The sequence below is a fragment of the Cricetulus griseus genome, chromosome 9 (assembly GCF_003668045.3).
Source record: "Cricetulus griseus strain 17A/GY chromosome 9, alternate assembly CriGri-PICRH-1.0, whole genome shotgun sequence".
Classification (NCBI taxonomy): domain Eukaryota; kingdom Metazoa; phylum Chordata; class Mammalia; order Rodentia; family Cricetidae; genus Cricetulus; species Cricetulus griseus.
The window spans coordinates 8,818,013-8,890,101 of record NC_048602.1 but is presented as its reverse complement, the minus strand read 5'-3'; the positions used below and the strand labels follow the sequence as shown (position 1 = coordinate 8,890,101).

Below are 72,089 nucleotides of genomic sequence, written 5' to 3'. Positions count from 1 at the left end.
TTCTCAGCGCCACATGGAACCTTCTCAAAAATTGACCACATAGTTGGCAGCAAAGCAAACCTCCACAGGTACAAAAGTATTGAAATAACCCCCTGTATCTTATCAGACCACCATGCATTAAAGCTAGAATTCAACAGCAATACGAATTGCAGAAAACCTACATTCGCGTGGAAAATGAATAACTCCCAATTGCACCATTCCTGGGTTGAGGAAGAAATAAAAAAAGAAATTAAAGACTTCCTAGAATTTAATGAGAATGTAGACACAACATACCCGAACTTATGGGACACCCTGAAAGCAGTGCTAAGAGGGAAGTTCATAGCACTAAGTGCCCACATGAAGAAACTGGAGGAAAGTCACATTAGAGAATTGACAGAACAACTGAAAGCTTTAGAGCAAAAAGAAGCAAACACACCAAGGAGGAGTAGACGCCAGGAAATAATCAACCTGAGAGCCGAAATCAACAAAGTAGAAACTAGGAAAACAGTACAAAGAATCAATGAAACAAAGAGTTGGTTCTTTGAGAAGATCAATAGGATAGACAAACCTGTAGCCAAACTAACCAAAAGGCAGAGAGAGAGCATGCTAATTAACAAAATCAGAAATGAAAAGGGAGATATAACAATGGACACTGAGGAAATCCAGAGAATCTTCAGGTCATATTTTGAAAACCTGTATTCCACAAAATTGGAAAATCTAAAGGAAATGGACAGCTTTCTGGATAAATATCACTTACCAAAATTAAATCAAGATCAGATAAACAGTTTAAATCGAACTATAACCCCTAATGAGATAGAAGCAGTAATCAAAAGCCTCCCAACCAAAAAAAGCCCAGGGCCAGATGGCTTCACTGCAGAATTCTACCAGAAATTCAAACAAGAGCTAATTCCAGTACTCCTCAAACTGTTCCACACAATAGAAGCAGATGGGATATTGCCAAACTCTTTCTACGAGGCTACAATCACTTTGATACCCAAGCCACACAAAGATATGACTAAGAAAGAGAACTACAGACGATATCCCTCATGAACATCGATGCTAAAATACTCAATAAAATATTGGCCAACCGAATCCAAGAACATATCAGAAAAATCATCCACCATGATCAAGTAGGCTTCATCCCAGGGATGCAAGGATGGTTCAACATACGAAAATCCATCAATGTAATCCACCATATAAACAAACTGAAAAAGAAAAACCACATGATCATCTCACTAGATGCTGAAAAAGCCTTTGACAAAATCCAACATCCCTTCATGATAAAGATCTTGGAGAGAACAGGAATAACAGGAACATATCTAAACATGATAAACGTAATATACACCAAACCAATAGCCAACATCAAAGTAAATGGAGAGAAACTCAAAGCGTTTCCTCTAAAATCAGGAACAAGACAAGGCTGTCCACTCTCTCCATATCTCTTCAATATTGTACTTGAAGTTCTGGCTATAGCAATAAGACAAGAAAAGGGGATCAAAGGGATACAAATTGGAAAGGATGAAGTAAAACTTTCACTATTTGCAGACGACATGATAGTCTACATTAGTGACCCGAAAAACTCCTACGGCTGATAAACACCTTCAGCAAGGTAGCAGGATACAAAATTAACTCAAAAAAATCAGTAGCCCTACTATATACAGATGATAAATCCAATGAGAAAGAAATCAGGGAAACATCACCTTTCACAATATCCACAAGCAACATAAAATATCTTGGGGTAACACTAACCAAAAAAGTAAAAGATCTGTACAATAAGAACTTTGAGACTTTAAAGAAAGAAATTAAAGAAGATACCAGAAAATGGAAAGATCTCCCATGCTCTTGGATAGGTAGAATTAACATAGTAAAAATGGCAATCCTGCCAAAAGCAATCTACAGATTCAATGCAATCCCCATCAAAATCCCAACACAGTTTTTCACAGACATTGAAAGAACAATACTCAACTTTATATGGAAAAATAAAAAGCCCAGGATAGCCAAAACAACTCTTTACAATAAAGGATCTTCTGGAGGCATCACCATCCCCGACTTCAAGCTCTACTATAGAGCCATAGTTCTGAAAACAGCTTGGTATTGGCACAAAAATAGACTGATAGACCAATGGAATCGAATTGAAAACCCTGATATCGACCCACGCACCTATGGATACCTTATTTTTGACAAAGGTGCTAAATCTATACAATGGAAAAAAGATAGCATCTTCAACAAATGGTGCTGGTACAATTGGATTCGGACATGCAGAAAATTGCAGATAGATCCATACCTGTCACCATGCACAAAACTTAAGTGCAAATGGATCAAAGATCTCAGCATAAATCCAGCCACACTGAATCTTCTAGAAGAGAAAGTGGGAACTACCCTTGAACAAATTGGCACAGGAGACCACTTCCTGAACATCACGCCAGAAGCACAGACACTGAGGTCTGCAATTAATAAATGGGACCTCCTGAAACTGAGAAGCTTCTGCAAGGCAAAGGAAACAGTCAGTAGGATAAAACGACCACCCACAGAATGGGAAAAGATCTTCACCGATCCCACATCTGACAAAGGACTGATTTCCAAAACATATAAGGAGCTCAAGAAGCTAGCCACCAAAACACCAAACAATGAAATTAAAAAGTGGGGTGCAGAACTAAATAGGGAATTCTCAACAGAGGAATCTGAAATGGCTGAAAGACACTTGAGAAAATGCTCAAAATCCTTGGCCATCAGAGAAATGCAACTCAAAACAACTCTGAGATACCATCTCACGCCTGTCAGAATGGCTAAAATAAAAAATACCAATGACAATCTATGCTGGAGAGGATGTGGAGAAAAAGGAACACTCCTCCATTGCTGGTGGGAGTGCGAACTTGTAAGACCACTCTGGAAATCAGTATGGCTGTTGCTCAGAAAAATGGGAATCAGTCTACCTCAAGATCCAGCCATTCCTCTCTTGGGTATATACCCAAATAGGGCATGTACATACAACAAGGACATATGTTCAACCATGTTCATAGCAGCATTGTTTGTAATAGCCAGAACCTGGAAGCAACCTAGATGCCCCTCAACTGAAGAATGGATAGAGAAAATGTGGTACATTTATACAATGGAGTACTACTCAGCAGAAAAAAGCAATGGAATCTTGAAATTCGAAGGCAAATGGATGGAACTAGAGGAAACCATCCTGAGTGAGGTAACCCAGTCACAAAAAGACAAACATGGTATGTCCTCACTGATATATGAATTTTAGACATAGAGCAAAAGATTACCAGCCTATAATCCTCTTCACCAAAGAAACTAGGAAACATGAAGGACTCTAAGGGATAAACGGTCCCCAGGAATGGAAGTGGCATGAACTCCCGAACTAATTGGGGGCATGAGGGTAGGGGGAAGGAGCTGCTACAATAAGAGCAAGAGAAGAGGAGAAGAGGAGAGGAAATAGAGGGGCAGAAATATTGAGTTGGGGGAAGAATAGAAGAAAGTGAATAGGATGAGAGATACCATATCAGAGGGAGCCACTATAGGCCCAAGAAGGGATCTGGAACTAGGGAGATCTCCAGAGACCTACAAGGATGACACGATCTGACAATCCAGGCAATGGTGGAGAGGATAACCTAAAAACCCTCCCCCTAAAATGAGATTAATGACTTCTCTTTATGCCATCCTAGAGCCCTCATCCAGTGGCTGATGGAAGCAGAGACAGACATCCACAGATATACAATGAGCCGAAATCGGGAATTTAGTTGAAGAGAGGGAGGAATGAAGAGCGAAGGGGTCTGTACCAGGTTGGAGAAATCCACAGGAACAATTGGCCTGAACAAGGGAGAGCACATCGACCCCAGATGCTGTCAGGGAGGCCAGTACAAGACTGATCCAGACCCCTGAACATGGATGTCAATAAGGAGGACTCTGCACTCCAGGGAGCCTCTGGTGGTGGATTAGTATTTTTCCCTGGTGCAAGAAGGGACTTTGAGAGCCCATCCCACGTGAAGGGATACACTCTGGCCCTGGACACATGGGGAAGGGCCCAGGACCAGCATAGGAAGACTTGGTGGACTTTGCAGAGCCCCAGTTGAGGGCCCTACCCTGCCTGGGGAGTGGTGGGTGGATGGGGTGGGGGTAGACTGGGGGTGGGGAGGAGGGTGGGGGTGAGGGGAGGGAGAGGGAGAAGGGACTTGAAATAAGCTTGTTCCCTAACTAGAACTAATAAAATAAAAATAAATAAATAAATAAATAAATAAAAATAAAAATAAAATTAGATAAAATTTTTAAAGGGAACAAAAGGTAGTATAGGAGTATTTCTTTGGTCTGGAGAGAGAGCTCAGTGGTGAGGAGCACATATTGTTCTTACAAAGGATCAGAGTTCAGTTCCCAGGGGGCACACAACTGCTTGAAACTCCAGCTTCAGGGGGCTGGCACCACTCCCACCTCTTTGGGCCTGTGCACAGACCCACACAGATACACATAAATAAATCATAAAAAATAGAAAAGAAATTAAATAGCAAAAAAGTATATGTATTGAAATAAATCTTCAAAGCTGGGCAGTGGTGTCACATGCTTTTAATCCCAGCACTTGGGAGGCAGAGGCAGGCGGATCTCTGTGAGTTCAAGGCCAGCCTGGTCCACAGAGTGAGTTCTAGGACAGGCTTCAAAACTACAGAGAAACCCTGTCTTGATAAATAAATAAATAAATAAATAAATATTCAAGTTAGAACAGCAAGCCTGGAAACCCCGATGCCCACCTAAGAAGAAAGACAGAAGTCTAAAAACTTGACAAACTAAGAGGAGAGAATGCCAGTCTGGACAGGAGAGACCCCACATGGCTCCCAGGAAGCCTTTACAGTGAAAGACGCCCGCCCTTAGCTTTTTCTTTTAAGTTTGCCTCCTCCTCCGGCAGCTGGCGGAGCGGGGAATGCATCCTCCCCTGCACTCCCCGACCCTTGATCCCCACAGCTGCCGGCTCCCACTTCCCCGCCGCCGCGCAAGGCCGGCCCCCGCCAGATCGCTCCGTCCCAAGGTCAGCCATCTGGACGCGGCAGAAGATAAAGGCCCTTCGCCTAATTATCAAACATTGAGAAAATGCTCTGTACCTCATTAAATTGTCCAATAGGATCCCTGTAACTATGCTTTTCGCTTCTGCACTGTGCTTTTTGCTATATAAGGACCTCTCTCCCTTGGCTCAGGGGCTTGGCCTAAGAGAAGCTAAGTCCCCGGGTACCCGAGCCACTAATAAAGCCTATTGCGGTTTTGCATCCAAGTTCGTGGTTTCGCTGATTCCTGGGTGCGGGTCTCCTTCTACGAAAGTACCTCTTCGAGGGTCTTTCAACAGCAAACTGTATTTTTTTTAATGTTGGATTTATTTATTTCATGTGTATGAGTGATTTGCCTGCATGTATTTATATGCAAACATGCGTGTCTAGTGCCTGCAGCAGTCAGAAGGGCACTTCTAATTGACCAAGCAGAGAGTTTGGTCCCCTGAACTAGAATTATGGATGTTTGGAAGGCACCTGTAGGTGCTGATGGTAACTGGAGCCCAGGTCTCCACAAGAGAACAAGTGTTCTTAACCCCTGCTCCATCTCTCTAGCCCCTAATTTTTTTTTCACTTTTGGCCCAACTTGTGTAAAAATCAGTCCACCTTTTGTAGGAATACTAGCTATTCTCCTAAAAGTCTGTTACAAAATAACTTAATAGCAATGAGCCAAGTGTTTCCAACGACGTTTATAAATATTTCAGGGATAAACCTTACTACCTTTCTATTAATGCAACATCCACCAGATGCCTGTTAGGCTAGCCACTGTTGGGTATTGTCACCAGCACTCTGTTTGCTGAAAGTGTCCCTTCTCCCACCCAAGCTGTGTCTCTGCCTTTTGGTCTGTGTCTCGGTTTTGCTCTGACACATCTTTTATGGTCATGTATCAGTAGGCATGGTGATAACTGTGCTACAAGACCACGAGGTGAAATTAGCAAAATGACTACTCACGAAGAATTTAAGGGCCAAATGTAGTGTGAAGTGTGTTAATTTTTAATGGCTGTTGGCACTTGCTAAGAGCAGACTCTGGGAGAAAGATGGGCTCCCTTGTCTCAGACTCTCTGTATCTCAAGTGTTCTCTGAGTCTCCTTGACCTGCAACAGGCTGACCCACAACGCTGTGACAAGTACAACGGACATCAACATTGTGACAAGGACAAAGGACATCAGCAAGCAATCCAAGAATGTTTTGAAAGACCCCCATGGGGTGAGACCCCGGGGCACCCACTCGCAGCGACTCCCAATCACCAGGTGGAGGCAAGAACTTGATGCAAACAGCAAGAGGCCTTATTCAGCAACGGACATGCTGGGGCCCAACTCGTTACTCACACAGGAGCACAGGAGCTGAACCCCGAGCTGGGGTCTAGGGGCTTCTTAAAGGCAAAAACTGCAAACAGATAGGGCCTGGGGTGAGCAAGGGTAACAGTACTGATTGGCTTGTTCCAGGTGGCCGACGGCAATCTCCAAGTTCATGGGGCCTTCAGGGCAGTTACATCTCTATCTCTGGGAACCATTTGTCAGAATGGAATTCCTCAACCCTAATGGCCCTTTCCTGTTAAGGTCATAAATTCAGGTTCCCATGTATCTGCAAAGAAAACATCTTAGGCTGGGATCCTGCAGTTTAAGACCCTGAGCTCTTAAGAACTTCAAGAAGTCAAAGCACTTCAAATTAAGTCGCTATTTATTCATCCTGCAATTAAAAAAAATACCTGTGGTTTGGGGGTGGGGGTTTAACTGGAGAGATGGCTCAGTGGTTAAGAACACTGGATATGCTCTTCCAGAGGACCGGGGTTCAATTCCCAGCACCCACCGGGTGGCTCACAAACATCTATAACTACAGTTTCAGGGGATCTGACACCTCTTCTGGCCTTTGTGGCTATTAACTACATATTGTACACATGCAGATAAAACATGGAAATATAGATGCTTTACCTGAGGGGAAACCACTCTCCATTGGAACTCCAGCTAGACTGGTTCAGTTTGTCTCCAGTCATTTCTGTGGGGTGTTGTGTCTGATTTGCAGCTTGCTATTTGTTCTTTTACTTTTGTTTGCTACATACGTAATAAACTGACACCCAAGGCTACTGTGGACCATTCTGTGGGCAGACCCCTTACTTATGTCCATCCTCTCTAAAGATTGGCTAAAAATTCCCCCATGGGGAGGGGTTCCCAAGGCCCCACCTCCTGGCTGAGGAGTCATTGGAAGTCGATGGCTGCCAGGGGAGGGAGAGTTGTTTTCCTTCAGGAGTGTGGCCACTGGTAGGTTCTATATGCCCCAGGGGATGATTCCACGTCCTTGTGTATTTGGGCAGCACTAATTGGACTCAGTGGGTTAAAAGAGCAAGTAAATAAATACTGTAAAAGGGATGTGTGAAATTGGAAAGGAAAAGTAACTACTTGGGGGCAGCCGAGAGAGAAGTGAGGAGAGGTATACACTGCATACATTCTTGAAATTTTCAAAGAATGAATGAAAAAAAATTTTTTTTCTCAATACAAGGTTCATCTGTGTAGCCCCGGCTGTCCTGGAACTCGCTCTGAAGACCAGGCTGGCCTCTGTCTCCTGAGTGCTGGGATTAAAGATGTGTGCCACAACTGTCTGGTGAAAATAATTTTTAAATGCTGGATTCAGGATGTAAGGAGTGTGTCGGGAGGTGTCCCATATCCATTACTCTGCATTCTGTCTCATCCCAGGACAATCCAAAATATTGAATTCTATTTAGATTCCCAAATACCAGTCTTCAACATTCTTACTTGGTCGAAAAAAATCAAAGTGCAGGTCCATGGAACCCATCTGCGTTAGTCAGCCATGAATAAACATCATACCATCCAACGTTTTAAATACCGGGTCTGTCTATCTTCTAACCTGTACATTCAAAGTCCTTAAATACTTTGCATCCCAACGCTGTGGGTTCTACTAGAGCCTGTCCTCTTGTGGAGCTGCACACAGTACCCCTCCCCCTCCCAGGGTTACACAATGGTAGCCACAGTGTGTATTAGGAGATGAAACTGGGAGGTAACAGGAAGGCAATTACACAATCAGGACCAAAGGCCATCCCTCCACCCCAGGGAATATAAAGACAACATCTCAGTCATCAATATCTTACTGTCACCATCACTGCCATCACAGTGTAGTCAGGGGTTCTTTTGGTGCCTATGCCTGTTTGGAAACAGAGGGAGTTCCAGGGGACAATGCCTCCAGGATCCTCTTTGAAGGCATTGTCAATTAGAGGCAGTTGGATGCAGGAAAACCATACAACTCCCTTACGAAGGTACCACTGGGCAAGGAGATGGATGAAACGAGATGGGTATGGGGGAGTCTCCGCCCGTTTGAGCTGAGGGTTTGCAGAAGGGAGTGGATCCAGATGGATCTGTAAAGGCTATGGTGAGGACAGCAGCATGTGGGGACATGCAGCCAGGTACACGATGGCCTCGGATTCCAGAGCCTTGATTGACTCTTGGCTGACCTGTGCGATGGCAGTTACTCAGAACACGGGGTCCTGCAATCTCCCCAAGCACCAGCAGATTTCTTCCTTGCCTCAATTCTTGTTTCTGGGCTGCTTTAGCTCACTCTGTGTGTGTGTGCATGTGAGTGCGTGCTCGTGTGTGCGTGCGTGCGTGCGTGCGTGCGTGCGTGCGTGCGTGCGTGCGTGTGTGCGTGTGTGTGTGTGTGTGTGTGTGTGAGCGCATGTGTGCTCATGTGCCTGTGTGGGTGTGTGCCTGCTTTCTCCCTGATCTCTCCCTATTCATGTTGTCTCCCAGTCTTTAAAGATTTGCTTATCTTACATATTTCATCTATGTTTGTCTGCATGTCATCTGCACGTCAGAAGAGGGCATCAGATCCCATAGACAACTGAGAGTTGCCATGTGGGTGCTGGGAATTGAACTTAGAACCTCTGGAAGAGCAGCCAGTGCTCTCAACCATTTATCACATCAATAGGAACCCAACTTGAACATCTTCATCTCTCAGAATCCTCCCATGGTGTCTTCCTCAGCAGCCCCGAGCCTCTATTGAACCAAGCTGACTGTCTCGTACCGACTCAGCGTCACTTTCTAAAGATCTCCAGAAGTGGCTCAGAGTTTGTCTGTCTGTCCCTTTCTGGGTTTAGCCTGCATCTATCTTTCTCTTATTCCTTCTCTCTTAGTATGAAACATGACCCCAAAGGCAGTTCCCTCAGAGGCGGTGTGTGACCTCTCCCAGAGTCTCTCAGGTCTCTCCCCGCTCCTATGCTCAAGTCGACTTGAGCATAACGGATCCTCAAAAACAGGCACAATCTTAAAAACTGAACAATTTCGCCTGAACTGTCAGGTGAAGTCTCCGAGGGCAATTGAATAGCTCCACGGTGCCTCTAACACAGCCTTCTCCAGGAGACACATGCCCGACTTTTCACTTAGCTCTCGCACCTGAGTGTGAAAGTGGATCCTGGGAAAGATCCAACAGCCCCACAAAGAGGTGATGAATTGACTTGGCCTGAAAATCTCCCTCCCTGTAGCTTTACCCCAAGATGGAGTTTTGCAGGAAGAACCTAGTGTCGGAGATTCCGGCCTCATTTGTAGTCACAGCAACCATCACCCACAGCTTGTGCTTTGGCTTCCTGTTGCTCATGAAGCCACTCTGTCCATCCCTGGGAGGATACACGGAAATCATCTTAGCCATCGCCACTGTCTTGATACCCTCACTTGCCACCACTCTAGGCTTAGGGCTGATCCTATAGATTGCATGGCCTTGCCTGAGTGTCATAGTCTTGATTCCTGTCTGGCAGCAACAGTTTAGGGAGAGGCTACCTCCAGGACCCACCCCCTTTGCCTAGAATGAAACCAAGTGGTTGTGATGTAGGACCAGGTTCTTTCGTTCTTTGTTGGGAGCCAAATCTCAGGGCTTGGCATGAGATCCTAGGCCATGCTTGGCAGGCCACATAGTTAACCTTTACATAGCAGCTCCTTAGAACCTCAGCTCAAGAAAAGAAACAACCCAGTCCTCCACCCATAGGCTCAGTCACCTAGGCAACCCTTCCTGGACCTCTTACTCATCAACTCTTTACTCTGCCAAACATCCTCTTTGTGGCTTCTAATATCCTGCCTATACTCAGACCTGGTGCACAAACAACCCATTCTACCCCTCCCCATATCCTGCTCTACTGACTATATAAGCTAGCCTGAGAAAAGAAAAGTTTGACACTTGATCAGAATCCTGTCTTGTGGTCGTTCTTTCTGCATCTCTTGTCCCCCCCCCCTTCCTTATCCCTGACTCTCTTGCCCCAGGTTGATGTCCTGCAGGTCAGGACAGTTCTTGGATTTGCTTTTAGAGTATTTTGTGAGCTTTTTGCACCTATTTCCATCACGACAATTGGTCAACAGTTTCCTTTTTTATTGTGTCTTTCTCCTGTTTTAGTATCAAGGTAACACTGGCCTTGTAGAATAATTTGGTAGTGTTCTTTCTCACTCCAACTTATGATACTGTTTGAGAAGTATTGGTGTCAGGGTGTAACTCAGTCATCCATCTGGCACCACTTTTTTTTGCTATTTTTTGTGGGAAGGCTTGCTTGTCCCTTTGATGTATATTAATTTATGCTTTGGGGATTTCATACACTATATTGATAATATCCACCTCTGCCACCCACCTAACTGCGGACCTGATCAGGGAAGCTCCAACTGGCTATGGATAGCAGGTAATAGAGACAGACTCACAACCAACCAAAGTGCAGAGAACAGTGTCTATGGAGTGCTTGGTCCTAAGTGGTACTTCTGTATCACATTGCCCTGACCTTGCCTGGCTCAGGGAGCATGAAGGAAAGGGAAGAAACATTGTAAAAGCCAAACTTCGATGGGGGACTACTGTTTGAGCAGTGTCTTCTGGGCGTGACAGGGCCACTGCACTCAGGAACTCATAGCTACTGTGGTTGTCCACACAAGATGCCAGAGTACATTCCAGCATGGATTAAAGGGACTCTTGAGGACCATGCCTAGTTGAGAAACCACTGGCAGTTGATGGCGGCTGAGAGAGGGAGACTCAGTTTTCCTCAGTGGTGCAGCCCCTGGTTGGTTGTCAATGCTGTAAGCAGAGCAGAGGGTTGGAATGCTCTCCCAGTCTCACTGCTGGCATGGGTCTGTTTTAACTGTTTATATAGTCTTGATTTGATTTTGATAGGTTATATTGAAGGGACCAGCTTCCCTTTTGGCAGCCATAACGGTCGAACATGTGCTTCTATGACCTTGTTCTAGACACTAGAAAGTCAGATGCCTGTCTCGTGACAAGGAACCAATCAGAAGTTAGCTGGTGGTGCTATGCTTTAAGACCCTGGGTGTGCTTTACGGACAAGCCCACAGCAATGACGTAGAGAGCATAGGAACCACCCTGGGAGGGCCTATGGGCCATAACAACCAGTTGACCAATCAACACAGGGCAAGCCCTCCAAGCCTGGAGGCACACCAATCCTGAGCCTGTGCGTACCCCTAGACATTCCCCTTACGCTGCCCTATAAGATCTCTCCGGAGCCCCTAGGAGCTGTCTTTTCTAGCCAACCGCCATGGCGGGTGGGTGAAATACCCGAGCTAACATGGGGTTAGCTCGTTAAATTACAATAAAGCCTCATGCAATTTGCAGCAAGCTCTCAAATCTGCCTGGTGATTGGGGTGACCGCAAATGTGGCCTGGGACCCCGGATACTTAAGTTTTCCGGGGGTCTAACAATATGTGGTTGGGAATTTGCCCACGTCTTTTAAAGTTTGGAATGTAAGTTTTTGAAGTGTTCCCTAACTTCTAGATTTCATCTGAATCTGTTGTGATCCCCACTCCTGGGCTCTTATCAAAGACAACATCCCCTCAAAACCTCCTCAGTTGGAAGCTCCGTTTTCCTCCCAACTCCCCCTGCCCTTCTCAGAAAGCCTGCCAAGAGGCAGCTCCTCCCCCAAAGCTCAAGACCCCTGCTTACAGGGCATTTAAATTCCAAACCCTAGACCTGCCATGTGGTTTCTATCCTGCTGCCGGTCCCCTCCCCCTCCCTGGGGTCATCCAGGAGTGCTTTTCTCAGATTAAACCTAGTCCTTTACTTTTGATTTGGCTTGATCTGACTTACTGCATCAGCGGAGAAACCCGCTATCAGGGTATCCAAGCTACCTATCAAAAGCAGGACACAATCTTGAAAGAGAGCTAAGAGAAAAGGTACAGGGACACAGAATCTGTATTGATCTGTCTCCAAGCACTGTGTGAGTCCATGGCTTTCCTTCCTGCTGATTTCCTATTTTATAGCATTATGATCCGATCAGACACAGAGAATTGTTCTGATTCTTTGCTCCTCTTTAGACTTTTTTTTGTGGTCAATAATGTGATTTTACTGGTTCTAAGTACTCCTTTGAAGAACATATATTCCCTGTCTATTAGACAAACCAGGCTTTGGTCACCCATCTGTCAGCCCAGAGGTCAATGAACTGTACCAACAGAGGTGGTGGCTGACCCCACTATTACCCCAGAGGTCGGCACACTCATTTCACAGAAGCTTTGGTCACTTGGGCTCACCCCAAAGTTCAGTGCATGAGAACAGGGAGGCTTTGGACCCAGCTGTCACCCAGAGGCCAGCTTGCTGGGAGCCTTTGCACTGACAAAGGCCAGATTACCTTTTCACTGGGTTAGACAGTGTGATGGTCATGAAGCTGGGCAGTGGTGGCATACACCATTAATCCCAGCATTTGGGAGGCATAGGCAGGTGGATCTCAGTGAGTACGAGGCCAGCTTACAGTGCGAGTTCCAGGGCAACCAGAACCTGAGGGTTCAGGATGCAAAGCCAGTCACACTATAGAAACTAGGCAGTGGTGGAACACATCTTTAATCCCAGGACTCAGGGGTTAAGAGGCAAATGGATCTCTGTTAGTTCAAGGTCACAGTGACTACATGAAATTGATCCAGTCGTAAAAGAAACAGCTAACACAAAGCTAATTTCAGCACCTGGGATCACACACCTTTTATCCCAGCACTAGGGAGGTGGAGACAGGAGTGATATGGCTGGGCAGAGAAAGGAATCAAAAGAGGAGGAGATAGGAACTGAGAGTTTTTGTCTCTGAGGATTCCTGAAGACAGGATTGCCACTTTAGCTGGGTAGAGGTAAGAGCTACTTGGCTCAGTTGCTTTGCTTCTCTGATCTTCAACTTGAAGCTTGAACCCCAATATCTGTCTCTGGGTTAATTTTTTAATTTTTTTGTGCTACAAATAATGCCCAATGTAGGGTACAAATTCAGGGAAAAGCCCCTTTGAGACCACCAGCACGGGTCAAACCTGAACTGCAGGCAGGACTCCGGACTGAGTCCCCTAACTGACCAATAGGTTTTCTTTTGTTTTCTCCTCAAATCTTTGAACAAGTGTGGGATTTTTCAGCTGTAGCTTTTCTAAACAGTCTTCAGCTGCCACCCAAACTTGGGAGGTTTTCAGGATTTTCTTACAGCCCTCTCCTCAGGCTTTTACTCTGAGCTCACAGTCAAGCTAGTTCTCTGATTCAGACGTGCTATACCTCACAGTTGACTGACATTGTCAGGAAATTTGTTAAGTCAATTGGAAATTCCTAAATGAAGTGATGAGTTAAAAAAGAGAGGTTTTTCCCACACTAAAAAAAATGGAAACTAGTATTAAAATGGTGAGAATTGGGTCTGCATGATTACATAATGGACGGTTTAAAAATGGAACAAATAATGAAGGCACAACCAACTTAACCAGGATTGACATACTGTTAATTATAATTTTGATAATCTTTGTTGTCAATTTGATCATTTTTGAGACAGTCTTTTGTTGTTGTTTTTTTCAAAACAGGGTTTCTCTGTGTAGCTTTGGAGGCTGTCCTGGAACTCACTCTATAGACCAGGCTGGTCTCAAATTCACAGAGCTCTGCCTGCCTGTGCCTCTCAAGTGCTGGGATTAAAGGTGTGCACCACCAATGCCCGGCTATTACAGTCTTTCTTGTTACCAAATTCAAAAAAGAAACTCACAAAAGAGATATAAAGTATATAAGGCTGAGAGACACAAAAGCTTAAATTGTTTATCTAAGAAAAAGTTTTGAGGACTCAAGAGATAGTTTTGCATTGGTAATACATTATGATTAAAAATGGTTTAGGTATAAAACTTTGAACTCATCAAGGTAAGATAGATAAAAGAGTGATTTCTCTAAACTTTCCAAATACATATGAACTAAACATTGTAAATGTAATTTTTATCTGGTAATTGTTCTTATAGTTTTACTATATTAGAGCTAAAACCCTTTCCTTTTTATTTAGACAAAAAGGGAGAAATGTTGCAAGCTATTTGACTACACCGTGTAAAGATATGTCACTGTGATTGCTTTAATAAAAAGCTAAATGGCCAATAGCTAGGCAGGAGGTATAGGTGTGACCTTCAGACAGAGAAAGCTCTGGGAAGAAGAAAGGGGAGTTGCCAGCCAGACACAAAGGAAGCATGATGAGGAAAAGTAAAAGCCACGAGCCATGTGGCAGGACATAGATTAATAGAAATGGTTTAATTTAAGCTATAAGAGCTAGTCAGAAACAAACATAAGCTAAATCTGAGCTTTCATAATTACCAAAAATCTCTGTGTCCTTATTTGGGAGCCGGCTGACAGGACAGAGAAAGATTCTACAGGCAGGATATTACTGTCCTGTAGCCACTCTCAAATAAACACACCGAGGCTTAAATTAATTATAAATGCTCAGGCTTGCTACTGACTAGCTCTTACAACTTAACCCATTTCTATTAATCTATGTGCTTCCCTGAGGCTCAAAGCTTTTGCCTCTGTCCCATTTTGTATGTCCAACTCATTCTCCATCAAACTGTTGACTCCTCTGGCTCCACCCGTCTTCATCCCAACATTCTCAGTCTGGCTTCCCTGCAAAACCTTATCCTGTTCAGCTATTGGCCAGTCGGCTTGCTTATTAAACCAATCGTAGCAACATATATTCATAAAGTGTACAGAGGCTTATTCCACAGCAAGAGTCACCACAGTTCCCTACCTGCAAGTTTCAGCCTGGTCTCTTGGGGTTGGGGATCGCTCTTCCCACACACAGTGTTCCTGTGGTTGATGTTCTAAGAACTTGTGAAAGGCCCTTCTGCCTGAGTTGACTATTGTTACACCATCAAGATTCTATGCCGTCGTGTTCCAGGCCTCACTACCCACACCCCAATGGGACTTGACCAGGCAATGGTGGAGGAGTGATGGGGGATGTCCTTCTGTGTATGTGTTTTTTTTTTTTTTTTTGGTTGATGAATAAAACACTGTTTGGCCAACAGACGCAGAAAGATAGACAGGACTAGGAGACGAGGAGAATTCTAGAAAAGACAGGCAGACAGAGACCACGAAGAGAAGCCATGTAACTCCAAAAGGATTAACAGGTTTGGGCATTCTCTCATAAGCCAAGACCATGTGGAAATACATAGATTTATAAAGATGGGTTAATAATTAAGACAGAGCTAGCCAATATGAAGCTTAGTCATCAGCCAACAGTTTAATAATTAATATATGTCTCTGTGTGCTTATTTGGGGCTGAAGTGGTGGTGAGACCTGGTGGGACAAGAAACTCCATTTACAGGAGGAGAGTGAGCCATCTTCCAGCATGACTATCTCCTGGTTGCAGTTTCAAGTTATCACACCACAGTTCTCCACACGTCTCCACAGCTGTCTCTGCTCCACACACTCTCCACACGACTCGCCAGCCTCTGGATGCATTTCTTCAGCACATCTCTCTCCAGATCTTGTAGTGCCCACCCACAAAAACCCTTCCCCAATGGCACAGTTGGCCCCCACCTGGCATAAATGATATGGTCCATCTGGAAACAGTGGCTTAGCTATATCTTTGTAGCTAAATTCCCACTTGACCTTGCTTCTCTTCCTTTAGCTATTTCTCTTACAGGTTTAGGGTCAACTGCTTTGTATCATATTTTTAATGTAATTGCACTGACACATTTGTAATTCTTTAATTCACCATGTTAATTAGAAGTCTCTACATTTCATTCTCTGTTTTCATCGCCGTATTTTCCCTTTTTCTATTATTTAGCTATATTTTTACATTTTTTGTTTTTAATTTTTAAAACTTATTTGGTTTTTCTTCTCTTTCCTCTATTATCTATTATCTAGTTTCATTTGTTCATTATTTTTATTGTTGAACGATCAAATTTTTTTTAGCTCTTACTTACATTCTTCTCTCTCACTCTCTCATTCTCTGAATTCTTTCTTTTCTTTTGTTTAATCTTTCTTATCTTTTCTCTTTCTGTTGTCATGCCTAGAAAAAAATCTATAGGCAGTTAAGGAATTCTGAGAGTGAGGGAAACATTCTTCTTCAGGGAAGAGTCCCTAGACTGGTTATCCAGCCCCAAATGCTTAGTCTTGAAATAATAGACATAGAAGTAACATTATATGGACTAAGCAGGTTGAATTTACATATTTAGGAATATACACAGGTTTCTTAAGGACACGAACACACATCAACAACTAAAAATAATACAATCTATAAATTTGACAAAGAGTAAGTAGAGTACATGGGAAGGGTTAGAGGGAGGAAAGGGAAGAGAAAAAATGATTATATTTTAATTTTGAAAATAAAAGATGACATAGGTATGGAGGGGGCAGATCTGGGAGGAGGAAGGGGAATATGATTTTGAATATGTGTTATATAAAATTAATAGAAAATATTGTCTTAGGGTTATATTACTGTGATAAAACAGATAAACCAGAAAGACCAAATTCCACACATTACACCCACTGGAATCCTGAGTTATTCTCCTCTATTCTGTGAAAAGATCCACTGAAATATGGCTGTGGTTTTCTACACTTTTCCAAGTCGTACATAGACAGGAAAGGTTGCCCATACTAGCCTCAAGTTGAGGCTCGTTTAAGAACTTAACATGAAGACACAACACGGAACCATTGACAAACTCAATATCTGGGCTCAGGTGCCCAGCTTGGTCTCTTCCATCCACTTCTACCAGGACCTCCACACCCACAGCTCTTTGTCATATGACCATCCAATACACAGCTTTGGAATACTTCTGGGTTTCTCTCCTAACAAAAAGGTTCAAGTATCGGGGGCCCCAGAGATGATTCCAGTATTGAGAGCACTTGTTGCTCTTGGGGAGGATCGGGATTTTATTTCCAGAACCTACATAGTAGCTTACAACCATGTGTAACTCCATTTCCAATGGATCCATCTGGATCTTCTGGCATCCCTGGACGTGAGATGCACGGGCATACATGCAAAAAAAGAAGTCAAATACATAAAATTTTAACAAGATATATCCCTAAAAGAAATAAAATGAAATGAATCTTATTTGAATATTCAACGCCTTCCTGTATCATTCCAGTGAAATCTCCGAAAGGTAATTCAATACAGAGCACAATATCCAAATCTATAAGGCCCCTTTCATGTGCTCAGTCATATAAATATAGGTTTTCTTTGTTCTGGATTGGATCTCCTGGACCCAGAGATGAACAGTCCTAGGATAATACCTCTTTAGTGTTTTAAATTAAGCCTGACAGAGGTCTCCGCCTCTCATTCCATGTTGTGGGTGGCACAACACAGATGTGTCAATGTCAGTAGATGCGATTGGAAGGTAGAAAGACTGGACTAGATAAACAGGGGCAAAGGTCCTCATCTATCCTGGGAGTATAAAAGCAGAGTGTCTCAGCCTCGGCCACAAACCTGTTATCCTCACTGGTCACCATGCTGGGCTCAGAGCTGCTCCTGGTGGCCATACTGGCCTACCTGAGTGTCATGGTCTTGGTGTCTGTCTGGAAGCAGAAAGTCAGGGGGAAGCTCCCTCCAGGACCCACTCCTTTGCCTTACATTGGGAATTACCTGCAGCTGAATACCAAAGACATGTACAGCTCCATCACAGAGGTATTACCCGATGGGGGAGGGATGGGACGTGGGAGTGTGGGAGCCTGTCCAATTTTGCATGTTCCTTGTGGCGGAAGATTCCTAGACCAAGGAATAGTCTCATGGTCGAGGAGTTGGGAAGGCTCTGGTGCTATTCCAGGTCTTTGGTTTTATTTCAGTCATTTGATTGCTGATTCCATATAAGATGCTCTCTCAGAATCTGACCTTTGGGTACTGGTCCAGTCAGGTGAGCAACTCATCTAACAACTCCCATCTACCCCACATCAGCTCAGTGAGCGCTACGGCCCCGTGTTCACCATCCACCTTGGGCCTCGCCCAGTCGTGGTGCTCTATGGATACGACGCAGTCAAGGAGGCTTTGGTGGACCAAGCAGAGGAATTCAGTGGACGAGGCGAACAGGCCACCTATAATACACTCTTCAAAGGCTATGGTGAGGGGGAAACCACACTGAGAAAAGTGGCCAGGGATGCTTGTTGGCCTCATTTAAGGAGCCTGTCCTCCTAACTCATTGCCCCGTTCAAGGCTGTGGAGTCCTCTGCTCTTCAATATGGAGTCCCATGTCCATACTGAATGTTGCCTCTCACTGTGTCCCTCTCTGGCCTGTCTCAAATCTGTGAGCATGTCTCCCGGCTGCTCTCTCCCCTATCTGCCTCTTCTCTCTCACTAGATATCTGCCTTCCATACATCCATCTCTGAGAACCTCTTGACATCCTCATAGATTGAGTCCTGTCCCCTTAATGTAACTGAGGTTTACATGTATCTACTTGATTTTTTCTATGTATGGGTGTTTGCCTGTGTTTGCCAAGTGTGTGTGCCATGTGTGTGCCTGGTGCCAGTGGAGGTCAGAGAGGTCATCAGACTTCAGAGAGTGGGGGTCACAGCGGCTTGAGAGCTGTTGTGTGGATGCCTGGGTCCCTGGGTCACCTGCAGAATGACAATGGCCTCTATCCACAGGGCCTTCTCCTCAGACACTGTTATTTTTTTATATATATATTTTGGTGTCTTCGCCTCCCACGTCCCGCTATACTCTTTCTCTTATCCTCGTTTCTTCCTCTGATTTGAGAATGACCAGCATCATTGCTTTCCTCTCCCGGAAGCCTGCTGTCAGCCTCCTCCCTCTGCTTTTCTGTCTCCATGTCTTTCTTCTGTTTCCAGCCCAATGTGGGGTCAGCCACAACCTTTGTTTTCACTTCAGACTTTGGCCCCTCTTCAGTGTTGAGCTGAGGCCAGCATTTTGAAATGCTGTTTTACATACCTCAGACCTTTTCTCAAAGGTGAGTCTGACTTTCATGGAATGTCAGAGTCCAGCAAGTGCTGGCCAAGTTTGCAAAACTTCATACTGGCCTTGAGCAGCAAAATGTTTGTTCAGGCAAGAAAGGGCATGCCAAGAGCCAAATAGCTTTATACCATTAACTCTGCCGCTGCTGTTTAGCACACAGCAGGTGTCTGTTTCCTTGAAGAACCCAGAGAGAGAGTCCCAAATGGCTACAACTCCCTAGCATCAAAATACAGAAGCGACCACAGCTCAGGCCACATAAACAAAACCAGAGCCAGGGACAAGGGCATGCTTGTATGAAGTCAGTCTTTGCTTTACTGGGATTTGCTGATTTCGGCAAATGCTGTCTACCAGTGGGATTCTTGGATGGTTTTGCCACTTCAGAGACCCAGAACAGCTAGCCAGCATCTTGGGACATGATGGAGCTGGTCCAGCTATGATATTGAGGACTGTAGTGCCTGGTTGTCACTGTTTCTCTTTGCCTGGATGAATTGTTACAACTGTCTTAGTAAGTTGTGTGTGCCTGATACAGTGTCTCTGTCCCTGTAACCTCTGCATTTTCTATGTCTCTATCCATCTGGGCCTCCTTCCTTTCCTCTTGGGAACCCTCTCCAGTGTGGGACTTGGCCTTTCTCGGAATCACTCTGTGTCTCCCCACCTGTGTTCTTACCTTTACAGGTGTGACCTTCAGCAGCGGGGAACGAGCCAAACAGCTCAGGCGCTTCTCCATTGCAACACTGAGAGACTTTGGTGTGGGAAAGCGCAGTGTGGAGGAGCGTATCCAGGAGGAGGCGGCCTGTTTGGTCAAGATGTTACAGAGCACCAGTGGTAAGCTGGAGACCCTTAGGTGTTTAGGCAAGAAAAGGGACAGCCGAGACACCGAGAACCTATGGGTTGTAGAAAAGAAGGGTGGGAAGAACGCCTACGAAATGGTCCCTGGAATCTGATGCTAAGAGTGTGTTCCCTGTGTCAATGCCCACATCATCTGCTTGGCTCTTTTCTCCCTGGTTAATCCTTATGTCTTCCCAACCACGCCGTGCCTCTCAGGAGCACCCATCGACCCTACTGTCTACCTGAGCCAAACAGTGTCCAATGTCATTAATTCCATTGTCTTCGGGGACCGCTTCGACTATGAGGACAAAGAGTTCCTGGAGCTGCTGCGTATGATGGGTCAGATAAACAGATTTGCAGCTTCTCCCACTGGACAGGTGAGCAAACACAGCTCTCCCCCTTGCCTTTATAGTGCCCCACGTCACTGGTACCCACACAGGGAAAGAGCACCCCAGCTCTCATCCCCACAAGCATAAGCTCCCCTCAAAACCAGCCCTTACCCTAGACAACTGAAATTTTACCTCAGAGCCCATAGAGCTATCCCGTAGACAGATCTCCGAGGACTCCCTGAGAGCAACCTGGGAGGGTTTGCCCAGTTTACCTCACTCTCTAACAAACCCTCTGTGTGGTCCTGAATATCCTAACACCTGCCCAAGGAGAGACCTGTGACCACCTTAGACCCCTCCTCCACCCTGAGCACCTGGTTCTGTCAAAGCAAAGCCAGTAAAGTTATTCGGCCCCCTACACCGTTGTCCCAAAATATCCCACCAGGATAACAGGACAAGAGACACCTGCCTGTCCCACGTAAATCCGGAAATGAGTACACAGGCACCCCAACTAAGACCATCAAGGACAAATCTCTGGATAGGCTGTTTTCCCAAACACCCAAATGGGTGTCTTCCAGTCCCATAGAGCCCACATCAAAACACTGACAGGTGTGCCCACGCCTTATAGCCTGAACCAACCGCGGGCTAAAGACCTGACTATCTAGAAAACCAATTCTAATCTCAAACAAGTATCTAGACAGCTAAACAGCCCACCCCAATGCCTACACATCCAGATTGCCCATTACACTCCTGGGCTGGATACTGGAAGCAGGGAGCAAGGCTCTGACCCAAAATCACTTAAATAGCTAAATTGTTGGACACTGGGCACCATGCTTATGCCACCTCTGAAATTTCTGTCTGTAAGACTGTAGTGGCAGCTCAGTGGTTAAGAGCATGACTGCACAACTCTTCCCGAAGACCCGAGGCTGGTTCCCAGCACCAAAGCTGCACACCTTACAACCTCCTTGTCTTAGTTAGGCTTTCTATTGCTATGAGGAGACACCATGACCACAGCAACTCTTACAAAGAAAACATTTCATTGAGGGGGAAGCTTTCAGTTCAGAGGTTCTAACTGAACCCAGCATGGCAGGGATCGTGGCACCATGCAGGCAGGCATGGCACTGGAGAAATAGCCTAGTGTTCTACATCTTGCAGGCAGCAGGAAGTTGACTGACACACTGGACAGTATCCTGAGTGTATAAAACCTCAAAGCTTGCCCCTGTTGCTGAAGGTTCTTGTCCCACCAGGTCCCACAATCACTGCAGCCCCAAATAAACCCATAAATGCTATATTAATTATAAAACTGTTGGCTGTTGCCTAGAGCTGTCTAGCTGACTAGCTCTGTCTTAATTATTAACCCATGACTACTAATCTATGTATTTATTTACACGTGGTCTTGGCTCACCAGAGACTGCCTGGACCTATTACTCCTTTGGAGGTTATGTGGCCACTCTCCCTACCTCACTCTGTCTCCCAGAATTCTCCTCACCTCCTAGTCCGCCTATCTTCCTGCCTCTATTGGCCAAACAGTGTTTCATTCATCAACCAATAAGAGAAACATGTATACAGAAAGACATCCCCCATCGTCTCCTCTTTTCTGTCTAAACAAAAAGAAAGGTTTTAACTTTAGCAGTAAAATTAGATATAGCAAAACAGTAGTTAACAATAGTTAGTCCTTTAACATTTGGCAAAATTTAAAGAAAAATTTCTCTCATGTATCCTATTTTTGTGAGTCTAAACTGTAATATGTAACTTATCTTTCATCATAACTAAGGAAAACTATAACCATAACTATCTGTCATCAACTCCATCAAAAACCACATAAGGATAATATATAAACTCTAGTATTGACAGAGACATCTACCTGGACAGTCACGCAAAGTTCCTCTGTGATGTTAGGGCATCCATCTTCAGCCTACAGGCTTAGCAGACTTCTCAGCGAGGTAGGAAATTTGAATTGGCAGTTTGTCAGTCATTTTTCTCTGTGCCCTGCAGAATGTCTGGCAGACTCTTCCATGAAGCAGGAACCCTGAAGGACTGTCCCATTTGTTTTGTCAAGTTCAGTAGTCACTTTCCTGTGGGTCCTGCATGTCCAGTTTATACAGCATACAGTCAAACAGTCCAGGCAAGAGCAGTTTCTTGCCCAAATGGCTATTTCTGCCATGTTGGAGGCAAACTCCATAACGAGTTTCTTCTATGCCCACCTTCCTCTCTGACGTAATCGGTGTTGCCAGGAGAAGTTGTGTATCACTGTCGTGAAAAACCCTAAGCCATATTAAATGTCAGATTCTGTAGGACTTTGAAAAAGTTCTTTAAAAGATAAAGTGGAGTTGCTGTGTGCACTCTTCAGACTGCTATAAATACATTAACACTGAATGGATGCCTTGAGCTGAGAAACACTCTTTCCCTGAGACAAGTCCCGTTCCCCTTGGGCATTGCCACTGACAGCTATCTCTCCCATCCTTTCTCCCCCACCCCCAGCTCTATGACATGTTCCATTCAGTGATGAAATACCTGCCTGGACCACAGCAACAGATCATCAAGAATACGAAGGAACTGGAAGACTTCATGGTCAGGAAAGTGAAGCAGAACCAGAGCACCCTGGACCTCAATTCCCCACGGAACTTCATTGATTCCTTTCTCATCCACATGCAAGAGGTGATCCCAGCATCCTGGGGAATAGGAGGTCCAAAACCAGGCAGGGGGGAAATCACTTAGGAAAGAAGGGAGAGCCAAGGCTCATTAGGGCCCCATGATACTCCTCACAGTCCCGATCGTAGTTAAACATTCCTCTTCCATCTGTTGAGCCATATCCAAGCCAGCAAGCAAGTTACCAGGCCAACCCATTTTCCAGCGTTCCAGCGTTCCCCTGAAGGACACTGTTTTCAGTACATCCCACTATCCACCTGCTTAGCATCCACCGAAGCTGCTGAAAAAGAGTCTGTGGAGCCTGCATTCCACAAATGAGGAAACTGTCCCCAGAGTCTCTAAGTGACCTACCTGGCATCATGCAACAAGGATAGTGTACACCGAACACAAACCCTTGCCTCTATGTCTAGAAGGCTTTTGCTATCAACCACCATGATCTTATCACTTCATAACTTGGCTCTGAAATACACATCAGTGTCCCAGGAAGCCTGGGTTTATTATATGACATCAAAGGGCTTCACAGCTGGGAAAAGGACGGGAGTTCTGTAGAGCGTGAAGGTCGAGGGACTCCTCTATGGGTTGTTTGTAAAAGGAGGAGAGACTGTCATTTAAACTCTGGGTCTGTGTCTCACATCTGCCTCCAATGACACACTCCATCGGGACATCTGTGGAGTTCTTTCTTACAGTCCTTACCCCACACTTGCTCAATGTCACGACCAGGTAAAGAGTGACACCAGAATGGTTATTCAAGGACAGACAGTTGACTAGAGATAGAGGAGCAAAGATTCCCATGCACAGCCACACATGACCTGGAGATTGCATTTCCCAACTTGGTCTGGACCCTTTGAAAGCTGGTTCCAAAGACAACTGCAGGAGTGGTACCCAGGCCCCCCTCTTCCCTGAGGAACTTAGTCTGCAATTGACAGGAAAGGTGAAATTCTATTCCTTAGTGATGTGGCTACGGTAAAGGACCCCTCACCCATACCCATGCAGTCAACCCTAATGATGAGCCACAAAAAAAAAAAAAGTGACAATTGCAGGCAGGCGACTTATTAGGAATAAGAAGGGTTTCAATGGGCGGCAAAAGGGGGAAAGAGAAGACAATAGATTGGAAAATGTTCAAAGTGCATTTCCAATATGTGTCTGAAAAATGAGGATACAAGGTTCACAGGGTATGGAAGGGGTTCAACTGGGAGGATTTGGAGGAGGGGTTTGAATATACTCACAATACGATGAATGAAATTCTCTAGGAATTAATAAAATATTTGCAAAAGGATGACTAGAAAAATTTTAGAAGCTGGGCGTTGGTGGCACACACCTTTAATCCCAGCATTCAGGAGGCAGAGACAGGCGGATCTCTGTGAGAGCGAGTGCCAGGACAGGCTCCAAAGCTACACAGAGAAACCCTGTCTCGAAAATCCAAAAAAATAAAAATTAGAAAATTAAAACCGTTAGTGTCCCAAGGGAATGATGAGCTGATGAATGGATTTGTTCTCTCTCTCCCTCCCTCCGTCTGCAGGAGAAGAAGAACCCCGATTCCGAGTTCAACATACAGAACCTGGTGATGACATCACTGAACCTCTTCTTCGCTGGTTCTGAGACCGTCAGCTCCACGATGCGTTATGGCTTCCTGCTGCTCATGAAGTACCCAGAAGTGGAGGGTGAGGCTGGCTCGGGCGCAGGGAAAGGGGAGCCACAGATGCTCCAACCTCTTTTCTGAGCTGACCACAATGACCCTCACCCTGAGTGCTCAGAACTGCCCTGTTCTGCAGAGCCAATGGGGTATAAAATGCTTGAACAGGGTTCTCACTGGATATCAAAATGTTAGACATTCCCAAGTTGATGTCCCACTGGCTGCCAGACTCCTGCACTCTGGTCCATCTCCTGGCAGTCTTCCCTGTTCTGCCCCCATGTAAGACAAACTGTTTTACATATTTGAACTATGGCACCTGGTCTGTGTTGCCTGAACTTTTTTTTCCTGTTTTTTGTTTCCGTTTTGGTTTTTCCAGACAGGGTTTCTCTGTGTAGCTTTGGAGCCTGTCCTGGCACTCTCTCTGTAGACCAAGCTGGCCTCGAACTCACAGAGATCCACCTGCCTCTGCCTCCAGAGTGATGGAATTAAAGGTGTGCGCCACTACCATCAGCATACCCTGAACTTTTTTAAAAATTTATTTATCATGTATACAGTATTCTGCCTGCACGTATCCCTGTCGACCAGAAGAGGGCACCAGATCTCATTACAGATGGTTGTGAGCCACCATGTGGTTGCTGGGAATTGAACTCAGGACCTCTGGAAGAGCAGCCAGTGCTCTTAACCTCTGAGTCATCTCTCCAGCCCGTACCCTGAACTCTTAAACACAACCCCCCCTTGTCCTCCAGCCAAGGTCCACGAGGAGATTGACCGGGTGATTGGCAGGAACCGACAGCCCCAGTTTGAGGACCGCATGAAGATGCCTTACACCGAGGCGGTCATCAATGAGATTCAGAGATTTGCTAACCTTGCTCCCTTGGGCATTCCTCGGAAGACTATCCAGAATACCACATTCCGTGGCTTCTTCCTCCCCAAGGTGCGGACACGCCCTCCCAGGAGGGGCCTCCAGCCCACTTCCGGGTTCCTCCATGCCCCTTGTCATCTGCTGGTGCCCATCCCACTCCATATCTCCAATCAAAGAACCCCCCAGCTACCACGTCAGCCTCCCCAGGATCCTCTGATTAGATCACTGTCACCTCACCTTGACATAGCACCTTGGGAGATTCATCCTGTGTCCCCAGATTCTTTTTTTTTCTTAAGATTTTATTTATTTATTATGTATACAATCTTCTGCCTACATGCCAGGAGAGGGCACCAGATCTCATTCAAGGTGGTTGTGAGCCACCATGTGGTTGCCGGGAATTGAACTCAGGACCTCTGAAAGAACAGTCAGTGCTCTTAACCTCTGAGCCATCCCTCCGGCCCTCCCCAACTTCTTATCTCTGATTTCTAACCACCCTCTGCCTTGATAGCTACCAATCCCTCAATTCCTGGGCTGGAGAAGCAAAGGCCAACAGCCTGTCTGAGAACATGCATCCCCTCAAGCTCAAATCTCCTACCACAGGTCCCACACATTACAGCCCCTCTAAACTGTATTCCCTAGGCCCTCCCTCAGAGGGCCCCCCAACTCTGTGCCTTGCAGCTCTCTTGACCTGGGTCCCTGTGGGGTGTTTTCTCTACCAACCCACCTTCTCAAATCGACTCTGTCTCTCCTCCAGGACACCGAAGTGTTCCCTATACTAGGTTCTCTGCTGACGGACCCAAAGTTCTTCCCCAGTCCCAAAGATTTCAACCCCCAGAACTTCCTGGATGACAAGGGGCAGTTGAAGAAGAATGCTGCTTTTGTGCCCTTCTCTGTAGGTAAGAAAACACTGGTTCCTGGACCCCTGCTCACACCAACAGGGGTAGCTCGTGCCAGCTCCCTCTCTGGGATGTAGTCTAGCATCCTCCTCCTCCTCCTCCTCCAAGTTCCTCTTGGAATCTAACTTCCAGCCAACCGGGTGCAACCGCCTGACCTCCCAAGCATCAAACATCTGGACACAGGTCAAAGGGACTCCAACCAGGTTCAACCCCCTGACCTCCCAAGCATCAAACATCTGGACACAGGTCAAAGGGTCCAAGGGACCCCTTTCCGAGATGGGGAAAAGCAAAGCAGAGTCTGCCATCTTTCCTGGGTCCTACAAGCAATTCTACAAACTCCAACAACACAGCATCCATACCTGAGAACATAATTGGTAGAGGAAGCGTTTTGACCTCCCATTGCTCCAGCCTGGAATGGGTTACCCCACTTCGTGTGTAGGGAAACTGAGGTTTAGAGGGGCTTAGGAGTCTTTCCCAATGATCCCTCGGGCTCCAGCCCTTGGGCCCCTTCTTCCTATAAGAACGCAGCTGGACACCGGGTGCTGGGGCAAGGCAGCTGTGAGAGCTGCTTCCATCTCTGTGTTCCTCCTCTCTCTCCGCTGCAGGAAAGCGGTTCTGTTTGGGGGACGGCCTCGCCAGGATGGAGCTCTTTCTCTTCTTCACCACCATCTTGCAGAACTTCCGGTTCAAGTTCCCAAAGAAACCGGAAGACATCGATGAGTCCCCCAAACCGTTGGGGTTTGCCAGGATCATACCACATTACACCATGAGCTTCCTGCCCATCTGATTCCGGGGTCAACCAAGGTGGAGCAAGAGGGAGGGGGAGTCTGGAGTGAGACCAGAGACAGAGTGAAGGGAGAAGGTGAAAACTGGGGTTTCAGAAGGGACCACATGGCTGGAAGAAAATTTACATGCCCGCTTAAATTGTGACGTAATTAAACAAATAGCGTGCAGTGGACAGTGGTCATAGCAGCTGTCACTCACTGAGCAGGGGTTCCTTGTCCGCTCTGCCAACGTTGTCCCATCACCCTCTCATTTGGCCCTTCAAACCAAAGAAGAACAACGTGTCCCCCTGCCCAGTTTCCAGGTGTCAAGGGTGGGGCTTACAAACTTGAGTCTAAACTCTGGTTTTAAAGACTCAGGATAGCTATGCTTGGGACATAGGACTTTAGCCCCAGCAGTCAGGAGGGAACAGTGAGTGGATCTCTAGAAGGCCAGCCAGGATTACACAGTGAGACCCTGTGCAAAACAAAGACAAAATAACGAGGTGCATGTTGAGTTGTTGCAGGCCACAGAGCCCAGCTTGTACTTGAAGGCAGATCTGTAGCTGGTGTCGTTTGGGCAGGGTTGTTTTTTTTTTTTTTTCTGTCTTGTTTAGGGAGTGTTTTGTTTTGTGGTTGTTGTTGTCCTTTTTGTTTTGTACATCCATCCCTTTGTTTGGGATATCTTATTTATATTTACTTATTGGTGGGGGGTAGAGCATGCCATGGCACACATGTGGAGGTCAAAAAGGACAAGGTGTGTGAGCGTGTTCTCTTCTGCCTCCTTGTGGATCGTAGAACTCAACCCACAAAAGGAGCTTCCGATGAGGATATCCTTTATTAGAAAAACACCAGCCAAATGCAAACCACAGCATGCCAGGGGCAGCAAGGCAGGCAGGCCAGAGAAAAGGGTCTCTCCCATGTGCCTTGCATCCCCTTAAAACCCAATCATGAGTCATCCTGACCTCACCTTGACCACGCCCTGACAGCAGTGGTCAGGCACACCTGTAGGCAGCTTCTAGCAGGCATGGCTTACACTGTCACCTACACACATCATCAGCCATCTAACCAATTCATTTGGAAGGTTTCTTAATGCCACCCTTTCCTCAACAGAAACCACAGAGACCTGGGATATCCTTCTTGCCCCTCCTAAACAATCCTATCTGGTGTCTTTCTTCCACAGCCCTGGCAGGCAGCTGATCTGACTCCAAAACACACTGACTGTCCCTCAGCCTTGCCCTCTCTCTCTTTCACACACACACCTCAATCACCAGGGCATCTGTACCTTCCAAGACCCCCTCCCCATGCCAGTAAGCCCACTGTGTCTGACTCAGTCCATCAGGGAGACAGGAATAAAAGTACTTTGACAGAAATCCAAGAGAATAACCAATTGACACAGGTTGGCAACGAAGCGTGTGTTCATGCATAAAGAACACGTGGCCGTGGGATTGCCCATTGTCCTCAGTCCCTTATGTACGAAGATACTCTGCGTGTGTTTTGAAGGTGGGTCTCTCAAGCTCAGCTGCAGGGCCCAGCTGAAAGTGTTAGAATCTCCCGCCTGCTCCCTTGTGATTCGGTGTAAAACCTGTAAGAGATAAAACCTTTAATCACCACAACAATCCAAACACCTGGACACATCAGCCCGGGGTCCCTTTGTGTCATGAGCTAAATGCTGGCTACAGAACTGAAGAGATGGCTCCGCAGATAAATAGATTACCACTCAACCCGGGCAGCGTGAGTTCTAGCCTCAGAATCCATGTACAGCTGCGGGTGCGGTGGCATCAGCTGTAACCTCAGCATTCCCGTGGCGAGATGGAAGGAAGGGATGGAGAGATAAGCCGGAAGCTCTCAGGCCTGCTGGCCTGATGTGTGCCATTGTCTTCATTAGGGTTTCATACTATGAAGAGACACCATGACCATGGCAACTCTTCTAAAGGAAAACATTTAATGGGGGCTGGCTTGCAATTCAGAGGTTTAGTCCATGGTCATCATGGCAGGACATGGGGGGCATGCAGGCAGACCTGGTGCTGAGAGAAGGAGCTCAGAGTTCTACATCGTGATCTGCAGGCAGCAGCAGAAGGCTGTGTGCCACACTGGGCGGAGCTTGGGCATCTGACAACCTCAAAGCCCGCCTCCACAGTGACACACTTCCTCCAACAAGGCCACACCTCCTAATAGCGCCATTCCCTATGGGCCAAACGTTCAAACACATGAGTCTGTGGAGGCCATACCTACTCAAACCCCCACAGTCATGCAATGACAGAACAAGAAGCCTGCCTCAGACAAGGTAGGAGAGAGCTGTCCCCCTAAACACTGTGAAGGGACCAGGTCCTCACCCAGCCCCCTGCTTTCGCAGCCATGACAGGCTGTAGAAAAGGCTGTAGGCCTCTGGCTCAGCACATGTCTGACCTTGTCGGACCTGCCCCAGTCACTAGGAGGTCAGAAACCCTCCACATGGCAAGGAACCAATCAGAAGTTAGCTGGCAGGCTCTGGACATGCTTTATAGCAGAAGTGCCTTATAGAGCATAGCAACCTCCCTGGGAGGGCCTACAGGCCATAGCAACCAGTTAACCAATCAACACACGACAGGTTACTGGACATGCACCAATCCTGAGACTGCTGTGTGCCCCCTGGACACTCCCCCTACCGTACACAATAAATTCCTCTGCCTTGCAGTTCTCTGGGTCCTTCTCACACCAGCCTCTGTGTTGAACGGACAAAGGGCCCGAGTTGATACAGTTAACTCGTTGATAATATAGGACTCCTTGCTTTTGCATTAGAATGGGTCTCTTGGTGATTTGGGCTTTCAGAATTTGGACACAACAGTTGCCCTTTCACCTCTGGCTGTGGTACACACAATCTGACATATGCATGCCCACACTCAAACATACACGATTTATTTAATACGAATGCTACATACAGACATAAACTGAGTCCTCCCTCCTCTCAATTTCTCTCTCTCTCTCTCTCTCTCTCTCTCTCTCTCTCTCTCTCTCTCAGTCTCATGCACCACAGACACATGACAACTCACATTTCCAGGACTATGTCTCCATATCTCCATAATCCTACCCCAATGCCTATAATTTCCCAGGCAGTCTAGCAAGCAGCCCAGCATCATAAATCCAACATTATCCTGGGGGATGTCTCCTAAGAGGCCTCTGCAAACCTCAACTCAGGAGATCCGAACTTTGGATAATAAAACTATCAAGCAGCCCTTGGAATTCTCCTGCATTTGTCATTTAGAAAGAAATCTGGAAAATAGAGGATGTTTAACAGAGTTAGGTGATTTTCAGCCAATGGACTCTTGACAGACTGGAATTCCCCTGCCTTCTCTGTTACCTAAAGAACGGTTTACTACAGTGACTAATTTCAAAGACTGTTTTTGGTTTTTTTTGTTTGTTTGTTTTTTGTTTTTTTACTATACCTTTAAAACTACAGGATAGAGAGAAATTTACCTTCACAATGCCCGCTTGTAAAAATTTCTAACCTATTAGAAGAGACGCAGGGGAGGGTTTTGCCACAAAGAATATTAAACAGCCCCATCTTGTGTCAATATTTTGTGCAACATCCATTGGAAATAAACAGCTTCCTCAGTCTAGAATTTACCATTACATGGTGATATCTTACTAATTTTGGTGCAGATACCTTAGAAAAATACTTGCTGAAGTAAAGAGAATTTTACCTTGCTGGGGGTTACAAATTGCTCCTGAAAAATACCAAGAGGAGATTCTATTAATTACCTAGGATATAAATTAAGTTTACAGTAAATTCAACCACAGAGTACAAATCAGGAGAGAACAGTTATGAACTCTTCATGGTTTTCGAAAGTTGCTAGGACATAGTAACTGGCTATAGCCCACAATTGGATTAACAACTCAAGAGCTAAGTAATTTATTCCAAACCTTACCAGGTGATAAGAACTTTAAAAGTTCAAGAAAATTCTCTGCTGACACTGAGAGAGTGTCAGCAGTCAGAGGGCCAAGAGGTGTATGGGGTAGGACCCCACGTTGCTGGGGTATCTGTCAGGTCCAGTAGACCTGAGACAGGGAGTGTGGATTGAGGAAAGGAATAGTCAAGAGACAAGAGATAGAGTCAGGAGGGCACCTGGTGAACGACAGGATCAGTCCAAGTTTATTGTTCGAAGATCTTTTATACCCCCCATCAAAAGAAGGGGAGAAGGCAAAAGACTTCCTCGCCAAGATACAAAGAACCAGCAAGCGTAATTGCCTCCTCAATACCCAGAACATCAAGTAACTATATCCTCGTAGTGTTGTTTAGGCAGGACATGAATCAACCACATCCTAGGCCAAAAATTCTGTTTTTTCCGCATCTTGAGCCAGACATCTGTTGTCAAGGTAAGACACACAACAGCCACAGTTTAAGCCAAACATCTGTTGTTTCACCTTGGAAGAGCAGGGGCAGGTTAAAAACTCTCTGGCTTTAAGTCAAAATGAAATGGAGCCATTTTCATGGGCCCCAACAGTATGGCAGCCAGCAGCTCTCACAGAACCTTCCTCTGGGTGCCCTGCCTAGCTAGGTGTTTGTTCTGCAATTTCCTTGTTGAATTTCTTTTCACCTTTCTGTCTTTTTCATCTATGTTGCTACTTTCTTGGGCATTTTTACTGTCTTCTCTCCTATGTGGCTGACTTTCCTCTGGAAGTAATAGACTCGTTTCCTGACCCCATTGATGAATCATATCCTTTTTGAGGTCATCTGTCACTTTTGCTAAAAGAACCTTTGACCCTTCTCCATGCCTTTGAATGCAGCTGGACCAATCCTGTTGCCTTACTTTTCCATGTTTCCTGTGTGTATCGGATGCAAGTAAATGAGGTCTCTGCTTTCCCTCCTCCTGCTGGGGAGTCACACAGCTGGCGCTGTTGTCAGCTTAGCTTTCTGGTTTTGTTGCATCATTCTTCAGGGTTTCTGTGCTTTCAGCTGATCTTAATGCCTTGTGGACTTCAAAAGTTCTTCCACTCATGATCTTGCATTGGAATGCAGTCCACAGTTTTCTTGCCCTGCCTGGTCTTCACCTGACCACACAAAAATATTTCTCACCAACTGTGCTACCTAAAAATTCCTTTTATTGGTTTCTTGTCTTTGATTCAGAATCTCACAGTCTAGCACTAGCTGGCCTGTAACTCACTGCATAGCCCACACTAGCCTTACTCATGGCAATCATCCTGCCTTATAATATCCAAGTAATGGAATTTACAGGAGTAAGCCCAAGCCAGGCCAGTGACTTGAACATACTAAGCCTCAATCTTATCTGTAGAACAGACATGAATACAGTTCCCTTCTCCCTGTGGGTTTCTGAGGACTAAGGGAGCAGACAGTGTATTGCTTGTCCAATGAAATTCACAGGAATTCTTGCACAATCAACAATAGCTTTAATTATTACCATCAGTGTTCAGGCAACGCAGCCTCTCACCCCCCCCCCTTGAAGAACCCGTCTTCAGGAAGGTGATCACTCTGCTCAGCTCCCCCTCTGTGTGTACCACTTCAGGCCCCAGACTTCCCTCTAATTTCCATGCTCTCCTTTAGCCCTACCCCGATTGGCCCCACCTCATCAGCCCCGCCCTGTTTCTGGACCTGTTCGATGTTTCCACCCATCAGAGTTCCCTCTCAGCGAGGCAGGAAGCTCACGGTGAATTTTCGAGGGATTGTGCCAAAGCCGACGTATTGTGGGGACAATATGTCTCGGGGGGCCTGTGGGGACTTGAAGCAGAAATTCTGCATGATGGTTGTGAAGAAGAAGAAAAAGAAGAAGAAGAAGAAGAAGAAGAAGAAGAAGAAGAAGAAGAAGAAGAAGAAGAAGAAGAAGAAGAAGGAAGAAGAAGAAGAAATAGAAGAAGAAGAAGAAATAGAAGAAAAAGAAGAAGAAGAAATAGAAGAAGAAGAAATAGAAGAAAAAGAAGAAGAAGAAATAGAAGAAATAGAAGAAGAAGAAGAAATAGAAGAAAAAGAAGAAGAAGAAGAAATAGAAGAAGAAGAAGAAGAAGAAGAAGAAGAAGAAGAAGAAGAAGAAGAAGAAGAAGAAGAAGAAGAAGGAAGAAGAAGAAGAAGAGGAAGAAGAAGAAGAAATAGAAGAAGAAGAAATAGAAGAAGAAATAGAAGAAGAAGAAGAAATAGAAGAAGAAGAAGAAATAGAAGAAGAAGAAGAAGAAGAAGAAGAAGAAGAAGAAGAAGAAGAAGAAGAAGAAGAAATAGAAGAAGAAATAGAAGAAGAAATAGAAGAAAAAGAAGAAGAAGAGGAAGAGGAAGAGGAAGAGGAAGGAGAAGGAGAAGGAGAAGGAGAAGAAGAAGAAGAAGAAGAAGAAGAAGAAGAAGAAGAAGAAGAAGAAGAAGAAGAAGAAGAAGAAGAAGAAGAAGAAGAAGAGAGCTCCATCTTAGCCGGGCTTTCTCCAAAACAGTATCGCTTTCCTGGAGAGGAGAAGGCGAAGGATTGAAGTGAAGCCAACTGTCTGTCATGCCACTTCACCTTATGCCAGGCTAGCATCTAGATTCCCCAGGGAGAAGGGCCTGCAGCACTGCCTGAGGGACCTCTCTGAGCCTCCATACCCTTGTGCAGGAGGGGAGGTGATCCAGGACAGACTGGCACAATGAGGAGTCTAAAGCCCCTCTAACAACCAGATTCTCAAATATGGTTGTTCTGCGATCACCTACTAAGACTTGTCTGTGTCAATCTCTTTTTTTTCTATCTCTGAAAGGGGTTTGATCATGCCTCTCCTTTAGCCTGAGTCCACAAGGAAATTGCATTTGGTTGGCTAGAAGGTAGACTCCAAAGCAAGTTCCAAGCTGGAGGAAAAGGTCCAGCCCTATGCTTCAGAGAGGAGAGCCAGGAAGTGTTAGCCCTGTGGGTGTGAGCAGGGGCCTCTTACCAATGGAGAAGGGCACAAAAGCATTGCTCTTCTTAAACTGCCCCTTGTCACCCAGGAAGTGCTGGGAGTTAAAGTCATTTGGGGTTGGAGAAGAACTGGGGGTCCTTCAGCGCCGAACTCAGTACAGGCAAAACGTCAGTTCCCTGGAAGAGAGAAGCAGAGGAGGCTGGGGAGGCAGGATGAGAGATGAGCATATCCTCGGAGATCACAGGGTTGGAAGAAAGAGGAGAAAGGGAATACAGGGGAGCATTGGGGAATGTGAGGTTGACATCCCTGGAACAGGTTCTCTTGGACAAGTGGTGGTTTGTGTTTTCTGAGAAAGATCATTTGAGGGACAAGGGGTCTGTATCTCCTGGGACAGGTTGTTGAGGAAGGAGCAAGCTCACGCCTATCAACTCAGGAGGTCATGAGACTGGGAGGTTCACACTCCAAGAGACAGAGAGTCTGGGATGCTTGGGATTTGTGTGCCTCGGCTAGATGTTTGCAGGGCAGGAGACTCTTCGGCCTAAGTACCAAGTTCCAGGAAAATGGGCTCATGTTCCTTACAACAGGAGTTTACCAAACATAGAGTTAATCCCTGGGTAATCTGAGGGGGGGACACAGGATCCAGGAGACTCTGAACAGTTCAGTTTAAAAGGAGTCATGAGGTAGCAAGAGATTGTTTGAGAAGGAAGGACAGTCTGGAAATCTCCGAGTGGGATGGGCTATGGGACCCAAGAAGTGGAATGAAGGGTTCCTTCAGGTGGGGCAGGGAAGCACCTTGGGGATGAGGAAGTCCCGAAACTTGATGTTCTTGATTGTGCTACGAGGCAAACCAAAAGGAATCACGTCTACAAATCTCTGGATCTCATAGATGACAGCCTCAGTGTAGGGCATCTTCAAATGGTCCTCATACTTGGGTGGCTGGTTTCTGCAAATCACCTGGTCAATTTCCTCATGAATCTTGGCTGATTAAATATAGATTCATTAAATTAATATAGGGAATATTAAATCAAATTGCTTAATTATTTAATAACAAACGAATTATTGAATTGTTTAAAATATTAAATGTAGGGAATATAGATTAAATATGCAAATCCCAGTGGTGATGTAGAATTACGGGTGCCATGTTGTAGATCATTTTCGGTACATGTTGGCCGTATGTGATGCTAGAATAGGGTTCCATTAACCTTCTTGAACCAGCATCACATGCGTTTGCAAAAGAGACTTACAGAATGCCCTGAAAAGAACAGCCAAGGGCCCTTGTATAATTGAGAGTAGTTTACAAATCAGTTCCAACATCCCCAAGGTTTGAACAGCTAGTAAGACTCAGCTTGAAATAGGTAGTTTTCAGGGATAGACTTGCACCCAAGGACCTCAACTCACACTGAGCTCCAGACACACCCTTCTCTAAACAAGGCAACCAATCGCATGCATCCCAATGACCTAGAGCATCACCATAGCAACATTGGTAAGCATGAACTAGAGCCAATGGGCCAATCCATCCTGAACACGTCTTAGGTGTATGCTGAGTAAAGCAAATTGTATCTTTGAGTGAATTTTAGGGAAAACAACCCATTTACCATCTTATGGCTGTCTGTGATTGGACATACCCATACTTAAAGCTACATGCATTGTGGGAAATGACATGCCTAATTAGCAAAGGCTCAAATAAATCAAGCCTGTTAATCAAAGCACAAAACCACCTACACCCTACCTCTACCAACCAACTCTTCCTCCTCCTGAACCCAGAAAAGGAAGCCCTGGACAATCACCAGGGTTCCTCCTCAGCAAATCCAGCTCGGCCCAGGGATCCTCTGTCCTCTTGATATGCAAAAATCCCTCAAGGCCTTGTCACGTGTTGTACTTCTTCAGAATTCCTTGAAGAAGATGTTAAGAACCTGGAGATGCAGGTCAGACGCTGCCCGGATGTCTGTCACATCAGTCTTCCTCCAGTCTCTGCATAGATAGCAGAGACATTCTGAGGCCCCAGAGACCTGCGAGAGCTGGGGATAGGGTAGCCAATTGCTAGCAAGTTGGGGAGCAGAGGATGTGGCCTCCACCTCCATGTGCCCTGTAGGCTTACCTGCAATGTCAGGGTTCTTCATTAGCAGCAGGAAGCCATAGCGCATGGTCGGGCTGACAGTTTCTGTACCCTAGAAGAAAAGGTTCAGTGTAGTCGTGAGCAGGTTCCTCAGGTGAGTTTGGGGGTTCTTCTTCTCCTACAGGGAGAGGGGCATTTACGATAAGTGCATTGTCACTCCGTGGGGCACTACTGGAAGTCTCCTTTGAATTCACATATCTCAGGTCAGAATTAATGTGGATGAGAGACCCTGGTCAACCAGTTCTCCCCAGGTGCTGAATCTTCCCAAGAACTTCTGGCTGCATCTTTCCCTGGGTGAATCTGTCCTTTTACTAGCAACTTCACTGGAAATTGACTCAATAATAATGATGCTTTAAAAGGCAGGAGGAGGTAAGGCCGAGAAAAGAGAGGATAGACATGAAAAGGCAATGAAGCGTAGAAGTGGTCACTTCCCATGAGATGGAAAATCCGATTTTGGAGTGACCCCACATCTTACTCCTTTTCAAGTGTGTGTATAGTGGGAAATTATCAATACGGAGTCAGGTAGAAATATAAGGGTATTTAATAGGGAAAAGCTTTCCTTGGAGAGCGACCTAGCCAGCCGGCGTGGCAATGGTCTGTACGCAAGCCCAAAAGAGAAACTGAAAGAGAAAACGCAGTCACACTACGTCACCCTGACAAAGCATGGTCAGGCACACCTGTAGCCAGCCCCTAAGTAGGCGTGGCTACAGCCTCCCCTACGTGTGTGTGTGTGTGTGTGTGTGTGTGTGTGTGTGTGTGTGTGTGTGGGTGTGGGTGTGTGTGGGTGTGCGCGTGTGTGTGTGATTTTCAGGTACATGTGTGCATGCTGGTGCCCAGACCCAGAGGAAAGTATTATTTCTTTGAGACAGGGCCTGGTGTTGAACCTGGCTGACTGTGCAGCAAGCTCTTGGATTCCACGTGTCTCCACGCCCGATGCCGAGGTCACACATACCCATGCCCCTGCATGGCTTTTCACAAGGGTTCTGGTGATTCAAAATCGGGTCCCCATGCCTGTGCATTGAGCACTCTTGGTCCCTGAGACTCTCCCCAGCATCACTTTCCATCCTTGGAAACACAGATTACATAAATCCTCCTGTCTCAAGGACGAAAAGTGGGCATCCCTGTGAGCGTGAGGCCCCACTGTGGTGCCTCACATTTTAAAGCCAGGTCACCTATGCACATGGGCATATCTGAGGACCAGGGTAAGGGAGATTAGAGAGAATTCTGGTTGAAGGACCCTGCCTTGGAGCCAGAGAGACCAGGTCTCAGCCAGACTACTCTGCTCCTTGGCTGCCTGACCCCAGACAAGAAGCCTAACCTTCCTGGGTTGCATTCTCCCAATTCTAGATCTAGGGTCAGAATGGAATGTGCCCCCCACGCCTGTGCTGGTTCTAAATGGGTGAGTCCGGTCAAACACTGAAAACCAGGGCCTGGCACCTGGTGGCGCTGTGGGAGCCGCTGGTGTGCATGTTTGCACACTTGTCCTCCTGCATAAGGGCTGGGGTAGACAGGTGAGTGACAGTAATTGTGAGGAGAAGATGAGGATTACTATTCTGGAGGCTAAAGTGCGGCTTTGAACCATCCACCATAGCTACTGGGAGCACCTCCTGCCTGCGGATGAGAAATGAGTCAATGAAGTCCCGGGGGGTGGAGGCGGACTGGGATCCAGGGTGCTCTGGTTCTGTTCCACCTTCCTGGCTACGAAGTCCTCCAGTCCCTGAAAGTCCTTATAGGCCTGGTGCTGGCATCCTGGCAGGTGCTTCATCACTGAATAGAACATCTCAAAGAGCTAATGAGATGGGAGACAGGAAATGATGGGAAAACAGCTGTCAGCATCAGGACCCAAGATACATAAGACCTGAGTAGGAGCAGAGAAGGCTTCAAAGCCTTCCCCTGGTTTCCAGGTATTTAGCTGGTGGTTGAAGGGAACATGTTATGTTTCCACATGGGCTTAATCCCTGATTTGGGTAAAGATGGATTGGGGCATCAGATATTAGGGTAAGGACTGATAAAGGCAGAAACCGATGGACATATTCAGATGAGGTTAGCTAGAAAGACATCTTGGTGTGTTATTGTTGGGTGGGTCTTCTGTGGCAACCCCACAGGTGGCTGGCACTCAGGAAGGCCAGGCTAGCACAGATAACTCTGCATTTGGGTTGTGGGCTGCTGTGCATGAGTTTGGACATTAATGAGGTTGTTTGCCGTTGTGGAGAAAAACGTGGGTGCAAGGGTTTGGGTGTTCAAGGGCATTGCCTTGAGTACTTCCTCGAGGTTCACTGAATGGCTCTGGCTGAAGAACACATCTGTGGGTGTGTGTAGAAAATCTATTCAGGTCAACACACCTGTGGGTGTGTGTAGATAATCTATCCAGGTCCTTGTGTTTGGAGTCTCAGTTAAGGTACCTGTGGCAGGGGGGCTGGAGAGATGGCTCAGCAGTTAAGAGCACTGACTGTTCTTCCAGAGGTCCTGAGCTCAATTCCCAGCAGCCACATGGTGGTTCACAACCACCTTGAATGAGATCTGGTACTCTCTGCTGGCATGCAGGCACAAGACTGTATACATAATAAATAAATAAATAAATAAAGTATTTTTTTTAAAAAGGTACCTGTTCCGGTTTTTGCTCATCTATGTGGACTGACTAGGTAACAGTTATATGGATATGTTTAAAAGCACTTGTAATACTTACATTAATTATTGTACATATCTCTGTGTGAGTGTACGTGTACATGATTGCAGAGTCCAAAGTGTTGGATCCCCTTGGAGCTGCAGTCACAGGCTGTTGTGGGTGCTGGGAATTAAACGTGGGTCCTCTGCAAAAGCAGCACGTGCCCTTAACCCCTGTACAATCTCTCCAGCCCCTTGTCTGGGTATTTCAGTGGACCAGTTCAGGACATGTGCATGGGGAACATACAGTTGTGGTGTGTCATAGAATCTGATGTTAATGTTGGATGAGGGACCCGAGGCAGCCACTGCTCTGTGTGAAGTCTTACAGAAGGGCTCGGTAGTAGCAACTGCCAGAGGTTCAGGTAACCAGGGAGGGGACACCTGGTCCAGAAGGAAGCTGTTGAGATAATCAGTTGCCATGGGGATTCTGTATTGGTCCCTTTCTTAGGGTTTGATCTCACTATTTAGATGTCCAAGATGGGAGCATATTTGAGGAAGTCATGTCCAGAGAAGGATGTTCAATGGAGGCACTGGTGGCCATGTCAGGATTCGGAGGGAATACTTGGTAGGGGCTCCAGCTGAGGCTTGAACTGGTTACCTGTCCAGTTGCTGTTGATAAGAACTGGAAACTTCGCGTGATCAAGCCCCACAGGGACAAGAATTCTTTGTCGTCGTACTCGAAGCGGTCCCCAAACACAATGGAACTGATGACATTGGAGACAGTTCGGCTCATGTAGAAGATGGGAATCTATTCTAGCACCTGGGAGGCGTTCCAGGGTTGAAAGGGAAGAAGATTGAGGAAGCGCGTCCCGGTTCATGGCGGTGTGAGCACCAGCGATTGGGTGCCTTTCACAAGTCCCCACTGTCTATCTCGACCCATCACTCTTCAGAATCTGCTGCTTCTCTTACTTGTCCCGTGTGCTCCATGACCCCCAAACCTCGCCATTTGTGTCCCGAAAGGCCTGTATGAGAAAGCTGGTCTCCTCTATGAGGCGCTCCTCGATGCCATGTTTGCCAAAAGCCGAAGTCCTTCAATGTGGCGATGGAGAAGCGCCTGAGTTGCTTGGCCCGCTCCCCAGTGCTGAACACCACACCTGGGGAGCCAAACACAAGCACGGGAAGAGGTTAGAGAGGCACATTTGGGCAATGTAGCAGCTCTGACCAGATCCTGGAGGGTGTGGAGTTGGGCAAAGGGCTGGAATGGGAGAGGTGGGTAAAAGAAAGAACGGAAAAGCCAGGGAGCTGGGCAACTTGAGAAAGATTCAATTTCAGAGTTTGTGTCAGAGACATAAAATATTGAGAAAACAGTAAAAAGGAGAAAGAGACACTGGAGAGACGGCTCAGCAGTTAAGAGCACTGGCTGCTTTGCTAGGTGAATGGAGTTTGTTACCACATGCCATGTGTTAGCTAGGAGCAGTCTTTAACTCCAGTTCCAGGGAATCTGATGCCCACTCCTGGCCTCCATGGGCACCAGGAAGGCACATGGTGCACAGACATCATGCAGGCAAAACAAATAAACAAAAAACAAAATAAAAAATAACTATTAAGCCCAAATAAAAATAATTAATAATTGTTAAGTGGTGGTGCACACCTTCAATCCCAGAACTTGGGAAGCAGAGGCAGGTGGATCTCTGTGAGTTCGAGACCCGCTTGGCTACACAGAGAAACCCTGTAAACCCTCAAAAAGCAAAATTATTAAATGTCTTTAAAGAGAGAGTAAGGGACTGTGTCAAGATAGAGAAACAGGGAGATAATCAAAGGATAGTGTGTGGAACATGAGATTTGGAGACTGGGGGTAGATTTAAAAATCGTGACGAGTTCTAAATTGAGCTGGGTAAAGAGAAATATAGGCAGAGTCTGGAGACAACTCCATGGGGCTCTGAAACAGACATCATGTAAGATTTTCACAGAGAAAGAAGAAACAGGGAGGTGTCACAGAGGAGCACATTGCTAAGATGACTAAATGAAAAGATGCTTGGATGAAGTTGAAACAGCAGATTGGGAAACAGGATCCCAACAGGCACTGAGTTCAGTTGATATCCCTGGGAGGCCTGTTCTTTTCTGAAGTGGGGGAGTATGGGAGGGAGGGAAGGGTTTGGTTGGGATGTGTTGTATGAGAGAAGAATAAATAAAAAGAAAAAAAGAGTTGGCCCAGTCTGGGGTTAAGGGGGGGCTCAGTGATCAGGATTATGTACTGCTGTTGCTAAATACGGAGTTCAGTTCCCAGTTCCCCAACAGCCTGTAATGCTGGCTCTATGTGATCTGATGCCCTTTTCTGGGCTTTATAGGCACAAATACACATGCACGCACACACACACACACACACACACACACACAGAGAGAGAGAGAGAGAGAGAGAGAGAGAGAGAGAGAGAGAGAGAGAGTTTAAAAATACAGCAAACCATCTTTAAAAAAAAAAAAAAAGGCCACAGGCTAGTGTTCCATGCCTTTGGACGTGGGAGACAGAGGCAGGAGGATCTCTGTGAGTTCAAGGCCAGCCTGGTCTACAGAGTGAGTTCCAGGACAGCCAGGGCTACGTAGAGAAATCCTCACCATATCCTTTGAAGAACCAGGCGAAGAAAGCTTGCTCTCCTCGGTCACTGAACTCCTCAGCCTGGTCAATGAGAGCCTCCTTCACTGCATCGTATCCCCACAGCACCGCAGCAGGACGAGGCCCCAGGTGGATGGTGAACACAGGACCATACCGCTCCCTGATCTGAGCGGGGAGATGCCAGGAGTTAGAGAGGCCACTGCCAATGTCCTAATGTCAGGGACTTGGGTGCATACTCCTAGGTCCCCCATCCTATGTCCACATTCTGACCTAGTCAGACTTCTGCCCTTGGACTCCCGGACACACCGGGCAAGCACCACACGTCAAACTCACCCATCTCCCTGCCCATTGCTACCTTTGAAAGGGAGTCATAAAATTTCCCTGTCTCCAGTTCCAGAAAGTTCCCAATGAAGGGCAATGGGGTAGGTTCTGGAGGCACCTTCCCCAACAGTCTCCACCGCCTCCACACAGACATCATGATCATGACACTGAGGCAGGTCACCACAGCCACCACAGCATCCCTGAGACCACCATGGTGGCAGTGGGAGGGACAGGTAGATGGCAATGGGGGACGGTGTGCCTTTATACTCTAGGCTAAGGGGTGGCTTTGGCTCCTGTTAAAAAATTATCTCACTTTTCCTCCTAACTACTGCCCTGACACACACCAGCCTTGCTTATGACACCAGCTGCAAAGGAAGGAGGAGGGCTCACCTCTGGGCTGGTTCTCGTGCAGCGGGTTCCAGGACAGAAGGCGTGCCAGGATTGTGCAATGGGATGAGACTGTGGATTAGGAAATGTCTGGAATTGAAGAGATAGTTACATCCTCGATGGAGGAAAGCATCCAAACAGAGGCTTGAGGGTCTCAGATGGAGAAAGGCCTTCACAGACATGGATTTGGAGCTTTAGGAAAGAACCCAAGGGTTAGGGATTGATGGAACAGGGCTTGTGGCTGTAGGATTGGACGCTTTGGTGAAGACACATAGTTAGCCGTATTAAGAGGGCCGATTCCTGGCTAACGATCCAAAGATGTGGAGTTAGTAGAGGATCCAGACCTGTGGGGGTGAGTTCCTGGCAAGTGACGAATATAGAATGTTCAATACATTTTGCAGCTGAGGTCGGCACCTGGGTCCAGGTGTTCATCTTCGCTTTGGCCCTGTGATGTCTCCCAGTACCAAAAGTTCTTAAGAAGGCTGCAAAGTCAGGCCATGATTGGCACAGTGTAACCATATAACCAAGACTTTCCACTGCCTATAAGTGGAGGGAAGGGGGAGCCGGCCAGAGTCTCACATCGCTGAAACACTGTAGTTAGCAGAGGGGGTGACCTGGTCTTACAAACCAACAACCACCACAACTGCCCCAAGGTTTCCAAATTAGTTTTTATTTAAGTAGATTCTAAAATTGCTCACGCAATGGTCACATTGACCAATTGCCTTCTAAGCATGTTTGTATGTATAGCCCTGGTGCTCTCAGACTTCCAGAAAAGCCTCAGTATACACTAGACAAAACAAAAAATCAGTGCAGAGACACTTAATTGGTACAGATTCTGGAACAAGAGATGGAATGACAGCCCTAAAAAAATGGGGCATCTTTACCAACTATACTTGTGAACTCAGGAAATCCCTTCTCTTTGCTGACGCCAGTACCCCATGTGGCTGGATTATTGTTATTGGATGGGTGGTAAAGACCACGATTGAGACTAGGGTTAGGATCTTAATCTTATCCAGATGTTGCGGTGTGACCCTGAAAAGGTGATGTTATTGTTCGAGCCTTATGGGACCAGTGACAACATCTTCTTTGACACTGTTTCAATGGAGCCTGAACTAGCAAAGTCATGAAGGTTACCAACAACAGATGTGCTCAGTGATCCACAGATGTTTTAGTTTTGCGGCTGGTGGGCTTTATTAATGTGAAGCTGGCAGGTATTTTCTTCATGGTCTCACCCAGCTTTCACCTCCTCTAGTCAAACTAACCCAAAGTGTCTCCTTTTGGGAGGCGAGAAAGGAGACGGGGAGTTTTTCAAGATGGACACACTCCTCACCTTTCCTCATGCAGGCGAGGCCACCTCTCTGCAGCTGAGGGCAGGGAGCTTTCCTTCCCAATGGACAGACAGAAAGACAAGAGGACTGGACACCACTGTAGTGGCATCTCGTCTTGCCGGTTAATTTGTGTTAGTGCCCATGCCTCTTTGGCCTTGGCTTCCGGTGTGGACATTACCCAAAGTTGGGGAAGCAGAAGTCTTGTTCTCTCTCTCTCTCTCTCTCTCTCTCTCTCTCTCTCTCTCTCTCTCTCTCTCTGGATCATTTAGGAAGGGCAGACAGCATCTTCTGGAGCAGGGAGGCCATGGTGCTTTCTTATTATCTGTGTAAGTTGTTCCCAATAAAACAGCCATTTCTCATTTATTTGGGGTCTAGTGAACTCATTACTCCCCTGACCTCACACCACAGGATCAAGAGGGGGAATCTGAGAGGAAGGAAGAAGACTAGCAGGTGTGGGAAAGGGGAGGAGAGAGAAATGGAGCACCATGGTGGTAAATTCAGTAAAAGGCAGGGTATGAACGGCATGAGTGAAAGGAAGAGTCTTCGTTAAACTGTGTGCAGCTATTTACACCAGCTCACAGGATAGAAAGCTGGGGAGATATTGGCCCCTGACCAATATCTGGGAAAGGGAGAGCTGTTTCCTTTAAGGGTGGCTCTCATAGGTCGACCATGCTCCAGAGAAAACCCACTCATCCAAGAGTGTATGGGAAGCACCAAGCCCATGTGGATGGCTTAGGCATTAGGAAAGCTTGTTGCCCTCGAAGAGGACCTGGCTTCTACTCTCAGCATCCACATGGCTGCTCACAACCATCTCCAAATCCTCTCCCGGGGGATTCGACTCCTTTGTCTGATGTCAGTGGGAACCAGGAATGTCCATGGTGGACGATACATGCTTGCAGGCCAAATATTCATCCATATAAAATAATTGGATAAAAGTGCTGAAAGAGACACAAAGCTGAATGGGTAGCAGAGCTGGGGTGAATCTAGGAGGAGACTGGGAGAAGAGAATAAATAAGGCAAACATATATGAAATTCTCAAAGAACCAACACAGAGATGTACAGCTTCAATAATATGAAGACGAATAAAGACTGATGATAAACAGTAAACGCTACCAATAATGAAGCCACAAGAAAAGAAGAGAAGCGGGGACATAGACAGAGGTCCCTGTTGGTAGACAGTTACTGACACACACAGGGCTAGAGAGACAGACAAGAGAGAGTGACATGATCTGGCTGGAGACCCCAGATGCTGTAGACAGGAAATCAGAGATCTCTCTCTGTGCCCTCATTCTTGTCTAGCCTCCTTTTCCCTCACTCACGCCTCCTCTCTGTCTCAGACACCCCCACCACCACCCCGTGTTTATCTCATCTGCTTCCAACTTGGTCGTTCCTATTCCACTTACTCTGCTGGTGCCCATGCCTGGTGCCCCATGGCCGTCCATCCTGTGCCTCAAACTTGGTGCCCAGAACTGAGTGAAGCTTGTTGTTCAGGACCCAACAGGTGGTCATCTCATCCTGCCCCAAGTTCAGCATCTGAACAGCAGGAACTGTCTAGGGTCCCATGGCTGAGCTCAGGGATGCAACTTGGAGACAACCGGGGGCAGCCCTCTACCTCTTTCATTTCTCCAGTTGGAAATGATGTCAGTGAGAGATGCTGTCCAGACTAGAGACTCACTGATCACTCTTTCACAGTTATCCAATAAGAGCTGAACAAACACTTACTTCTCAGAGGCTATATAATCATCACCATCATCATCATCATCATCATCATCATCATCATCATTATTTTTTTGTGAAGACTTTACAACAATGATCTCTCCAACACAGTGGACCATTGGCTCCTTTGGGTCTGTAGGACTGAATTCAGCTCTGCACGTTTGCGTGCAAAGGTATGGCACGGGCTCTGTTGGATTAGTAAAGGACTCTGTGATGAATAAACAAATGGAGGAAACTCCCTGTGCTGGTAAATTGCAACAGAGCTGTGAACCTTTTGGCAGACTCACAGTCTCTTCCAAGGGGTCCTCGGCCAAAGACCAACATTGGGATTTGCCCTGAGATATCATTACCAACCCTTCCTTGAGTGTGTCCTGTTGATCCAGAGTCAGAGAAAAGAAAGGATTTGAGATAGGGTCCTGCAATCCGGTGTTCTGGTCTACCTGCTGTGAGTGGCACTCTCCTCTCATGGGGCCTTTATCTCTGGCTAATGTGTTTGTGCTCTAACAGGCAGCCTGCACAGTCATGCAAATATGCTGCCAGAAGCAGTGACTCAGCTGAGTTTCATCCTGGGGCAATCTCCTCTGACATCCTCTCGGGATCCAGAGCACACACATCAAAAATGACCTTGGCCAGATCCCCCCTTCTCAGCTGCATGGGGAACAAACACCACTTTTGACTTCAAGCAAGTTCACAGAAAACGAGGCAATACATTCGAAAGTGTTGAAACCTACACAAAGACCATTTCTGGTCCTAACAAGTGAAGCTAAAAGCCAATAACCAGGGAAACTGAAAAACTGATCAGTATGTGGGAAAAGTCCCCAGTTAAAATTTCCTTTATGGTGGAGAAATGAAAATTCCATGCATTTGTGGTATGCCGTGAAGGTTTGCATGGATGCATCCATTGTGAAATGGGTAAATCTCAAAAAGAGATGTAACAGAGTCTCAAACCTTGGTGCATGGAAGAAGGAAGCGTAATATGAACAGGAGAATGGAAACATGATTAAAGCTGAGATGCATCTCACCTGTTTCTTTGCACAGAGAAACACACACACACACACACACACACACACACACACACACACACACACAGAGAAAAAAAAGAAAACCTGCACTAAAAAAAGCAAGTTCCAATTTCAGATTTTTTGAAAGATTTTATTTATTTATTGTGTATACAACATTCTGCTTCCATGTATATCTGCACACCAGAAGAGGGCACCAGATCTCATAATGGATGGTTGTGAGCCACCGTGTGGTTGCTGGGAATTGAACTCAGGACCTCTGGAAGAGCAGTCAGTGCTCTTAACCTCTGAGCCATCTCTCCAGCCCCTAGCTTAGTGTTCTTGTGGGACTCTTAACAGTGGGAGCAGGGGGCTGTCTCTGACTCTTTTGCCAACTTTTGGGGACCTTTTCCTCTTATTGGATTGCCTCATCCAGCCTTGATATTGAAGGGACCAGCTTCCCTTTCGGCAGCCATAATGGCCGAACACGTGCTTGCCATAAACCTGCCTTGGTCACTTAGAGGTCAGATGCCTGTCTCGTGACAAGGAACCCATCAGAAGTTAGCTGGTGGCGCTATGCTTTATGGCCCTGGGTGTGCTTTACGAACAAGTGCACAGCAATGACGTAGAGAGCATAGCAACCACCCTGGGAGGGCCTATGGGCCATAACAACCAGTTATCAACACAGGGCAAGCCCTCCAAGCCTGGAGGCACAACAATCCTGAGCCTGTGCGTACCCCTAGACACTCCCCTTACACTGCCCTATAAAGATCTGTGTGCAGCGGCTTCAAACTGTCTTTTCTAGCCATCCGCCATGGCTGGTGGGTGAAAGACCCGAGCTAACATGGGGTTAGCTCGTTAAATTACAATAAAGCCTCGTGCAGTTTGCAGCAAGCTCTCGAATCCGCCTGGTGATTGGGGTGACTGAGAACGTGGCCTGGGACCCCGGATACTTGAGTTTTCGGGGGTCTAACAATATGAGGGAAGTATCTCATTTTATTGTAACTTGTTATGACTTGTTCTGAACTTGTTCATAACTTGTTATGACTCTTTTCTGAAGAGTAACGGAGGAGTGGATCAGAAGGAGAGGACAGGTGGGGAAGGGACTTGCAGGAGAGGAGAGAGAGAGAGGAAACTGTGGATGGGAGGTAATATATGAAGGAAAATGTGCCCAAATTCTGAACCCCCAAATCGCCAAGAGACCAATTCCAATACAAAAACAAAGAGTCTTTTATTATTAATGAGTTAACTGTCTTAACTCAGGGCCCTTCATTCATTCATCACTGATGGAGTGAGAAGGACCAGGGGGGACTTCGAGGAGGGGAATTTATTGGGGTGTGCAAGGGGAGTGTCTAGGGGTACGCAACAGTCTCAGCATTGGTGCACTTCCGGGCTTGGGCAACCTGTCCTGTGTTGATTGGTCAACTGGTTGCTATGGCCTATAGGCCCTCCCAGGGTGGTTGTTATGTTCTGCATGTCCAGAGCCCTACAGCTAACTTCTGATTGGTTGCTTGCCACGTGGACAGTATCTGACCTCCTAGTGATTAGGGCAGTTCCTGCAAGGTCAGAAGGCCAGAAACTAAGCACATATTGCTGAGTCAGGGGCCATTGTCTTGCTGGATCTTTTCTGCAGCCTGTCATGGCTGCTAAAGCAGGGGGCTGAGTGAGGGTCTGGTCCCCTCAGAAAAATAAATGAAAATAAATGTATGTAAATGAATAAATTTGAAATAAGGATTATAAGAGAACACTATGATAAATTCTGCACCAACATGTTACAGAACATAAATGTAATAGACAGACTTTTAACATTTTTTATTTACTTGTTTTGTGTGTACGGGTGTTTTGTCTTCATATAAGTCTGTGAACCACAGAGGCCACAAGAGGGTATCGGATGACCTGGAAGTGGAATTACAAACTGTGAACCTTCAGGTGGGTGGTGTGAATCAAATTCCTGAGCCATTTCTCTTAGCCCCATTAGAATTTTAGATTTGGTGACCTTCTTTTTCTCCAGCAGCTCAGAGAAGCATGTAAATTTTTCTTCTGATATTGACTCTACTTTTCTCATGTTGAACAACTCCTGTGTTCCCGGGAGAAACTAATGCTGTCATTATCTGTATAATGTTGTCACGTGCCTGTATAATCCCTTCTATATGATGTTGAATTTAACACCTAGTATTTTACTGAGTGTATTTTAGTCCACTTTCTTTAGCAATTGTATATATAGGCTTAATCTGGCTTTGGTCTCAGGATAGTGAAATTTAGAAGAAATTAGAAAATAATCTCTCTTGAACTAATTGGAAAAATTAAAAAGAGTTGGTGTTCATGACTCTGAACATGTTTGATTGCATTCATTTTGAAGCCACTGATGCTTAGATATGTTTTTTAGCTGGGCTGGTTCGCTATTATTATTTTACTTTTTTTATATAAGTCTGTACAGATGTTTTATTTCTTTCTGAATCAGATTAGGTTTTCTTGTATATTTCTAAAACCTTGTTTACTGTTTTATGTTATTTAATTTGTCGTTATCCTCTCATGTGTCTTATTTCAAATCTATTTACATGTGTGTGGTGTATGTGTGTGATGTGTGTGGTGTGTGGTGTGTGTGTGTGTGTTGTGGTGTGTGTGTGTGTGTGATGTGATGTGTGTGTGTTGTCTGTGTGGTGTGGTGTGTGTTGTGTGCAGTGTGTGGTGTGTGTGTAGTGTGGTGTATGTGGTGTGGTGTATGTGTAGTGTGTATATGTGGTGTGTGTGTATTGTGTGGTGTGTGTGTGTATGTGTGTATGTGCTTTATGGTGTATGTGTGGTGTGTGTGTATCGGTGTGTGTGGTATGTGGTGTGTGGTGTGTGTGTGGTGTGGTGTGTTGTGTGCGTGTGTATGGTTTGTGCTTTGTGGTGTGTGTGTATATGTGTGTGGTATGTGTGTGGTGTGTTGTGTGTGTGTCTTGTGTGGTGTGTGTCTTGTGTGGTATGTGTGTGGTGTGTTGTGTGTGTGTGGTGTGTGTGGGTGTGTGTGTGTGTGTGTGTGTGGTATGTGTGTGTGTGTCATGTGTGTGGGTGTGTGTGTGTGGGTGTGGTGTGTGTTTATCCAGATGTGCATTGTGAACATGCACTGCCTGGGGGACCAGAAGAGGGTCACCTGAGACTAGAGTTACAGGTGTTCGTGTCCCTCCTGGAGTACTGGGAACTAATCCTGGTCCTCAGCAAAAGCAGCAAGTGCTCTTAACTGCTGTGTCATCCTTCCAGCAACCAGTCTTTCTTATTCCCATGACACCAAGAGCAACGTCCCAGTTATACTTCTCTATCATTTGCATCCCAGCTCTGTTTTCCATCCACTGAGCTGGCAGGAGTCAGTTCTCTCAAGCTTCCTACAAAACAAAAAAGGTCACACAGCTCTACTCAAATATGTACAGTAGGCTGACATCCTGAGAGGATGCAGGAGGAGATTGCCCCAGGATGAAACTCAGCTGAGTCACTGCTTCTGGCAGCATATTTGCATGACTGTGCAGGCTGCCTGTTAGAGCACAAACACATTAGCCAGAGTTAAAGGCATCATGAGAGGAGAGTGCTGCTCATAGCAGGTAGACCAGAACACCGGATTGCAGGACCCTTTCTCAAGTCCCTTCTTTTCTCTGACTCTGGATCAACAGGACACACTTAAGGAAGGCTTGGTAATGACACCTCACCCCAAATCCCAATGCTGTTCAGTCCTTTTGGTCAAGGACCCCTTGGAAGAGACAATGAGTCTGCCAAAAGGCAGTCACAACAGGCCCCTTCTGCCAAAGTTCGCAGCTCTGTTTCAATTAACCAGTCCAGGGTTCTTTCATTGTGTATTTATTTTATTCATCACAGAGGCATTTACAAAACCTAGCAGAGAGAATGCCATAAATAGAGAACTGAACTCCAGTCCTAAAGAAGCCACTGGTCCACTGGGTTGAAGATACCATCATTGTAGACTTCTGTCATTCTCAAATAGACTAACAAGAAGTGTTTGCAGAGCTCTTATTGGACAGCTGTAACGGACAGATTGGTAAGTCTCAATTCTGGGCATCATCGTTTATGGACATCCCCAGGACTGCCCCCAAGTAGTCTACAAATTGCATCCCTGAGCTCAGCCATGGGACCCTAGACAGTTCCTGCTGTTCAGATGCTGAACTTGGGGCAGGGTGAGATGACCACCTGTTGGGTCCTGAACAACAAGCTTCACTCAGCTCTGGGCACCAAGTTTGAGGCACAGGATGGACGGCCATGGGGCACCAGGCATGGGCACCAGCAGAGTAAGTGGAATAGGAATGACCAGTGTTGGAAGCAGATGAGATAAACACGGGGTGGTGGTGGGGGTGTCTGAGACAGAGAGGAGGCGTGAGTGAGGGAAAAGGAGGCTAGACAAGAATGAGGGCACAGAGAGAGATCTCTGATTTCCTGTCTACAGCATCTGGGGTCTCCAGCCAGATCATATCGCTCTCTCATGTCTGTCTCTCTAGCCCTGTGTGTGTCAGTAACTGCCTACCAACAGGGACCTCTGTCTATGTCCCCGCTTCTCTTTTTTTCTTGTGGCTTCATTATTAGTAGCGTTTACTGTTTATCGTCAGTCTTTATTCGTCTTCATATTATTGAAGCTGTACATCTCTGTGTTGGTTCTTTGAGAATTTCATATATGTTTGCCTTATTTATTCTCTTCTCCCAGTCTCCTCCTAGATTCACCCCAGCTCTGCTACCCATTCAGCTTTGTGTCTCTTTCAGCACTTTTATCCAATTATTTTATATGGATGAATATTTGGCCTGCAAGCATGTATCGTCCACCATGGACATTCCTGGTTCCCACTGACATCAGACAAAGGAGTCGAATCCCCCGGGAGAGGATTTGGAGATGGTTGTGAGCAGCCATGTGGATGCTGAGAGTAGAAGCCAGGTCCTCTTCGAGGGCAACAAGCTTTCCTAATGCCTAAGCCATCCACATGGGCTTGGTGCTTCCCATACACTCTTGGATGAGTGGGTTTTCTCTGGAGCATGGTCGACCTATGAGAGCCACCCTTAAAGGAAACAGCTCTCCCTTTCCCAGATATTGGTCAGGGGCCAATATCTCCCCAGCTTTCTATCCTGTGAGCTGGTGTAAATAGCTGCACACAGTTTAACGAAGACTCTTCCTTTCACTCATGCCGTTCATACCCTGCCTTTTACTGAATTTACCACCATGGTGCTCCATTTCTCTCTCCTCCCCTTTCCCACACCTGCTAGTCTTCTTCCTTCCTCTCAGATTCCCCCTCTTGATCCTGTGGTGTGAGGTCAGGGGAGTAATGAGTTCACTAGACCCCAAATAAATGAGAAATGGCTGTTTTATTGGGGAACAACTTACACAGATAATAAGAAAGCACCGCCATGGCCTCCCTGCTCCAGAAGATGCTGTCTGCCCTTCCTAAATGATCCAGAGAGAGAGAGAGAGAGAGAGAGAGAGAGAGAGAGAGAGAGAGAACAAGACTTCTGCTTCCCCACCTTTGGGTAATGTCCACACCGGAAGCCAAGGCCAAAGAGGCATGGGCACTAACACAAATTAACTGGCAAGGTGAGATGCCACTACAGTGGCGTCCAGTCCTCTTGTCTTTCTGTCTGTCCATTGGGAAGGAAAGCTCCCTGCCCTCAGCTGCAGAGAGGTGGCCTCGCCTGCATGAGGAAAGGTGAGGAGTGTGTCCATCTTGAAAAACTCCCCGTCTCCTTTCTCGCCTTCCAAAAGGAGACACTTTGGGTTAGTTTGACTAGAGGAGGTGAAAGCCGGGTGAGACCATGAAGAAAATTCCTGCCAGCTTCACATTAATAAACCCCACAAGCCGCAAAACTAAAACAGCTGCGGATCACTGAGCACATCTGTTGTTGGTAACCTTCATGACGTCACTAGTTCAGGCTCCATTGAAACAGTCTCAAAGAAGATGTTCTCACTGGTCCCATAAGGCTCGAACAATAACATCACCTTTTCAGGGTCACACCGCAACATCTGGGTAAGATTAAGATCCTAACCCTAGTCTCAATCGTGGTCTCTACCACCCATCCAATAACAATAATCCAGCCACATGGGGCACTGGGGTCAGCAAAGAGAAGGGATTTCCTGAGTTCACAACTATCTCATCCTAGGTGTCCCAGGACACTGCCAACCTAAACAGTCCCCTGTGTGAAGTCAGACTCTAGGCTGACAGCCCTTTCACATGGAAACTAGCAAGCCAAGAGCACCTCCCTGTGTCTTCCAACTCCCAGTCACCTTCTAATGTTGTATCCTTCCTTGGAGGATCATGGGATCTAGTGTGAACATCAGGATCTTTGCTCCTGACACCTGCATTGAGAATCAAATTCTCCCAGCTGCTTTCTCCTTATTCAAGAGAAGAGTAGCCTAGGACAGACAGCATCCCAGGCACCGGGCAGACAGCAGCATTTGCTGGACCAATACATGCCAGGTTCTACTCACTCAACCACTCTCCACCCCAAACCCGCAAACAGCTTCTTTTGTCTGCCTCTGCCCTCTGCCCCTCCCTGCAGGTCTCAGAGTCCAGAGGTCTAGAATACTTTTCAACATGTGCCACCACTAGGCAAGCTAGCCTGAGATGCCTCTGAGTCAGTGTGCAACCCTGATGACCGGCATCAGTGCCTCCCAAGCCCACATGAGTCCCTCCATGATAAGCGGAGAACAATCCCAACTCTTCATCATTAATTGCACACTCCACCCCGTGCTCATGTTGGAAGATCTAGGAACAACTTTGATCCTGTAACAGCCACTTTCTCACCCTCCTGAGTGTAACCTTGGCTCACACTCAACCATGTCTACACCAATAGTGAATCTTTCATGGGTTTTATTTTGCATGTCACCAGTAATAACTTCTTGATCATCTTAGTGTACACACACTTTTCCTAACACACACACACACACACACACACACACACACACACATACATACACAGGTCAACCCCTCATCTTCTTCCTCTTCTTTGTCTTGAGCTTAAAGCTTCAAAACCCAAGGTGTTTAGGGTAGGGAAAGAAATAGTTACCATGTAATGTTTACTGCATTTGACAAAACGACTTGAAATTGTTGTATGTTTATAACAGTCACTGTGTAGCTGGTATTGACCTGGACCTGGAAGCTTACTTCTTCTTTGTTTTCAAAGTACTAGAAGGTGCTCTCCAGGCTTCAGAGGGTAAAAAAGTCATTAGTAGTCCTACTAATGCAGTGCAGCTATAACAAGCACAGTCCTACAGTGCAGCTATAACAAGGACTGACCTAGCAAGATATGCCTACGGGTTCAATGATATGAATGTTATGGGGGTAACCAACTGCCTTCTAATTCTACTAGAGGGAAACTATGCCTGGTGCTATAAACCTGGCCATCCATCTTTGGCTAGGAAGGCCCTAGGCTCTAGAGGATAACCTACAACACTAAGAGCGCATTACATAAAATCATTTTCCAAAATCTGATTCTTATGCCCACAGATAGATGCATCTCTTACCCCTTTAACTGTTTAAATGTCAGTTAATTCAGAGATTCATAACTGACCAAAGTGCAGAGAATAAGTGACAATGGAGTACTCACCCCTCATTGGGATGTCTGTATCATACCCACACTCCTTTCCGAAGACCCGAAGAATGTCCCAGGAGTAGCAGAAATATCTTAAGAGTGAGAATTTGGAGAGGATATTCACAAAATAGTGAGTTCTGGCTATAACAAGAACAAGACCCTCAGGGCTGGAGAGATGGCTCAGCAGTTAAGAACGCTGGCAGCTCTTCCAGAGGACCTGGGTTCAATTCCCAGCACCCACATGGCAGCTCACAGCTGTCTGTAATTTCAGTTCTAGAGGATCTGACATCTTCACACCAATGCACACAAAATAAAGTTAATAACAAAAAAAGAACATGACCCGCAGGAAATCAAAGCACCTTCTGACTACATGCATCAGACCCATTCAAGATCAAGGCAGTCAGCATTCCAACATTTGCAAGAGAGTAGTTGGTGAAACCCACCCGTGACTGAAGGGTTTGGGACAGGTGCTAGCCGCTAAGGGAGGTTCAATGGTATTCAACAGTGTGGCCCATGGTAAGACACCCATGCTGCAGCAGATGACCCTACAGCCATGCACATACAGACAACACTAACTCTACTCTGTTAATTTTTTAAGATGGACAATGCTGGAGAGATGGCTCAGCAGATGAGAAGTCACTGCTCTTGCAGATGAGCTGAGTCTGATGCCCAGAGCCATGAATGACGGGCAGCTCACATGGCCTGGCACTCCATCTCCAGGAGATTGAGTGTCCTCTTCTGGCCTGCTGGACCTCCTACACTGACACATACACGAATGTACATGTAGGGAGACTCTAGTCCCGCCCCAGGTACCCGGACAGGTGTGCCGGAACATGCCCATGAGGGCGGGGTAAGGGGAAGTCTTAGGCTGACGTAGAAAGGCTTCTTAAGGGGTTGGCAGACGGGTGCATGGTCTCTTCTGCTCCCCCAGCTACCGGCGCTGGTTCCAGCTCCCTCCCTCTCGCTTTGGCCTGCACTTGACTGGTATGTCTAAATAAAGAAAACCTTAGCTCTATTGGCTGCTGACTGACCACTCCACATGTACATAATTTAAAATAAAATAAATTATTCAAAAATAAAAAGAAGGCATGAAGGTGGGAGAAGGATGCCAGATGGGAGGAATTGGAGTGGGAAGTGTGGGATACATATGACCTAAATATGCTGTGTTCATATTTGTAATTACCAAGAATAAATAAGAGATAGATAGATAGATAGATAGATAGATAGATAGATAGATGACACATACTTGAAAAACTAGCCACAGTCTATATCTGTGATACATACCTGTGATCCCAGTTCTGAGCATGTCAAAGCTGGAGGATGAGTTCCAGACCAGCCTGAGCTACATGGCAGACTTCTATAACTGATCAAAGACCAAAATTAAGAGTACAAATAAATAACATTATGCTTGTAGGGCTCCTTGACACAGGGGCAGACATTACCATTATAACCCAAGAATCTTGACATCCAAGTGGGCCTCTTCAGGAGGTAAACATTCAATTCTTAAAGATTGGAACCCTATCTCAGGTAAAACCAAGCACGAGATGAGTTGAATGTATAGGGCCAGAAGGAGAAAGAGGAAGGCTGAGGCCATATGTGGCTGATATAACAATAAATCTATGAGGTCATGATCTATTGCAGCAATGAAAAACCCAGATTAACATTTCTCCAGTATCAGATATGAACCATAAACAAACTTGTGTTTATGAAAAAAATATTACAAGGCACTATATAAAACAGACACCAACCATCCAGGCTGTACAAAAACAGAATACAAGTACCAAACTAACAGAGGAACCAAAAGCCCTGCCCTTAAAGTGGCTAACCCTGTCTGGGTGGGGCAATGGCTTATGACCCCTGAGAAGCTAGAGGCTCTAGAAAAGCTGGTTCAGGAACAGCTAAATTCTGGACATATTGAAGAATCTACCAACCCTTGGAATTCTCCTGTATTTGTTATTAAAAAGAAATATGGAAAATGGAGAATCTTACAGACTTGAGAGCCATCAACAAAGTAATTCAACCAATGGGCTCTCTACCTCCAGGAATACCTTTGCCTTCTCTGATACCTAAAGAATGGCCGATTATAGTTGTTGATTTAAAAGATTGTTTCTTTACTATACCTTTACAAGAAAGAGATAAGGAAATGTTCCTCAATAACACCCATTTGTCATTTATCTTGGGTCTACTGAAATCATTGCACCCTGACCTTCACCTTTACAAGAAAGAGATAAGGAAGTATTCCTCGATAAACACCCATTTATCATTTATCTTGGGTCTACTGAAATCATTGCACCCTGACCTTCACCTTTACAAGAAAGAGATAAGGAAAAACTTGGCTTCATGGTGCCTACTTGCAATAATTCTCAGCTGGTCAAGATATATCAATGGAAGGTCTTGCCACAGGGAATGTTAAATAGCCCCACCCCTGTGCCAATATTTTATCCAAAAACCATTGGAAAAAAATCGTGAACAGTTTTCACAATCTATAATTTACCGTTATATGGATGATATATTGCTGGCTGATTCTAAGGCAGAGACATTAAAAAAAAATGTTTAAGGAAGTAAAGGAAGTTTTTACCTCACTGGGGATTACAAATTGCCCCCGAAAAAAATACTAGGAGGAGATTCTATCAATTATTTAGGATATAAAATAGATCTACAGAAAATTAGACCACAAAAAGTACAGATCAGGAGGGATCAATATCAGACTCTTAATGATCTTCAAAAATTGCTAGGTGATAGATGGCCCTCAACTGAAGAATGGATGGAGAAAATGTGGTACATTTACACAATGGAGTACTACTCAATGGAAAAAAAAAAATGGAATCTTGAAATTCACAGGCAAATGGATGGAACTAGAAAAAAAACATCCTGAGTGAGGTAACCCAGTCGCAAAAAGACAAAAATGGTATGTACTGACTCATGTATGGATTTTAGATCTAGAGCAATGAAGAAGCAGCCTACAATCCACACTGCCAGCTAGGAAACAAGGAAGACCCTAAGAGAGACCTACATGGTCCCCCCGGAGAAGGGAAAGAAACAAGATCTCCTAAGCTAATGGGGAAGGGGAGAGGGAGTTAGAAGAAAGAGAAGGGGAGGAGAGGAGAGGAGAGGAGAGGAGAGTAGAGTAGAGGAGAGGAGAGGAGAGGAGAGGAGAGGAGGGCTTGAGGGAGCAGGAATATTGAGTTAGGGGAAGAATAGAGGAAAGCAAGAAAAGTGATACCATCATAGAGGGAGCCATTATAGGTTTAAAGAGAATTCTGGCACTAGGGATCTACAAGGTTGACCCCAACTAACAATCTAAGCAGTAGTCAAGAGGCTACCTTAAATACTCTTCTCCAATAATGAGATTGATAACTACCTTACATGTCATCCTAGAGCCTTCATCCAGTAGCTGATGGAAGCAGACTCAGACACCCACAGCTAAACACTGAGCTGAACTCTGGAATCCAGTTGCAGAGAGGGAGGAGTGATGAGCAAAGGGGTCAAACCAGGCTGGAGGAACCCACAGGGACAGCTGACCTGAACAAAGTGTTGCTCATGGACTCCAGACTGACAGCTGGGAAACCAGCATAGGACTGTTCCAGACCCCCAGAGGAGGAGGTCAGTTTGGAAGTCTGGACAATCTATGGGGTCACTGGTAGTGGATCAGTATTTACCCCTAGTACACAAATGGACTTTGGGAGCCCTTGCCATATAGAGGGACACTCTCTCAGCCTAGACACACTGGGGAGGGTCTAGGTCCTGCTCCAAATGATATGACAGACTTTGAAGGTCTCCCATGGAAGACCTCACCCTCCCTGGGGAGCAGAAAGTGGTTAGGATAGGGGAGGAGGGGAGGGAGAGGGAACTGAGATTGACATGTAAAAGAAGCTTGTTTCTAATTTAAATAGAAAAAGAAAAAGAAAAAAAAACTTTGTAAATCTAAAAAACAAAACAAAACAAAAAAAATGCTAGGAAAGATTTCCCAGCTACAGACTATTATTAAAGTAGAAGGACATGATATAAAAAATTTGAAAAAGATCCTAAAAGGGGCCAAGGATTTAAATAGTCCAAGAATATTATCAGCTGAACCTGAGAAAGAATTAGAATGGGTAGAAAAAAGAATACTAGAGGCACTTGTGGACCGTGTGGATCCAAAGTTCAACTGCATTCTGGTTATATTACCATCTAGGAAATATCCTTCAGGGATTTTGATGCAGAGGGAAGATATCATATTAGAATGGATATTTCTACCACATAAACAGAATAAAACATTATATAGAATATATCTATGAATTGATTTTTTTTTTGGTTTTTCGAGACAGTGTTTCTCTGTGTAGCTTTGGAGCCTATCCTGGCACTCACTCTGGAGACCAGGCTGGCCTCGAACTCACAGAGATCCTCCTGCCTCTGCCTCCCGAGTGCTGGGATTAAAGGTATGTGCCACCAATGCCTGGCTGAAACAGTTTTTTAAATATTATAACTGGTATACAAAAAAATATTATTACTGGTATACCTCACAATCCTACAGGACAAGCAGTTGTTGAGAGATCTAATTGCACTTTAAAGGAAATGCTCTATGAACAGGCGGGGGAACCAAGACACACCCCCCAAAACAGATTACATAATGCTTTACTAACATTAAACTTTCTTAATGCTAAATAGAAAGGAAAAACAGCCACAGAAAGACATTGGACAATAGAAAAAAACTTGAGCTAAATCACTCAGTGTACTTCAAGGATGTATTGACCTCAGTGTGGAAACCAAGATACGTGTTATGTTGGGTAGGAGTTTTGCCTTTGTTTCTACAGGAGAAGAAAAGCTTTGGATTCCATCAAAGTTGATCAAGATCCGATTTGAACAGGAGAAGTCTCTTGATGAGGAGAAATGATAGGACATCCACCAAGGTATATCCCACAAGTTATGGAGACCTCACAAAAGTAGGGTGAGAGCGTTGGTGGCACACGCCTTTAATCCCAGCACTGGGGAGGCAGAGGCAGGAGGATCTCTGTGAGCTTGAGACCAGCCTGGTCTACAAGAGTGAGTTCCAGGACAGCCTCCAAAGCCACAGAGAAAAACCAAAAAAAAAAAAAAAAAAAGTAGGGTGAGTGTTCTTTTCTTGTCTTTACAGGAAAACAGAAAACACCCATCTTCATGAAGCCAAAAGACAATAGACTGTAGATGGCTAAAGAACAGAGGATAGCTATCCAGAAAGAACCATCAAATGAAGAATGTGACTTATGGCACCAATATCTATTCTTAGTAAAATCTTTTATACAAAATCTGTATCTCCTTACTTCCTAGTACTCTGGTGGTCCCAATTCATACAAAACCAGTGCTGCCTTTGGAGTTGGGTTTAGCTTTCCTTCTCTATATTCAAGCATGTTGTTAAAATAAAATTCAGAGTTCCTGTCTCATATCAAAAAAAAAAAGCCTATTGGTGTAAGACAGAAGAAAACAAAATCTAGGGACTATTATTTATCAAAAATCAGCTGTCTCTCTAGAATCCTAATTTCCCTCATACTTATTCTCATCCTTATTGCTACCTTTCCCAGTATGCATACCTACAAAAGTTAAACTTTCTGTGTTGATATTAATGTTTAAGTCTTCCACAATGGACAATAAAGTTTCCTAACAGCAATCGTTGAAATCTCCGGAAAGAAGATGGGCCCCACTTCATCGATTCCACTCGATTCCACTTGATGTTTTTGAACTAGTAAACACCAGCCTAAGACTGGTTTGGGACTACACTGCTCTAGACAACTCCAGACTAGCGAGCTGACATGGTGCACCTTCTTACTACACCCTGGCCAGAGTTTCAAGTAAGAACTTCAGTTAAGCATCTCCTGCCACTCAGAGACTAGCTACAATGTTACAGCTAGTCCTCTCCAGACTTTCCATTGCTTTATTTTTTTCCCTACAGGATCCCATAGAATCACTATCGCCCCATTACAACAGGAAGTAATTCTAAGAAAACAACGCCCCTTTTCCCTACAGTTGGCATTAAGACTATTCTGGTTATTTTGGTTTCTCTCTCTCTCTCTCTCTCTCTCTCTCTCTCTCTCTCTCTCTCTCTCTCTCTCTCTCTCTCTCTCTCTGTCTCTCTCTGTCTGTCTCTCTCTCTCCCACTGAAAAAAGTATAATTATCACCTGCTTATGATTGGTTTTAAGTTGTGTAGGGTTGGGTATGGAAGGTAATGGTCAGGCTCGGGTATCTCTTTTAGATAAGATTAAGGGTCTCGATAGGAAGGGTATGGTTAGGATAGGATATAGGTAGATTAACATATCTTCCTGTGAACTAATTTTAGCAACTATTAGCTACAGATAACTTACATTGTTAGATTTTTGTATGTTGACTGAGTAGGGTCTTCTTTTTTGTTTACAATGTTTTGCATACAAATATAAAACTACTTGTATGCATATATTTCGTAAATTGATACAATTTAGGGTATTTTATCATGCTGCACTTTACACTTCTACCTCTAGTCAAGACATTTCAACTCTACCTCTGTTGTTGAGATTCGATTACAGTTACCCATGCTTCTTATACCTATGAGGTTAGTCAGACGTAGATATTTGATCTTCAAACACTTCAAAGACCTGCAGAATATGACATTTAAATGCTTTAATGTTAGTACTCCGTTGACTTGAGACGCGATTGCTTCTGACAGCACCCAGCTATTCCTGAGAAAATGTTGGGCACTGGGGATGACACTCCATCTGGAGTTCATTCTCTCCTCAGCTACTGGCCTCTTGTGCAAAGAACTGTCCCCACCTCGACTGATGACCTTGGACATGCTGTCATTACACTTAAAGACGACTGCTGAACCTTGCCGAGTCAGGGTAAGACCGTTTTTCAGTTTCCCTGCTTCTGAAATGGTCTGTCTGATACTTTAGAACTTAACCAAAGGTGGTTGCCCCAATGTTGCTGTGAGACCTTGGGTGACTGTCCAGGTAGCCTGCTGTTTTTGTCTTCACTTACACTGTTTGGAAGTCACACGCTTGCACTTCCTGCCTACCCTAGTACTGTTATTTTCCTTCTCAGGTCTTTGGTGAGGTGAAGACTAGACAGTCATAGCCATATCCCCTCTTATCTTAGATAGACAAGATTTAGACTACCCAGATTAGGATTGCTATCAGAGTAATCTCTGTCCTGCCTTTATCCTGATATTGGACATGTACACTGGACATGTAGTATGTCTCTGTTGCTCAGTGTTGCTCTCGCTGCTAGCATGTTTTAATTTGTGTATGTTTACTTTTCCTTTTCCTGGAATATACTTCATTATCATTGTATATAGTTTGGGCATCAGGCTTAAAACCTTCTTCTTTAAACTAAAATGGGAATTGTAGTGGTCTTGCCTGTAACAGTGACCACACCCCTTTGGGTGTGGCTTCAGGCAGCCAAAAGCAGAAAGAGGGATATGCAAGGCATGGTCTTGCTTGCACGAGTATCTCTCTTGGGTCAGCTAATCCGGCATGAAGGGCAAAGAAGCACTCCGGTGGTTCTTTGCATTTTTCTGTGTAAGTGTTCCCCAATTTATCATTTATCATTTATCTTGGGTCTAGTGAAATCATTACACCTTCAGTGAGGGTCCTGAAATGCTGGGGAAGCACTGTATCCCTGACCCTGAGTCCCACCCCAGCCCCTCACTGGGGGATTCTAGGCAGGGGCTCTACCACTGAGCCACACCCCAGCCCCTCACTGGGGGATTCTAGGCAGGGGCTCTACCACTGAGCCACACCCCCAACCCCTCCCTGGGGGATTCTAGGCAGGGGCTCTACCACTGTGCCACACCCCCAGCCTCTCACTGGGGGATTCTAGGCAGGGGCTCTACCACTGAGCCACACCCCCAGCCCCTCACTGGGAGATTCTTGGCAAAAGCTCCAGCTTTAAGCCATACCCCAGCCTATACTTATTTTGAAATAACCAGATACAAAAATAATCAGACTTTGCCATCCTTTAGTTTTCAGTTCAAAGAGGAAACAAACCTTCTCACCAGCCAAAGACATGACCTTGATTGTTACATAGTAAGCCTTGACTCTGTGGATACCCAGAAATATGGCTGATTATATCTGGAAGTCAGAAAAGGCTTCCTAGTACATGGAACTTGTAAATTCTCTGGTGCGCCTAGCAGACATTGTGAAAAAGAGATTCACCAGTGCCTCAGTCCTCAAGAACAGATGTAGAATGAGCTAGTTCTCCCTACTCTTCTGCCAGGAATTAATGTTTTCAGTGGGAACAAGTGGAAAATTCGAAGAAGATCGGCAGCATATGTCCAGGGCAGGACAAGACAGCATTGCGAAATGGGTCCCAGAGGAAGTGTCCTCCCGGCAGAGCTGGAGAACATTGAAAGTGACCCTAGCTCTCCTCTTCTGGCCTTTGTCTTCCTTAAGAGTCATGTCTCATGGGCCCAACACACCAGTGACTCCTGCAAGTATTGCTCTTTTAAACTGTAAGGCAAATGGCTTGCCCTGGAATTTTGCAACCAAGCATTCTGATCTATATAGTGTTCCAGATCCCTAAGGGAGATGGCAGCACACACCCCATGAGTAGCAGTTGTCATTTGAGCCTGCTGTCTATCAAAATGTGGTCTCAGTGTGTGTAATGTCTGGATTCTGCTGAAGGTGAAGGTGAAGATGATAAAATTATACTATTAGGCAATCATCACGTATCACTACTTTACCTTGCATAATTCTCAAGACAGTTTTTCAGAGCAGAAAAGAGAAGCACAGAGTGGGCAAATAATTACCTTGAAGTTGTAGCACTACTGATATCCAAATCATGTCAAATTAAGCACTGGCGTTCACACTCAGACAATTGAGGACTCATCTAAGTTATCTCTGGAATATACGTTCAGGAGCTGGGGGTGTGGCTCCCTGGTAGAGCCCCTGCCTAGAATCCCCCAGTGAGTGGCTGGGGGCGTGGCTCAGTGGTAGAGCCCCTGCCTAGAATCCCCCAGTGAGTGGCTGGGGGCGTGGCTCAGTGGTGGAGCCCCTGCCTAGAATCCCCCAGTGAAGGGGCTAGGGGCGTGGCTCAGTGGTAGAGCACCATTCCCTAGTGTGGGCCCTGAACCTTCTAAGAGGGGAGAAAGCTAGCTGAGCACTAAGCATCCCTTCATTTCCTTCTGCTCTTGACCAGAAGCCCCTGACACTGTGTCATCCCTGAAGTCATGGACTGAAACCTAGGATTGTGGACTTACAAGTAAATTAATGAACCCTTTCTCCCTTGAGTGGCTTTTGTCAGGGTATCTTATCACAGCAACAGAAATAAAACTAGGGCACAAGATAACCTGACCTAGTTCCAGAATCTTACAAAGCTGCCTCCTCTTCTTCCTCCTCTTTCTCTCTCACCCTCCTCATCCTCATCCTCATCCTGTTCTTCATCCTCATCTTCTTCTCAGAACATAGCCCAGGATGGCCTCAAACCTGAAATTCTCATGCTTCTATTTCCTAATTACCAAGATTTTAAGTGTGTGCCACTATGCCCAGCTCACCAAACACTCTTGCAACCCTCAAAAAAGAAATGCATTTTGGCCATTACTACTTGTGATCCCAACACTTGGGAGGCAGAGGCAAGCAGATCTCTGTGAGTTCAAGGTCAGCCTGGTCTACAAAGAAAGTTCCAGGAAAGCCAGGGCTATTACACAGAGAAACCCTGTCTCAAAAAAAAAAAACAAACAAACAAATGAAGATGTATTTTGACACAATTTGACTGTATTTCATAATAGAATTTAAGACAATTTACAGAAATGTAAGTATGTCTAGCAACTGGTAACGTTTGGTGTTGGATATAGACAAAGGAAAAGAATATACCCTTACAACTGAGGGGAAGGGTCTCTGCAACCACCACAGACAGCAGAGTAATGACCCACGGGAGGCAAGAAGGTGGTTCAGTTCAAGACGACTCAGTAGCCAGTGTTGGTTCAAACTCCGGGAGTCTGCCTCCAAGTGGTTCATTTTAGGCACAGCTTTTATATATGAGCACAGCACAGCTTGGTGAAAATTTTTTTGGTGATAATTAACTTAGTCCTGTGTGAACAGTAAAGCTTAAGATGTGACAACAATGAAACTCTTTGTAAAGTACGTGTGACGTCTTCCCTAAAGATAAGGTCAGTAGATTGATGACAGAAACAAGCCCATGATAAGGGTCTCAGGAAGCATCAACTCCACCAACAGCACAAAGGTCACCAGGCTATTAAACACATCTGCTTTCAGTCTTCTGGGCAGAAAACAGGTTATGCACCCTCCCTTTGAAGGGACAACCCTGTGTGTTTAACATTCTTGGTTCCCCTCGTGCTTGTCTGTGAGCACAAGAACCATCGTGACACCTACATAGAACTTGTAATGCAAGTTGGTATGGTTTAGATCTAGAATGTTCTTCCCAAAGCCTATGGGTTAAAAGTTTGGTCCCTAAGACTAGTTAGAAAGAGGAAGGATACAGTGAGAGAGACAGGAGGGTGATGGGGTGAAATGATCCCAATGCTTTATATACATTTATGAAAATGTCATCATGAGAGAGCTGGGGTTAGGAGCACTGGCTGCTCTTCCAGAGGACCCAGGCTTGATTCCCAGCAACCCCCATGGTGGCTCATAACTATAACTCCAGTCTTAGGAGAATCCAGTGCCCTCTCCTGGCTTCCATGAACGCCAGGCACACATGTGGTACACAGACATACATGTAAGCCAAACACTCATGCACATAAAATAAAAAGAATTTTAATTCGTTAAATGAAATAATTATCAAGCCATTTTATGGATAGTTAGTATATGTTAACTAAAAGGTAAGGAAAAAGGCCTGGTCCCCAAGGCAGCGGCGGTCAAAGGTGGACTTGGGGGAAGCAACTGGTTCACTGAACTCTGACCTCGTCTGTGAATTAACTCATTGATGAATTCATAATCTGATGGGCTGTTGTTGGAAGGACATGGAAACTTAGGAAATGGCACCTTTTAGAAAGGAGTGGGTCCCTGAGGGTCCACCTTGAGGGCTATCTCTCGCTTCCGGCTCTCTCTCAGGGATCACCTGCACCCCATTCCTGCTCCCAGCTGCCCTGATACAAGCCTCCCTGGGCAGCCGCACACTCCTCACCCTGGTTCAATTAACAGGCAAAACCCCAGCAGGATCTGGCTTGCAGCTCTGTCTAGTTGTGCTGTACCATTCTCCCCAAGCCACCCCTGCCCTCTGTCCCAACAGACGGGCCCCCCACTGCCTCCTTGCCCTATTCCCCGTTTTGCAGTCAACAAAGGCCAAGCAGGAAGAAATTCAAAGTCCACCACACCACCGCCTGTTTCATAACAAACCACGGATCTCAGGTTTCAAACATAAGCTTCGATGTTTTGGCTGTTTTCCAGGAAGTCGGGGTGCAGGGGTGTTGAGAAATATTAAACCCATGTCTTACTTTTCTTAACAAGATCAGAAGTCAACAAATACTCCATCTGGACCTCCAGCACCTTCTCGTGAGAAGTCTGAAATTCCTTTCATGTTTGTTTTTGCAAGCATGTGTGGTGTGGGTTGTATGTGTGGGGGTAAATGCTTGGGCATAGGTGTAGGAGAGGTGGTGTGCACATGTGTGTGCATGCACACGGAAGCCAGCGGTTGACATCTGGTCTCTTCCTCAATCACTCTGCAAATTTGTTAAAGTTTTTTTTTTTTTTCATTTTATATTTATTTGTGTGTGTGCGCGCGCACGCACGCGCACGGGCGCATGTGTGTTCCACATATGTTTAGATATGTGCAGACACCGGAAGAGAGCACCAGATCCCCTAGAGCTCCTCCACCCCCTGAGCACTTGGAGCGCTAGTGGGCTGCCCGGCATACCCGCCTTCACCTGGGTACTTGCGGATCCAAGTTCACTCTTGGCGTCTGTGCATCGTTACACAGAGAGCGCTTTACCTGGAAGCATCTCCCGAGCCCTGTGTCTGAAGACGGTTAATGCAGAGGCATTTCCATATCGGAAATCTAATGAATATTAGCAATAACCAAAACCTGAGCTGCTGAGATCACTGGCTGGGAGATTAAGTTGGCTCAGTCAGTAAGGTCACTTGCCACCAAGCCTCATGACCTGAGTTCCATCCCTGTGACCTGCATGGTGGAAAGAGAGACACAGCCCCCACAAGTTGCCCTTTGACCACCACACGCATGCCATATCACCTAACATATATGCCCACACGCGCATATAAACACACACAGGCACACATACACAAATAAATAAATAGATGTAATAAAAATTCTAGGTAAATGTAATGGTTTCTGTTTAAAGGAAAAAAAAACTAAATTATGACAGTTGCAGAAAAATGAGTGTTACTGGAAGTTATCACACGAAGCAAAATATTCCAGACCTACAAAGACAAACAAATCCTAGCTCATATCCTTGATTTTCATTTTCATTTGTCTGTTGGGCTGGTGCAGATCATGAACCTAGAAAAGAAACAATGAAGAGGAAAGGAGACCTTAAGGAATAGTTAGAGAGGAGAAAGAAAAAAGAAAAGAGAGGTCACTGGGGACTAAGGGGGCGAAAGGGAGCCAGTTGGAGGGGGTAAGGGGATTAGGGAAATGGATGGACAAAAACAAAACCTGGCTGTGGAGATGACTCAGTGGTAAAAAGCACTGGCTGCTCTTCCAAAGGACCCAGGTTCAATTCCCAGCACCCACGTGGAGGCTCATAACTGTCTGTAACTAGGAGTCCCAATACCCTCTTATGGTCTTTATGGTCATTTACAGACATTGAAGACAAAACACCCATACACATAAAATATAAACTATTAAACTCTGGACTGGGTGTGGTGGTACACACCTCTAATCCCAGCACTCTGGCTGCACCGGCAGGAGGATCCCAATGAATTCAAGGTCAACCTGGTCTACACAGCGAGTTCTAGAGTAGACAGGGCTACATAGAGAGACCCCCATCTCAATAAACAAATAAGTAAATAAGCCTCAAAACCACAGTAATATGAAAACACCTGAATGAAACCTACCAGCTTATATAAAAAGAGGAAGCATAATAAACACATAAAATTGAAAAATAAATAAATAAAAATGTATCATCTTCTGCTATAGTTCTTTTACCGACTTAATTAAGCTGTGTTTAGTTTTCACACTGCAATGATAAAATAAGAGTCTTGCAATGTCATACTTTCGAGACAGAATTTGACTTTAAAAAAAAAAAAAAACTTCAAAAACAGCTACCATATCCCATGTCAACTATTAGTGGGAGTTTCCTGTTGTTCAGAATTTTGGTTTGGTTTTGGGACCAGGTCTTGCTACATTGCCCAGGCTGGCTGCAAACTCATGATCCTCCTGCCTCAGCATCCAGAGTCTTGAGACTGCTGTGCCTGGTGTCTGCAATTACTGTTATCTCCACTGTATAACTGAGAAAACTAAGTCTCAGGATGGAGACTCAGCTCCTCCAGAGGTCTGAATTCCGTTGCTAGCATCCACATAGGTAGCTCTCGACCACAAGTAACTCCAGCTCCAGGGGGATCCAATTCCTTTGGCACCTGCAAGCATCCCCACTCAGACATACATGCACATAAGCATAATCAAAAATAAGAAAAATCGCTGGGTGTTGGTGGCGCATGCCTTTAATCCCAGCACTCGGGAGGCAGGGGCAGGCAGATCTCTGTGAGTTCGAGGCCAGCCTGGTCTCCAGAGTGAGTGCCAGGACAGCCTCCAAAGCAATACAGAGAAACTCTGTCTCGAAAAACCAAGTAGTAATAATAAGAACAATAAAAATCTACAAGAAGGGAAAGAGGAAAGGAGAGAGAGAGAGAGAGAGAGAAGTCTAAGAGGCGAGGGGAATAAAACAGTGCCCAGAGCTGGATCACCTCCCTCTTACTTTTCGCTGCCATCTCCAATTCTCTGGAGACCAGGCTGGCCTCGAACTCACAGAGATCCGCCTGCCTCTGCCTCCCGAGTGCTGGGATTAAAGGTATGCGCCACCAACGCCCGGCTGCCATCTCCAATTCTACAAGAAGCAAATACAGTTAAGGGTGAAGTCCTTGACCCCCTGGGGACCTGCGTGTCTCATATCAGCTGTGTAAACACAGTCTGCTTCCAGATTTGTGCCAGTGGCTTCTGTTTTAGACCTGAGCATTTCCCGCTGCCTGGGCAGAGGAGTGAGAGGCTGCCCGGGTCACTTAAGTTCCTTAATAGACATAGGATGCCAAGTGCTCCATCAGTTTTCAACTGTGCTCCAAGCACCTGGAAGGGGGGGGGGGGACGACGACTCTGTCCTCAATTGGTTGTTGTTATTTTCACTCATTCTTTGACAAGTTCATGCATTTGCATAACGTTAACGTATCTTGATTAAATTCACCCTCTAGTACCTCCTCCCACCCCCTCTTCCCCACAAACTCCCCTCCTGATTGCCCCCTTCTCCTCCTCCTCCTCCTCCTCCTCCTCCTCCTCCTCCTCTTCCTCCTCCTCTTCCTCCTCCTCCTCATCCTCTTCTTTTATTTTATTTGGTTTTGGAACACAGATTCTCTCTGTGTAGCCTTGGCTGTCCTGGAACTTGCTCTGTAGACCAGGCTGGTCTCAAAATTGATAGATCCACCTGCCTCTGCGACTCCTGGGTGCTAGGAGTAAAGATATGTACTACACTGCCCAGCTTCTTTTATTTTTGATCTTGTTTTGAAACAAGCTATCACTGTGCAGCCCTGGCTGTCCTGGGACTTACTGTGGAAACCTGGCTGGCCTCAAGTTCACAGAGATCTGACTGCCTCTGCCTCCTAAATGCTGGCACCAAATGCCAGCCAGGGCTACATAGTGAGAAGTCTATTTAGTTTTTGTTTTGTTTTGTTTTGTTTTGTTTTGTTTTGTTGTGTGTGTTGTGTGTGTGTGTGTGTGTGTGTGTGTGTGTGTGTGTGTGTGTGTGTGTGTGTGCATGCCACCACCATGGCACCCAGGAAGCTGAGGCATGAGGATTAGGATTTTGAAGCCAGCCTGTGTTATACAGAGGTCTGATCTCATTACACAGCGTATCATACACATACACACACATATGGAACCTATAGTAACAATAAATAAAGCAAGCCTCGATCCAGCATGGCCACTTGGGCCTGCCCCCCATAAGGAGTCATGTTCTATTTCCGCCACTTGAGTTGAATTATCACTTTCACTGATAATTCCAGACCTGGGACGGGGGAAGTATTGTCAAACTTTGTCACACCCTCCCTGCCAGACTCCAGTGCCACCTCAGCTTGAGTTAGATCTGTCACAGCCAGCGACATCTCCTTAAAGAGTCAGCTACCTCCTTAAGAGCCAATATAGGCATCCCCTCTCCCCCACCTGGTATTATGACAATGTAGAGAACCGATCAACTGTTGAAAGAATTCTGTAGCAAATTGTCATGGAGATTGAACACAATCAACCTGAATGTTAGCTCCATCACTGTGTACCACATGACGACACTTCATTGAGGAAACACTGTCTCGCAGCATTTGTCTGGAGAGATGTAAAAAATGACATTTACCCTTGAGCTGGGTCAGCTTGGGTTTATTATTATTATTATTATTATTATTATTATTATTATTATTATTATTATTGGTTATCCACAGAGCCCTAGATGACTGCAGACACCTGCATTTTCTCCATCTCTGACTCCCTGCTTACCAACACCCCACTTTGTGTAACTCTTTGGAGTGTGTGCAAACCTGGGTTCAGAGCATGACCTAGTGTTAAAGCAGCAGAAGGGACTTGGGGTGCAGACAACAGAAGGCACACCCAGGAACAGAAAGGGCGGCTTGTTTTGCTACCGTCTAGGGACTAGAATAGCTAAGTGGTGGTTTGCTTTGAAATGGAGTTACTCGGCAAGGAATTGGAAGACCTGTGTGGCAGTTCTGTTTATGTTGCTATGATCAAACACCCTGGCAAAAAAAATCAGCTTGGGAGAGAAAAGGGTTTGTTTTTTTTTTTTTTTTTTAGCTTACGATTCCAGGTTACAGGAGTCCATTATTGCATGGAAGTCAGTGTGGCAGGACCTTAAAACAGCTGCTCACATCACAACCACAGCCACGAGCAGAGAGAAATGCATGTCCTTATGTTCGTTTGCTTGCCTGTGATGGGGTCAGTGTCTCCACCCTTACACAATTCATGACCGCTTGCCTAGGGAACAGTGCTGCCCACAGTGGGCTGGGAATTCCTACATCCATTAACTTACTTAAGACAATCCCCACAGACATGCTCCACGGGCCAACAAACACAGACAATCCTTCCTGAGACTCTCTTGTGCCAGTGGTTTCAAGATTGTGTCAAGCTGGCAATTAAAGCCAGGTAGTCTCACTGCAACCATACACACAGTGGTCGTCCCACAGGGTTGTAACAGAGCTGGAAAGTTCTGATCCCCTACTTAAAGTAGTAGCTTGTATTACTTGTGTGCTTGGTGAGATTGGTATAAGTAAACCAAGCAATCTGCTAGACACACACACACAAAAAAAATTATATACCTGGAGCTAGAGACAGGGATCAGTGGTTAAGAGCACTCACTCATTCCTCTTGCAAAGGTTCCAAATTTGGTTCCCAGCATTCCCCTTGTGGCTCACAATTGCTTGCAATTCCAGTTCCAGGGGAATCCAACACTCTCTTCTGGCCTCCTCAAGCACCTGGAATACACACGGTGCACATGAAAATAAGTAACCATTTTTTAAAGAAAATGTCATAATGAAACCCATCATCTTTTTTTTTCCCCCCGTTTTTCAAGACAGGGTTTCTCTGTGTAGCTTTGGAGCCTATCCTGGCGCTCACTCTGGAGACCAGGCTGGCCTTGAACTCACAGAGATCCGCCTGCCCCTGCCTCCCGAGTGCTGGGATTAAAGGCGTGAGCCACCAACGCCCAGCGGAACCCATCATCTTATATAATGAACATATGCTGATGAGAACAAAATAATCAGAGACTCGCCACTGAGCAAGATTGAGAATAAGTTACTGTTGAGTTTTCAGCCCTAAATGGGGCATCTATCGCCCCCCCCACCCCACACACACACACACACAAAAGCTCAAAAGTTCAGGGGAAGAATGCCAGAACTTCCGTACAAGGCACAGATGCTGCACGCATGACCTCACTGCAATAGCAGCGACTGGAACGAGGCAGGCACACCATGGGGCATCGACTGTCAACTGTCCATCATGGATGGGGGCGGGGTCAGAAGATCCCTCTCCTCCCTGAGGAGCTACGGGCACGCAGGCACTTCAGTGATGTAGTCTCTGGTAAATTGTCGATACTCAGGTAAATAGCTCCCCACCCACACTCAAAAAGAAGTCCTAATTAAAGGCAGTGGTTCTCACACACACAGCACACACACATGCCCACATACTCACACTCACGCACACTCATACTCACACTCACAAAGGCATGAAAGTAGGAGGGGAATAGTTTGGAGGACGATGAGGATCGAAGCAAGGGGGAAGAAATAGATTGGGCTGGAGAGATGGCTCAGTGGTTAAGAGCACTGACTACTCTTCCAGAGGTCCTGGGTTCAATTCTCCGAGTATCTCCATGGCAGCTATAACTCAGTTCCCGGGGATCTGACACCCTCACACAGACAGACACACACATGCAAGCAAAACACCAATGAAGATAACATTTTAAAAAGTAAATTTAGAGATGTTAGATGTGATCAAAGCGTGTGTGTGTGTGTGTGTGTGTGTGTGTGTGTGTGTGTGTGTGGTTATGGAATAATAAATCTTTATAAAAGAAAAATAGCTAAATAAAAGAATGTAAACATCTCAGATGGCCCTGCTGTTAAAATCAGGGACATCATGTAAAGCTTTAGAAAGCCGAGGTTATTGGGCGCTCATGCTCACAGGCCACACTATGTATGAGCTCTCCAGGGAAACGAGGAAACCAGTCTCTCCAAACAGGCTGAGGTCTCTCTCCACCCGTCGCGGTAAGCATCTGCAGCCCCAGCTTGCTCAAGGGAGGAGATGGTGGAGACAGCTTGTTTGAAGTTTGTTTTGTTTGGAAGGAAAGGTTTCCTGGTTGGCAAACTGCCTCCCAGGGAGAGGTGACAGAGAAGAGAGAAGAAAGGTCAATCCCTATAGTCCAAAAGCTAGCAGAGAAAGCAGGCGTGGCTATACACAGCACCGGGGAGTTACAGAGCGCTCGCCCTTCAGCTCCCAGATCGTACTTGCCCACATCAGTGTTATTTATTCTCGTTCAACAGCAGAGCCAAACCGGACTCTCAGTCAAAGCCTCTGGTATTCCTAGGGCTCAAGAGAGATGGGGTGTAGGTTTGTGTTGGGGTTCTGCATTACTGATTACTCCTCGTGTAATCATTCGAATGATGATAAGTGTGGCTTCCTACTTTTCAGTAAAAGCCAAACATGCAAAAATTAATTAGTTAATTAATAAAATTAAGAAAAAAAAAAGCCAAACATGCGGCCACACAGACAACAGCTTTGGAACCGCCAGTGGCTGCAGAGGCAGGGACAGTTGCATGTGCTGGGTGCACCCCACAGGTGAAGCACTGTTCTGAAAACATTTCAAAGGCAGAGCCTCAGGACAAGAGATGATGCGGTGATGAAG

At 45.7% G+C, this 72,089-nt stretch overlaps 1 protein-coding gene, 1 long non-coding RNA gene and 1 pseudogene across 2 annotated transcripts; 2 read left to right on the top strand and 1 right to left on the bottom strand.

Annotated features, from left to right (window-relative positions):
• Positions 1-17,695: 17,695 nt before the first annotated feature.
• On the top strand, positions 17,696-27,314 carry Cyp2a15 (cytochrome P450 2A15). The gene is given in 9 exon segments (NM_001244023.1): positions 17,696-17,874; positions 18,142-18,304; positions 19,829-19,978; positions 20,198-20,358; positions 22,789-22,965; positions 24,476-24,617; positions 25,336-25,523; positions 26,206-26,347; positions 26,953-27,314. Coding segments are annotated over 9 exon segments (1,482 nt in total). The 5' UTR covers positions 17,696-17,697; the 3' UTR covers positions 27,135-27,314.
• A 5,417-nt stretch (positions 27,315-32,731) lies between these two features.
• LOC100772071 lies at positions 32,732-41,819 on the bottom strand (annotated as a pseudogene).
• A 5,142-nt stretch (positions 41,820-46,961) lies between these two features.
• LOC113837200 lies at positions 46,962-52,269 on the top strand. The gene is made up of 3 exons (XR_003487874.2): positions 46,962-47,964; positions 49,885-50,062; positions 50,776-52,269. It is a non-coding gene; the product is annotated as an uncharacterized LOC113837200 (long non-coding RNA).
• The last annotated feature ends 19,820 nt before the right edge of the window (positions 52,270-72,089 follow it).